The sequence below is a fragment of the Cervus canadensis genome, chromosome 2, assembly GCF_019320065.1.
Source record: "Cervus canadensis isolate Bull #8, Minnesota chromosome 2, ASM1932006v1, whole genome shotgun sequence".
Classification (NCBI taxonomy): Eukaryota; Metazoa; Chordata; class Mammalia; order Artiodactyla; family Cervidae; genus Cervus; species Cervus canadensis.
Genome location: NC_057387.1, coordinates 5,286,498 through 5,358,586, shown reverse-complemented (window position 1 = coordinate 5,358,586; position 72,089 = coordinate 5,286,498). Strand labels below are relative to the sequence as shown.

Below are 72,089 nucleotides of genomic sequence, written 5' to 3'. Positions count from 1 at the left end.
TCCTGCAACTTTACTATATTCATTGATTAGCTCTAGTAATTTTCTGGAAAAGTCTTTAGGGTTTTCTATGTAGAGGATCATGTCATCTGCAAACAGCGAGAGTTTCACTTCTTCTTTTCCTATCTGGATTCCTTTTACTTCTTTTTCTGCTCTGATTGCTGTGGCCAAAACTTCCAACACTATGTTGAATAGTAGTGGTGAGAGTGGGCACCCTTGTCTTGTTCCTGATTTCAGGGGAAATGCTTTCAATTTTTCACCATCAAGACAGTATGGTACTGGCAAAAAGACAGAAATATAGATCAATGGAACAGAATAGAAAGCCCTGAGATAAATCCATGAACCTATGGACACCTTATCTTTGACAAAGGAGGCAAGGATATACAATGGAAAAAAGACAACCTCTTTAACAAGTGGTGCTGGGAAAACTGGTCAACCACTTGTAAAAGAATGAAACCAGAACACTTTCTAACACCATACACAAAAATAAACTCAAAATGGATTAAAGATCTAAATGTAAGACCAGAAACTATAAAACTCCTAGAGGAGAACATAGGCAAAACACTCTCCGACATAAATCACAGCAAGATCCTCTATGACCCACCTCCCAGAATATTGGAAATAAAAGCAAAACTAAACAAATGGGACCTAATGAAACTTAAAAGCTTTTGCACTACAAAGGAAACTATAAGTAAGGTGAAAAGACAGCCCTCAGATTGGGAGAAAATAATAGCAAATGAAGAAACAGACAAAGGATTAATCTCAAAAATATACAAGCAACTCCTGCAGCTCAATTCCAGAAAAATAAATGACCCAATCAAAAAATGGGCCAAAGAACTAAACAGACATTTCTCCAAAGAAGACATACAGGCTAACAAATGAAAAGATGCTCAACATCATTATCAGAGAATGCAAATCAAAACCACAATGAGGTACCATTTACACACCAGTCAATGCTGCTATCCAAGTCTACAAGCAATAAATGCTGGAGAGGGTGTGGAGAAAAGGGAACCCTCTTACACTGTTGGTGGGAATGCAACTAGTACAGCCGCTATGGAAAACAGTGTGGAGATTTCTTAAAAAACTGGAAATAGAACTGCCATATGACCCAGCAATCCTACTTCTGGGCATACACACTGAGGAAACCAGATCTGAAAGAGACACGTGCACCCCAATGTTCATCGCAGCACTGTTTATAATAGCCAGGACATGGAAGCAACCTAGATGCCCATCAGCAGATGAATGGATAAGGAAGCTGTGGTACATATACACCATGGAATATTACTCAGCCATTAAAAAGAATTCATTTGAATCAGTTCTAATGAGATGGATGAAACTGGAGCCCATTATACAGAGTGAAGTAAGCCAGAAAGATAAAGAACATTACAGCATACTAACACATATATATGGAATTTAGAAAGATGGTAACGATAACCCTATATGCAAAACAGAAAAAGAGACACAGAAATACAGAACAGACTTTTGAACTCTGTGGGAGAAGGTGAGGGTGGGATGTTTAGAGAGGACAGCATGTATATTATCTATGGTGAAACAGATCACCAGCCCAGGTGGGATGCATGAGACAAGTGCCGGGCCTGGTGCACTGGGAAGACCCAGAGGAATCGGGTGGAGAGGGAGGTGGGAGGGGGGATCAGAATGGGGAATACGTGTAACTCTATGGCTGATTCATATCAATGTATGACAAAACCCACTGAAATGTTGTGAAGTAAAAAAACAAACAAACAAAAAAAAACAAAAATAAAAACAAATGGGAAAAAAACAAAACAAACAAACAAACAAAAAAATAAACAAAACGCAGATATTTTGAGAGAGAAAAAAAAAAGAGTATCTGAGCAGAGTGCCCGTCTGATTGCAGTGTTTGGTAGAACTAAAAGGAAAGGAAGTCGTGTTTCTCATTGAAGGGATTGCACAAAACACAAGAAAACACCAGGAGAAGAGGAAACATTATGTGAGCTCTTCAGAGCCCTGTATGGATCCTCCATCACATCATCATGGTACCTTCCAGACTGGCTTGAATCTTGTTTTAGTAACCACATGCTAAGTTGCTTCAGTCATGTCTGACTATTTGTAACCCACTGGACTGTAACCCACCAAACTCCTCTGTGCATGGGATTCTTCAGGCAAGAATACTGGAGTGGGTTGTCATGCCATCTTCCAGGGGATCTTCCTGACCCAGGGATCAAACTCGCATCTCCTGTGGCTCCTGCATTGCGATTACCACACCTTGCTTCTTTCTCCTCCTCTTACTTCAGTATGTCATGCAAAGCATGCTCAATGAATTGGCCATCTTTTCCAAGTCATTGATTTCCAAAGAAAAATACACCTCTTTATCTAGGGATTTCAAAAACTTACATCGTATAGTGACTTTTCATATTGTGTAATTTTATCTTTTAGTAATTCTTCAAAATCCATGAAGTCATCTCTTGAAAATAGATGCAGAGCATGGATTCTATAAGCTCTATTACTAATACCAGACATTTCTTTGGCTTTTTTGAGGTTTGACTCTTCCTGTCGTGTCATTAACCTAGCCCTCGTTTATCTGCTAATTGTTCTCTAGTGTTAGCACTTTAGGTCTTCTAAACTCTTTTTATTTTTTTTTCTGGGAATTTCCTGGTGGTTCAGTGCTTGAGACTCTGTGCTTCCACTGCAGGAAGTACAAGTTTCATCATTGGTCAGAGAACTAAGATCTCGCTTGTCATGCCACGCCACCCAAGAAAATAAACTCTTCTTATTTTTTCCTGTTGCTGTTCTTTCTTTTTGATTTTTCTCTCTCTTTTCTTCCCTGAAATCTTTATTTCTGATTTTACTTCTTTCTTTCCTTTCACCTCATCATCGTCATTCCATTCATCCTTGATAACCACATCCCTGCCTCCCTAGCTGTCCCCATCAGGCTACTGCCAGCGCCCACCATCTGCATAAGCCTCCACACAAAGTGTGTCTGCATCCCAACTGGAGGTTCCAATGACCCCCTCCATCTCAGGATGCCAACTGCAAGCCCAGGTTGTTACCTATACTTTGATGGACTAGCTATAAATCACAGGTTCTCAAGACCCCCTTGTGGGGTTCGTTTAATTTGCTAGGGTGGCTCACAGAACTCAGGAAACCTGTTGAATTACTAAATTATCAGTTTATTACAAAGCATTTTTATAGTGACTTCATTACATAAGCACAATGGATTAAATCATTGGCCAGTGGTGATTGAGCTCAATCTCTAGCCCCTCTCCCTTCCCAGAGGCTGGGGGCTGAGTGGGAAGGGTGGCATGGGCCTGAAACTTCCAAACCTCTGATCACAAGGCTTGCTGTGCTGGTAACCAGGCCCCTTGCTTAGGTGCGATCCAAAAGTCAACCTGGTAACATAACAAAAGACACTTTAAACTCTCAACATTTAGGAAATGTTAAGGAAATGGCAACCCACTCCAGTACTCTTGCCTGGAAAATCCCAAGGATGGAGGAGCGTGGTGGGCTACAGTCCATGGGGTTGCAAAGAGTCGGACATGACTGAGCAACTTCACTTTAAGAGTTTTAGGAGCTCCCTGGGATTCCCTCATGGCTCAATCAGTAAAGAATCTGCCTGCAATGCAGGAGACCTGGGTTTGATTCCTGGGTGGGAAAGATCCCCTGGAGAAGGAAATGGTGACTCACTCCAGTATTCTTGCCTGGAGAATCCCACGAACAGAGGAGCCTGGCGGGGTATAGTCCATGGTGTCTCAAGAGTCGGATACAACTTAGGGACTAAAACTACCAGGAGCTTCCTGTCAGAAATGAGGATGAAGATCAAATACATATTTCTTATTATAAATCAACATTACAGGCTGAAACTGAAGAGTCTTGGCCAGCCAGGCCTGTTGGCAGTGGTACCAAAGGCAGATCGAGCTCAGGATCATTCACACAAGCAAAGTAGCTGGTAGAAAAGCAAGCAGGAAGGATGAGGCTGGACCGTGCCATGTATCTAGTGTCCCAGTGGGGCACACATTTGGCAGAGTTCTAAGAGCCGTAAATCCCGAGAGAGAAGGAAGGAAGATAGAGAAAAGGATAGTCAGGAACAGAAGAGGAGACTTGGGCAACAGAACATTCTGAGTGCTGGTATGGGAAGGCCTGCTGTTGAGGCAGAAACACCCCCCACCCCCCAGAGCCTGGGTCCCTGGGAAAGGATCAGAACTTTTGGTAAAGGACACCTGGTGATAGGATGAATGAGGGAGTGATTCGTTTCAATTCCAGTCAATGGGTATTTATCAAGTTTTTTTCCGTGATTGAAGATTGCACTTAGGACTTTTGTATAACAAAATGACTCCTGTATAATCTGCATTCTTAATGAGATTATAATGCATGAGAAGAACCAGAGACCACACAAGGATTAAGTCAGACATTGATCTGTGTTGAAACAAAGGTGACACAGATGACCAAGTACTAGATGATAACGAAGAAATGGGTTGTGATTTCCCTGTAGGTCCAGGGGTTAAGAATCCAGCTTGCAATGCAGGGGATGCAGGTTTGATCCCTGGTCGAGGAACTAAGATCCCACATGCTGCGGGCAACTAAGCTCATGTACCACAATGATGGAAGCCCGAGCAGCCAAATTAAAAAAAAGAAAGAAATATGTTATTTCCTAGGAAAGCACAGACTCCTAGTTAACAGGTAAAGCTCAAATGACTATGCTTTCACAATAGCCATAGCTCTGGCAAAGACCGTTTTGAAAGAAAGGTCAAGACTTAAGAATAAAAGGCAGTATTCACTGAACATGGAAAATGATGCAATTCCTTCCTAAGAGCTGCTACCCTTGCCTGTTGCCTCTGCCACACACACACACACACACACACACACACACACACACACACACAGATGGCCCTCTTAATCTATCATATGGGTTTACAAAAATCTGTCAGGCAATTTTCTAAATGCCTGGGATGTGTAGTCACATGATGGGGAGGAAGAGCTTTGGAAGGAGGACGAAGAATGAACGCCTCAGAGTCTGACCACCATCCAGAAGAGGCAGCTGCCTGAGAGAGAGAGACAGAGATCAGGTCGAGGGGTCTAAGCTACGGAGGTACCGTTTGTGCTGCCGTTGACCATGCATGCCTGTACCACACGCCATGACCACCCTTCTGGGTTTAGAGCTGAATGTCCTGTTTGACAATGGAAAGAAGGGTGAGGAGAGGGCTGATAATAGTCTGCTCTCCTGCTTGGAAGATCCGTGGGTTCATGAAGCTGAGAGGGAATTAAAAATGTAAATTAGACTGCAAAGTCATTTCTCACAAGCTGTGAGGAAGGCAACTCTGGGCAAAGATGTTGAGAAAGTCTCCTCCACTGAAAAAGGAAGCTCCGGCCAATGCACCTTCAGAGTTAGGCTGAAAGATGGAGGAAGCCAGATGCGCATGTGCTTAAAGTCCTTACAAGGAGGTCTAGGTTTCCAGGCGGCCGGTGCGGGTGAGGTGTGGGGAACGAAGCAGGCAGAAAATGACTCTAATCTTGACCCCCATTTAGAGGTGTTTAGATCAGTGATCAGTGGCTGTGACCAGAATCTTCCTGATAAGGAAGAAGGGTATCCCTTGGACTTGGGGCTCTGAATATGTATGACCCAGATTTCCTTGTGTGGCTGCTATCTGACTGGATATTTATTCTTCTAGATTACACATTCTGACTCTGAGGAACAAAGGGCTGGCAAGAGCTGCTCTCTGGTGCTTAATAATTTGAAGGAATTTACATTTCAATGCAGCCTTGTGTTACATTTCTCTCACAATCTCTCCCCCTTCTCCCTATTTGCCTTCCCCCCCCACCCCTAATTTCTTCTGATGGAAAGAAGGGAGCACTCTCCCATCCTGGGGAAGGAGGTGGGGAGAAGGGGAGAAGGAGAAAATCATAGAGACATCTTCAGAGGGAGGAGATTTATTGATATTCCACTTAGAATTTATTCCCTTAGAATCCTATTTATTTTATTTATGTTTATAAATCATACATTACCAAGTACAATGAAATCTCCTAAAAACCCAGAAGGTTACTTGATGTTCTTTATGATTTGACAGAGGAAATAGAGGGAGAAAATGAATAAGAAGTGAAGGTATGGGAGGGGGTGGGGATGGGACTGGGTAACTCTGGAGAAAGCATTTCCCCAGGAACAGCACATGTATGTTCAGTTTGCTCAGTGAAGGCGTGTGATTAAAATAATCTTCTCTGTCCTTCCACCACTGTTGCTCCCCATCCTCTCAGGAGAGGGGGTTCATTGCCAGGTAATTAACCATCAGCAGTGTGGAAGGTACTTCACCAAGCACAAGTGTGAAAACACATTTACACCTCATGTAAATGGGATAGGAGATTTTACCGTCTGAGTGATACAGGAAGAGCCATCAAGTGACAAAGCTAAAGTCACCCCCGGTTAGGGATTCTGCTTTTACAACTGAGCCACCTTAGTGACCAGTGGACCACAGGGAGCTTAGCGTATAACTCAGTGGATATGGCAGCCCAGACAGGTAAAGACCCTACACAAGTAAATGAAGGGTGTTATTCTGCTCTTGTTAGTGTGGTTATTCAACAATCTGGAAGACACGCTTCATCTTCACCGTAAGGTACTGTTTCTGCCCTCAAGGTACTGATGAATGAGTACATGACTGTAATGTAGGGTGGTGATAGCAACAGAAGAGGCATGTCCAGGAGGCCATGGGAGCCAGGAAGAGATCCTCCCAGACACTTCAGGGAGGAGGTGACAGGACAGGTCCTGAGAATGAAGAGAGGTTTTTTAGGTGGATGGGACTGCCCCAAGTGCTCAGTGTAGCTTTTGTTCACACCGTGTGCTATTTGGTAGGTAGAAAACTGGTAGATGAGATTACCTTAGTAGGACAGGTTTGTGGATGTATCACAAAAGTAACTGGATTTTATTTAGTAAATGACAAGATTTTACAAGAATGAAAAAAGTGCTAATCTATGGTTGGGGTGGGTAGGAAAAAAGAATGGAGGAAAGGAAAAATGACCCTCTATGCTCAGCAGGATGAAAGGATGGAACCTTGACACAGCCTGGTTAACTGCGGGATGAGTAGGCTTCCTCTCAGCTGAAGGAGGAGGAGGGGAATAAGCAACTATAATTTTCATACTCATGAAAATATTCTGATCAGTTATTGTTTTCTCTAACCAGAACCTTCTCCATAAAGGGAAAAGGCATCTGTGGAACTGGAGAGAGAGCCCTGAGGGTCTCCTGTTGTGGTGTTTAATATCAGCTGCTATTAGAAAAGCAAACCTTTAAATTAAATTTCATCTCCTCTGACTCCAGATTAAACTCAACTCTAAACCCTCACTGTAGAAGAAGTGATTCAAGTCTGAGGGGCATTATTAGGTCTATCCCATCTCCTGGAAGTTATAGCTATAATTCCAGCAAGTCTTGGGGTCCCATTAAAAAGATGAGATTCCCAGTGTGTATCAGGGACATATCTGAGGGTCAATGGACAGAGATTTGGGCCCTTTACAAAATGCTATCTGATGTTACACAATTTCAACATAAGCAATGGAGTTTTGGTTGGCATATTTTATCTATTATTGAGAGAGGAGTGTTAAAAAACTTTATCATAATTGTGGGTTTGACTCCCTCTCCTTTAAGTCGGTTGGTTTTGCAAAGGAGATGTAGAATGGGCTTCCAGTGAAGTAGCCCATGGGAAAGATTTATTTGGTAGGGTTGAAACATGTGAGCGCATTAAACTTTTCCTTCTGGTCTTATGCTCTTATTTTAGATTTGATTCTGGAACGTGCACAGGAAGGTTTTCATTTCAGATGATACGTCATCCTGAATTTTAATTTAATTATATATCCCCTTAGTCAAGCAACGGCTATGCTTGTAGTAAGTTCTTCATTGGCTTAACAACATTAGCCTATAGTTGTAATTAAAACCAATTAATTTGGTTAGGCAAAAGTTTTTCCATTAAGTCTTATGGAAGAATCTAAATGAACTTTTGGCCAACCCAATATTTAGCAAGATAGGTGAGGCTGATGCTTATGACTGCCCAAAAAATGCTGTAAATGAAAAGATGAAACTGAAGATTTCTGTTTTCCTAGTATACAAATGCTTTTAAATAATCTTTAAGAAAAAGCACACACACCCTCATGGCTCAGTGGTAAAGAACCTGTTTGCAATGCAGAAGACCCAGGTTCAATCCCTGGGTCAGAAAGATCCCATGGAGAGGGGAATGGCAGCCCATTCCAGTATTCTTGCTTGGAGAATTCCATGAACAGAGGAGCCTGGTGGGCTACAGTCCATGGGGTCTCAAAGAGGTGGACACGACTGAGCAATTAACACTTTCACTTTCACACACAAATTCATAAAAGAAATACATTAGTAACATGTATTTGACTTTAAAGTTTTTTCTTCACTTAATTTTCTGTTTTCCTGGAGTTAAAACATCCTTAACCATCAAGGAAACCATTATTTTACTCCAAACACCATTGAGGGTATCCTCCCATGCAAACTACTTGGTTGTCTTCTCAGCTTGCTGAAGTTTTGTAAACTGGAGAGGCCCCTGGCCTAAAGCAGTACTGGTTTTTGTTTGTATATTGATGGACCATGTTAAGCCCTATATATAGTCACTAATCAATGACTATAAAAGGAGGTGGTCACATTGTTTGCAGGTCCTTGATTCATGTCAAAACTTATCAATTTCTCAAGTCATTTTACAGATTCACTTATGCTTTCATTCTCATAAGTAAACATTTCCTGAATTCTTGTAATGTTACAGCATATACTAACCCAGGGTTCTGAGTCTGATTCCTGAACCTGCAGCATTGGAATCACTTGAGAATTTGTTAGAACAAAAATTCTTGGGCCTCACACCAGACCCACTGAATCAGAAACTCTGGGGGTGGGCCCAGAGATCTGTGTTTCAACAACTTCTCCAGGTGGCTCTGCCATAGCTCCTGTTTGGAACCTCTGTGTTACACAGTGGAGTACAGACAGTGATGAACTGGATACATTCTACAGTTCTCATGTTTAAAGAGCTCAAATTTACTTGTAATTTTGTAAAATTATGCAAAATGAGAAATCTCAGGGTTCTCAAGATTAAATATCTCACTTGCTGGTGGTCTCACTACTAGTGAGTAGTAGAGTTAAGATAGTCTTCTGAAGGCCCAGCCAGGGGTCTTTTAGGTACATCGTATTGGTTAGCAATCTCTTGTTCTCTTTTCAACTCCTAGGTCCTAATTTAAAAATTGTCTGTGCTTGGGTTGATGTAGACTTGTCTTCAAGGAACTGACTCTAACAGTTAACCAGTTAATTGGTCAGTAAGTTCTTATCACTACTATGTACAGGGTTTAAAAAAAAAAAAAAAGGCACATTGCCCTTTGGGTGGTCTAAGACTCGGTGCACAAGAGAAGGAAATAGTTTCTGCCCTTGAAAACTTCACTAACACACACATCCCCCCACACACATTTTGAAAACATGGAAGAAGCAGTGTGCGGCATGACAACAGCAAGGGTGAGGTAATATGTACAGATAAATTGAGCATTGCTGGAGAATTTCAAATCCCAATGCCAGGGCTGGGAGGGCGGGGGTTTGTCACCCCCACTAACTCACTGGGCAATTTCTGCTTCATTTCGTTAGACAGAGGAGATTGTTACCAGAAAGCCAGAAAGGAAGCGCCATCTGGGGCTGTGGGTCCTTCCAGACAGATGGCTGACTCTTCAGTCCTGTTTTATTTCTGGCTGCAGATCACACACCCTACAGCTATACTATAAAAATGGGATGTGACGGGATATGGGATGTTTTCAGAGTGTGTGTGTGTATTTTTTTTTTTTTTTTCTTCTCATTTTCCCCCTGGAAACTTGTGGTAAAAATAAAACCTAATGACAGTCTTCCTGTTTTTATTGTTGTTATTTGAATGAAGCCCTTGGTTGGCAAAAGACTGATGGGTCCCCCAGAATCAGAGATGATGTGCAGAGATGTGGCAGAAAGCCAGACTAACCTTGAGGAGGCTGTTCCATGGAAACCCTTTGTTAGAGTATGTGTGTGTGTTGTCAGCCTTGGGGTGGCTGAGAACTGTGACATACTTTAAAAGTAGAGAGTGGTCCAGCCAGACTGGAATGTGTGACTTGTTAGAACTTTTTTTCCCACTTGCTTCCAACACAGAGGTTGCCTCTGCCCCACCACTGACTCCCTTCATGTCAGACAGGGAGAGACACTGACCTGAGCAGAGTAGTTGCAGTCTGTCTGCTTTTGGCCTACTCAGGGCCCGGGATTTTAAAGTCTGGGATGTGAGGGGTTGGCTGGGAGGTTCTTAAAAATGAGGAGTTCCTTACTGCTGTGAGGGTTAGGGCAATTACTCAAGCTACTTCTGGAGTATAAGGTATCACCTTGTTCAATATCTATTTTCTGAGTGACTATTGATAACATACTAGATTGCAAGGATGTAAAGAAGTTAAAGATGATCCTGAAGCCAATAAAATGTACCAGGAAGAGCCCTGATCCTATATTCTGACTCACTGGCCTTCTGAGCCTTGATCCCAAATTCTGCCTTACTGGCTTTGTGATTTGGGACAAGTGACTAAACTTGCCTAGTCCTCAATTCTTCATCTGTAAAAACATCCACTATAGCTGTTGTCCTTCCTCCAGTTCTTTCCCAAGTTTTGTCTCTTTCTCAAACCCTTCACTGATTCTCAAAAGTTGGAGGTGCATAGCAACCACCTGGGAAGTGCTTTAAGATACACATTTTTAGGCTCAGAAAATATAATGCAGTAATCTGTGGTAGGAGCCAGGAATCTGCATTTTCAGCAGACTTTGGTATAATTCTGAAACAGCTTATCACTGGGCCATACTGTGATAAACTCTGCTTTCACACTTTTCCAGATTTCTGCACTCAGGTTCAGTTAATATTTTTAACTCTTTCTCTGAACTCCCGTAGCATTTTATTTAAGCCTATAAATATCATTTATTATGAACTAACTGACATTACAAGAGGATCAAAAGAAAGAGTTAATACTTTCGGAACCAACTAATAACTTGTTTATTCAACAGCTGTTATTGAACACTAATTATGTGCAGCCAGGACTTCCCCAGTAGCTCAGCAGTAAAGAATCTGCCTGCAATGCAGGAGTCACAGGAGACTCAGGTTTGATCCTTGGGTTGGGAAGGTACCCTGGAAGAGGGCATGGCAACCTACTCTAGTATTCTGGCCTGGAGAATTCCCAAGGACAGAAGAGCCTGGTGGGCTACAGTCTATAAGGTCGCAAAGAGTTGAAGACTGAAGCAACTTAGCATGCAAGTATGCATGTGCAGCCAATAAACAAAAGAGAACCATCGTGGCATTTACATTCCAGTAGACTGAGACAGAATAATTAAGAAACCCACTAAAATAATATATAAACAATATAGTATGTTTGAGAGTGATAAGAGATGTGGAGGAAACAGACAAACTAAAAACAAAAAGCAGAGCAGGGTAAGAGGATCAGAAATGCTGAGTGGGGGGCAGTTTGCTGTATTAAATAAGATTTAAATATTAATTTTACCCCTTATAGGTTTTATTTGGCTTTGAGCAAGTCTCTTAACCACTTCAATGATCAGTTTCTCACCTGTGAATTGGGAACAAGAAATCCCAACTTACAGAGTCATGAGGTTTACAGGGAATACAATACCTGGCTTTATGATACAATTAAGAAACATATCTTTCTTATCCATCTCCTTCCTCTGCTTATAAGTTATTTTAGGGCATATTCACCTGTGTATTCCAAGTTCTTAACTGTACTTGGCATATAGGGGGCACTCAGTAAATGTTGAGTAAACGGTTGAGGCTACCAGCCTCAGTCCCAAATACTGAGGGAAGAATCCAGAAGTGTCCTCACTCTCCAGGGCTCTGAGACTCAGAGCATGGGCCTTTACAAGTGGGGTTCACTCTCCAAAAGTAGGTTAGATATTGGCATAGTCATGATCACATCATGATTTTGAATCATGTCCAGGGTCAAAGCTAAATGAGAAATTTTCCTGTTGATGTAAGAGACACAGGTTCTACCCCTGGGTCAGGAAGATCTTCTGAAGTAGGAAATGGCAACCGACTCTGGCATTCTTGCCTGAAGAATCCCATGAGCAGAGGAGCCTGGTGTGCTGCAGTCCCTGGGGTTGCAGAGTCAGACATGACTGAAGCAAGTTAGCAGCAGCAGCAGGGAATTTTCCAGAAATGCCAGCTGGCCTGGACCCTTTCCCTTCATTTCCTAACAGAATGATGCTTAAATCTTAGGGCCTAGATGACCATGGTCAGCTGCTCTCTTGTCTGTACTACACCAGACTGGTATTCAGTGTACAGAATAGAGCTGACAAGCCATCCTTCCGTCTGAAACCTGGGATATTCCCTGGGGGCTCAGATGGTAAAGAATCTGCCTGCACAGCCCGAGACCCAGGTTCAGTCCCTGGCTTGGGAAGATCCCCTGGAAAAGGAAATGGTAAGCCACCCACTATTCTTGCCTGAGAATTCCATAGACAGAGGAACCTGGAGGGCTACAGACGCTGAGGTTGCAAAGAATCAGACATGACTGAGCAACTAACACTAAAACTTTCTTCTGAAATCTGAATTCTAAAGATGTCACCAGTTCTAGGAGGTAGCATCCATAGAGTATCTCCTTTGTGAGAAAAAAAATGCCTCACTATTAAATACACATAGTTGAAAATGCCTCTTGATTTCAGAAGTTCTAGGTGGTAGGAAAAACGTATAGCTCAGAATGGAGAGCCTTGAGTAACAGGAGTCATGGATCCTGAGTTCTTGGGTGCCTGTCATGCTGGCGGCAGTGGCAGAGGTACCCAGTCCTCCTCCTCTTATTTTCCTCCTCTTCCTCAGTTGACACCACTGCACTGCTGCTCTCTTAACCCTTCCCTTGTTGAAGCAGGACCTGAAATCTCTTCTTCTTTTTTTCTTTAAGTTGCATGCAATTGATTCTTTTTTAAAAATTTATTTATTTTAATTGGAGGCTAATTACTTTACAATATTGTAGTGGTTTTGCCATACACTGACATGAATCAGCCATGGGTGTACATGTGTTCCCCATCCTGAACCCCCCTCCCACCTTCCTCCCCATCCCATCTCTCTGGGTCATCCCAGTGCACCAGCCCTGATCTCATGCATCTAACCTGGACTGGCGATCTGTTTAACATATGATTATATACATGTTTCAATGCTATTCTCTCAAATCATCCTACCATTGCCTTCTCACACAGAGTCCAAAAGGCTATTCTATACATCTGTGTCTCTTTTGCTGTCTTGCATATATAGTTATCATTACCATCTTTCTAAATTCCATATATATGCGTTAGTATACTGCATTGGTGTTTTTCTTTCTCGCTTACTTCACTCTGTATAATAGGCTCCAGTTTCACCCACCTCATTAGAACTGATTCAAATGTATTCTTTTTAATGGCTTAGTAATATTCCATTGTGTACCAAAGCTGTACCACAGCTTTCTTATCCATTCATCTGCTGATGGACATCTAGATTGCTTCCATGTCCTGACTATAGTAAACAGTGCCTCAATGAACATTGGGGTACACGTGTCTCTCAATTCTGATTTCCTCAGTGTGTATGCCCAGCAGTGGGATTGCTGGGCCATATGGTAGTTCTGTTTCCAGTTTTTTAAGGAATCTCCACACTGTTCTCCATAGTGGCTGTACTAGTTTGCATTCCCACCAACAGTGTAAGAAGGTTCCCTTTTCTCCACACCCTCTCCAGCATTTATTGTTTTAGACTTTTGGATAGCAGCCATTCTGACCAACGTTAGATGGTACCTCTTTGTGGTTTTGATTTGCATTTCTCTGATAATGAGCGATGTTGAGCATTTTTCATGTGTTCGTTAACCATCTGTATGTCTTCTCTGGAGAAATGTCTGTTTAGTTCTTTGACCCATTTTTTGATTGGGTCGTTTATTTTTCTGGAATTGAGCTGCAGGAGTTGCTTGTATATTTTTGAGATTAATTCTTTGTCAGTTGTTTCATTTGCTGTTATTTTCTCCCATTCTGAAGGCTGCCTTTTCATCTTGCTCATAGTTTCCTTCATTGTGCAAAAGCTTTTAAGTTTAATTAGATCCCATTTGTTTATTTTTGCTTTTTTTTCATTACTCTGGGAGGTGGGTCATAGAGGATCCTGCTGTGATTTATATCAGAGAGTGTTTTGCCTATGTTTTCCTCCTGGAGTTTTTATAGTTTCTGGTCTTCACATTTAGATCTTTAATCCTTTTTGAGTTTATTTTTGGGTATGTTTAGAAAGTGTTCTAGTTTCATTCTTTTACAAGTGGTTGACCAGTTTTCCCAGTACCACTTGCTAAAGAGATTGTCTTTTCTCCATTGTATATTATTGCCTCCTTTGTCAAAGATAGGGTGTCCATAGGTGAGTGGATTTATCTCTGGGCTTTCTATCTTCTTCCATTCATCTATATATCTGTCTTTGTGCCAGTACCATACTGTCTTGATGACTGCAGCTTTGTAGTATAGCCTGAAGTCAGGCAAGTTGATTCCTCCAGTTCCATTCTTCTTTCTCAAGATTGCTTTGGCTATTTGAGGTTTTTTGTATTTCCATACAAGTTGTGAAATTATTTGTTCTAGTTCTGTGAAGAATACCATTGGTAGCTTGATAGGGATTGCATTGAATCTATAGATTGCTTTGGGTAGTATACTCATTTTCACTATATTGATTCTTCCAATCCATGAACATGGTATATTTCTCCATCTATTTGTGTCCTCTTTGATTTCTCTCATCAGTGTTTTATAGTTTTCTAAGTATAGGTCTTTTGTGTCTTTAGGTAGATATATTCCTAAGTATTTTATTCTTTTCATTGCAATGGTGGGTGGAATTGTTTCCTTAATTTCTCTTTCTGTTTTCTCATTGTTAGTGTATAGGGATGCAAGGTATTTCTGTGTGTTAATTTTATATCCTGAAACTTTACTGTATTCCTTGATTAGTTCTAGTAATTTTCTGGTGGAGTCTGCAGTTTTCTATGTAGAGGATCATGTCATCTGCAAATAGTGAGAGTTTTACTTCTTCTATTCCAATCTGGATTCCTTTTTCTCAAAGAAAAGGAAATGAGGAATGCAAGAGAGGCTGGCAACTACTTTGCTATTTTCAAAATGACTAAGAAATCCTCGTACTGATAGTGGTGCACAGTTATTGAGCTCTTATGAGCCACATCCCTTTCCATGAGCTCCACATATATGATGCCCCAATTCTGTGAGGTGGGCTTAGTCATTTTACCTACTTTACTGATGGGGAAATTGAGGTATGGAAATGTTATATAACTAACATACATACAAGTAAGAAGTAGGACTGGGATACCCAGCTTTATCTGACTCAAAAGTCCAGAGGGTATCCATTAAACTATGCTGCTACTCTATAGAACCCCACTTTGGTTTAAAGAGCAGTTTGAGTAAAATTAGGGGGATGACATGGAATAGAGCTGGTGGGGACCTAGAATGGCCTTATCTGCAGTAAATTACCCCTGTGACATTACAGAAATGTAGAAGAAGCAAGGTGTACAATTTCGATGCAGTTGGTATCTTGGGATTTCCTCATTCAAGGCCACCGAGCTGGCATCTGCTCCCCAGGTGTTACCCTTGAAATGTGGTCAGTGGTCCTAACAGGCTAAGCCAGACATGGTGTCAAGGACCACGTGATTTCTGTGTTCTTTGATGAGGGTTCACCTACTGATAAGGCAAGCTGGAGGGAATCAGAAAACTCAGTCAGGAAAAGATCAAGGCCTGCATTATGGAGGAAAGAAATGTCAGTCACTCTGATAGGGAAATAGATTTTTGTGTTTCATTGCACCAGCACGCACACATGCACTCAAAGCCTGCCACATTTCAAAGCAGCCTTCAATGCCCTGGTGTTCGCTTGGAGGGTGAGAGATCTGAAGCCTCTCAAAGGCTGCAGGTACATTGTACTTCATACAGGACACAGCCAACAGCACTCTCCCACCTCCTTTTTCCATCTCCCTCCCACCCGCCAGCCTGCATTTACTGGTGGTACTGAGGAGGTATGTGTGAGTGTGATGTGTGCACATTTAAATCCAAACTTAAAAGGAAGGGGAAAAAGAAAAAAAAAAAAAAAAGTGACAGCTTTGGACCAAAGCAGCAAGTATTCATAATGAATGGAGGAGTCATCATGAAAGAGCTGGGGTACTTTAAGTAAAGCAAACCTCCCGAGGATGACAGCTCTGTGGATGCTGTTGAAGACAGCAGCTTAAAAGGCCCTTCATTTCAGAGCCAGAAAGAGACGAAGCAAGGATTTGATATACAACACAGGCTTTTTTCTCTTTTTTCCCCCTTTCCCTTCTTCTTCTTCCTCTGAATCCCATCTTGGCTGAGCCATGGCAAAACTAAATTAGAAAAACCTGCAGAGCATTGAGAGTCCAAATGAAGCACACAGCCAATTTATCACAACAGAGCCCAGTTATCTAATAAGCCCCGTATGTAGTAAATGTGCTAAGTGCCCACCTTTAACTTCGGCACACACAGCAGTGGTCACTGGTGGGTGATGGCAGAGTCCCTGACAAGGGGATGATGTCAGACTCAGCCTGGAGCTCTCAGCATCTGGCTTATATCACTGGCTCTAAAGGGTGCTGAGCTTAGGTGGAAAATGTGGAGGTCTCTGAAGGCAAGGCGCACCATTGCTGAACATTTCCAATCAGAGCAGATACCCATTTACAGACATTTTTGTAGGCTGAGCCATCAGCATGAAAGCAGAGGTGGGGAAACTGGGAGGAGAACAGCTTCCGCTTTGGAAAATGAGTGTTTTGTGGAAGAAGAGCCTTCAGCAGCATATAGTGTGGCCTAATCAGAGGTTCTTACAGATTGTGTGTCTAGCAATAGCCTATGTTTGTGTTTGGCCAATTAGTAAAAAGAAAAGATGTGATTTGATAATGCCAAAGGGAGTGGAGGGGTAGGTAGGACATGGTACTTTTAGTTTATTGCTAGGTAACCTTGTGACCACAGGGTTACACACTGGAAACATCAAAGACTTGGGAGTCTAAACAAGAGAATCATGTTGTAGGTCAGTCTTTTGGTTTATAAGGACAGCTGGGCCTTATAAGTGTGTCTCTGGGGTTCCCTTCATAATTACATAATCTTGACAGAGCTCAGCGGTGTATTCCCAGATGCTCAGATGGCAGTGTGTTTGAAACATAAAGAGTAGTTTCTATAGAATAGTGGCTCTCAGTTACAACAGTATAGTAGAATCACCTGGACAGCTTTAAAAATTATTGATATGTGTACATGCTAAGCCGCTTCAGTTGTATCTGAATCTTTGTGACCCCCTGGACTGCAGCCTGCCAGGCTCTTCTGTCCATGGGATTCTCTAGGCAAGAAAATTAGAGTGGGTTGCCAGGCCCTCCTCCAGGGGATCTTCCTAATCCAGGGATCACACCTGTGTTGCTTAGGTCTCCTGCATTTGCAGGTGGGTTCCAATCCTAAATGTAGATTTATTTTAAAGATATTGGTTTAACTGGTTTGGAGCAAGGTCAGGATATTGAAATGCTCCAGAAATTATTCCAATATTTAGCTGAGCTTGAAAACCACTGGGGGCAGGGTGAAAAACAGGTCACAGTTCACGAAACCAAGACATACTGGAAATCCCAAAACTTTTGAAATTAACCTGAGAAGTAGAAATTAGGCTAAAAAATATTGCCAATTTTGTAAGTCAAAAATGATAGAATGTTGGCAATTTCATATGGTTCAAACCAATAGGTTAAGGTTGTAGAGGTCTTCAGTCTTACTGGATCCTGTAGAGTTGGCATGTTGTTCCCAGTTGATAATTATTTTTTTCTATATTTCTTTTTATCTAGTATACAATTTATAATCTGCCTATATGCTACATGGACTTGAGATAGCTACAATAAAAACACACATGCACACATATGTGAGTATATAGGGTAGATAAAATAAATATTAGAAAGTGTTCAGAAAATATATTGAAAAAGGAAATTGTTATTAAAATTAATAATTAGGGATAATATATTAATATAACTGAACAGTATAATTTTGAACTACTGGAAATACAAGGGAAAAGTGGAATTTAATCTCAGTCTCTTTGAATACATGCTTATTCATTTTTAGGAACAGCACCAAATTCTGGATAGAGTCTGCTGTGTAGGCTCTAATAACAAGAGCCTTGAGTGCAAAGTAGATAAATGTTGTTTTTGTTGAAAATGCAGTGATGATGTCAAGGCTATTATATGGAGTCACAGTTCAGTGAAATAATTTTTATGCCAAATAGCTCCCAGAATACAATAAGGACCTGCAATCCAGTGAAAAACAGTGGCAGACATAGTGCCCTGGGAAATGGGTGCACCTTAAGCTGCTAGATCTCAAATCAGTATGCTCTCTCCTTCCTGCCTGTATGAAAGTAAATCACCGCTAATATTTCATCATGAGTAGTTTTTGCATCTCTGTTTTTCTTTTTTAAGGGTAAGAATGTGTTTGTGATTGTTTTTGGTATGCTTTCTTTATTATTGACTTCCCTGGTAGCTCAGAAGTAAAGAATTTGCCCACAAAGCAGTAGACCTGGGTTTGATCCCTGGGTTGAGAAGATTCCCTGGAGAAGGGAATGGCAATTCACTCCAGTATTCTTGCCTGGAGAATCCCCTGAACAGAGGAACTTGGTTGGCTACATCCATGGGATTGCAAAGAGTCGGACACGACTGAGCAACTAACACTTTGACTTTTCACTTCTTTATTATCAATTTTGCATATTTGTGAAACTGATTGCTGGAGTTTGGACACAGTTTGGGTCATGGAAAACCTTGCTTTACCCCCCAGTTCAATTTAAATCTGTTGAAGGTCACTTATTCATTCATCAAACTTCCTTCAAAAAGATATTACATTCCTGTGCTTGTGTGCCTGTGTGCTAAGTCGCTGCAGTCATGTCTGACTCTGTGGGACCCTATGAACTGTAGCCTGCCAGTCTCTGTCCATGTTATTCTCCAGGCAAGAATATTGGAGTGGGTTGTCATGCTCTTCCCCAAGGGATCTTCCCAACCCAGGGATCAAACCTGCATCTCCTGGATTGGCAGGGTTTTTTTTTTTTTCAACCACTAGCACCATCTGGGAAGTCCCAATTATGTGCCCATCACTGTGCCAATCACTGAAATTTCAGCCCTTGCCAGACCACTGAAATGTGGACAGTTACCTGGCAAGGCACTGTGGTAAGTGTAATGAAAACATGGGGAAGACACAGACAAGGCAGAAGGCGAGAAATCAGCCCCCCAGATCAAACTCAGCCTTCCTAGCCCCTCTGGCACCAGAGCTAAGTTTGCACAGATGCATGGAGTTTTCAGACGGACAGTGGAGAAAGGCCCTGAGTGAGCAGATGCCTAGTGGCTTTGTGGAATAACAGGCAGCTCCCTGCCACAGCCAGGGTGGGTAGAAGAGAGAAGCCTACATGGAGATCCAAGGGCCAGGAAAATACAGAAAATGTTGTGTTCTAGTACAATTTTGCATATAATCTTCATTCATTCCATAAATACTTGAGTTCCAAGTATGTGCCAAACTTGGGGGTGGGGAGGGAACAACTATAGCCCTATGTCTATTTATATAAGTTTAAACATTTCCAATGTTGTTGTCATTTTGTTCTACTCTGACCTGAGTGTAACCCAATTCCATCCTTCTGGGTGTTTCAAGCAGAACCAACATGGTTCTACTCTCAAAAATCCTCCGCACCCTACCCCTAGTTCCTATAAAGAAAGGAGAGGCAGTACTGACTATTTTTCATTTAAGTCCTTCTTCTGAGTTCTTACTTTGTTTTTGGAGGCCCGCTCAGGATGTGGGCTAATTTGTATGGTGTGTTTGGGTCAGTTGATGGTGGTGATGGTGGTTTATTTTCTAAGTCACGCCTGACTCTTGTGACCCCGTGGACTGTAGCCTGCCAGGCTTCTGTCCATGGAATTTTTCAAGCAAGAATACTGGAGTGGATTGTCATTTCATTTTCCAAGGGATCTTCCTGACCCAGGGATCGAACCCATGGCTCCTGCATTGCATGTGTATTCTTTACCACTGAGCCATCAGGGAAATCCATTTGGGTCGGTTATACCCTGGCAAATCTATATTATGATAAGACCATTGTTTGTCACACAGATTCAGGCAGAGTAATGAGAAAAAGCAAAGAGGGAAGAGCTAGATGGGTCTCTCGTTGCATTTACACTGGAGGAACTAAAAGAAGATGTGAAGCAAGCCTTGGAGGGGCAACCACTGGTCCTATGTCAGCCCTCTCAAAGGGGCTGAATTCCAGTATCACCACCCTGGGGCTCTGTCTGAAATCCAGTGTGCGTGATAGTGCAATAGAGTGAATATTCCTTGCATCCCACAGGAGCTGGTTCCTATTGTCTGTTCCTATGCTCCTCTCTCCCCAGCACACTGAGTAGATGGCATTGTAATCATGGTCATAAGAATTATTAATGATAGCAGCTATGACAATGAGCTGAAGCCTGGTCTCTGGCTTTGATGTCAACAAGAGAAAAGAGAGGTTTTCATTTATTTCAAATGGAAACAGATGCATATGGGCAGAACTGGCAATAAACAGTAGAGATGTGGTTTTCGTTTTGGGGGTTCCCTCATCCCCAACAAATTTCTCTATTAGACAACCCTTTCTCAGTAAACCTCTCCACGTGATGAACAGCGGGGCTGCTCTCTTCCTGCATCTGTTCATCTCTTCTCATCATCCAGGCTCTTCCTGCTTCCTGAGAATGGTTTCATGAACAAGAGAACCCAAAAAGAAGGCGTTCCCTTCAGTTTGAAATCCTGTCCCCTCAAAGAGTGTCACTGTCATTGTCTAAAGTGCGGGTCATTATAGAAGTGGAGAAAAATCTGATCACTTGCCAGTGTCTCTGTCTTATGCCTGAAACTTCCAGCAAGGGGGTCACTTTGCTCAATTCAGCTCAGTCTTATTCAGTTCAAAATGATACTGAGGCTCTGTTGCAGGCATATGTAAAATACTGTTAGAATGACTACTCTATTTTCAGCTAGGATTGCACTCATTTTAAATACTCCATGTCATTTACTTTGGGCCCTGCTTGAATCAAGATACACTCGATGTAACCATTGACTTTAAGAAGACTATAAGATGGAGGGATTATGCATAAAGTGGTCTGTGCTCTTTCAGGGAGAGGAGTATAAATAAAGGTGCTGCCACCCACCTCAGGCTCATGTGGCTTCTCTGGTTCATGTCTCACGCTCCGCCTCTCCCCAGTCCTGTTGGGCTTATTCTTGGCCAACTCCACTGTCCACCTCCATTGACCTCTCTGATCTTTCACAGAACTGCTTCCCAGTGCCTGGGTCTTGCCTCCTTCCTGTTGCTGTCCAGTAGTTAAGCCAAGTCTGATTCTTTATGACCCCATGGACTGCAGCATGCCAGGCTTCCCTGTCCTCCACTATCTCCCAGAGTTTGCTCAAATTCATGTCCATTGAGTCAGTGATGCTATCTAACCATCTCATCTTCTGCCACCCTCTTCTTTTGCCTTCCATCTTTCCCAGCATCAGTGTCCTTTCCAATGAGTTAGCTCTTGCCTCTTTCCTAAGCTCCCCCCAATCCAGCCCCCACCCCCATAGTCACAGTTGTTCCTTCCTCCCTAGGCCTGTACTCCTTAGGCTTCTTAGGTTCTGGAATGTGTTCTTAGATTAGAATGTGGATGGACAGATGTGAGCATTTTAACCTATAGCACTAATCCTGCTCCCACCTCTTCTACCCTCCCGTCACCTTCCTGATTCCTTTTGGGAAGGACAAACCTCCAAAGGAGAAGCAGGGATCAAACCCAGGGATCAAGCAGCCTATGTCCTTCCTTTTTTGTCCTCTCTCTAATGCAGTTCTTATTACAACAGCTATTTTTGTTTTCTTAGGTCTGATTTCTGAGTCCCTGAACTAAACTACATCTGGAGCATATTTAGGGGTCCCACTTTCTGGGCTCTGGAGTAGTGGTTCCTGGTTGAATCCTTTGTGACTGTGCGCAAAGTAGTTTTGTCTTTGTGCTTTTATTTCTTCTTTAAGAAGAAGTGTCCATTGCATAGTGTCCTTGTGAGGGTTAAATGAGATAATACATATAAAGCTGTTAAGCACTTTAATAATGCTGGACATCAATGAACATATATAGCAATTATTATTAACTACCTGTAGAGGGAGAGATTGTTAGGCCAAGAGGGAAACTGGGATCTTGTGTTTCTCCTTGCTCCAGATCTTAGTCCTTTGTGTCTGTGACTAAGAGTGTAAAACCTGGGGTGGTAAATGCAGTGTTGGGCTCCTGCAGTTTTAGACATTTTTTTCTGTAGGTTTATGGCAGAACCAGGGTTGATTGGGAAGGGATTAGAATTCTATTGTTGCTTTACTGTTTGTCACTTCTATGTAAATTCTTTCAGGATAAAAAACACTTGGTAATTATACTTGGTTGGTTTAAGAGAACAATTTTCCTCCTAAAAAATAATACCTTGACCTTGAAGAAAGAAGTGATACAGTCTCTACTTTCAGAAATGGCAGGCAGTTTTATTGGCAGAGGCAGTAATAAAGTGTTAAAGTCCAGGTGGACAGAGGGATAGAGGATCCAAACACTGTTTAAAATATTATTTAAACTTAATGTTGTATTTATACATTTAATTCATTTTTATTAGCTACCATGATATTTAACATAAAATAATTAGAATCTCAAGATGGAAATCAAAATGGCCACAGTTTTAATTAAATCATCTCACAGGGAATCAGGCTGCATAATGAGAGGCAGCCTGGTGTGGTGACGAGAGTGAGTGGGCTGGAGGTGCTGCCACAAACTTGGGATGCTCAAACAGGTGATCTCATCACCAGTCTAACACCAAACACTCAGTTTGGTGGCTAACTTCACTCCACCCCCATCCCCTGGTGTTTTTTTTTTTTTTTTTATGTCGACCATCTTTAAAGTCTTTATTGTACTTGTTACAATATTGCTTCTGTTTTATGTTTTGGGTTTTTTTGGCCCCAAGTCATGTGGGATCTTGGCTTCCTGACCAGGGATCTAACCCACACCCCCTGCATTGGAAGGTGGAGCTTTTACCACTGGACTGTCAGGGAAGTCCTACCCCCCACTTTTTAAAACACAGTATAATTATTTTGTTCTTTCCTCTAAAGGAAATCTCGTATAGATGCCTAATACATAAAAGAAAGTAAAATTAACCTCTTCTACTCCCTCTTCGCTGTACCAGTCAAGCTCCTCCCTAGTCTCCCCTAACTAAAGCCCTGAGGTACCATAGAATAAGAACTCTACAGAACATTCTGTGAAAACTTGCCTAGGGGATCTTGATATTTCCTTCCAGCTATAAAATACTATGATTCTGATTCTAATATGTCCCTATCCTACATTTCACAATCCATTGCCCCTTTTGTATTTTATTCAAGGATATTAAAAAAAAAATCCATGGAGATGGATTTAGTAAGCAGAAGAAAAGAGAATGAGGAGGAATCTTTTGCCACCTAAGTTGAGAGTCTCACACATCCCTGTGCCTCCCTTCTCTTCTCTTTTCTAGTTGGAATTTGTGACTCCAGACTTCCTTGGTGCTACTATGCATTGTGATGGGTTTGACTTGCTGTTGGTCAGTTCCTAAGTTGTGTCTGATTCTTCACAACCCCATAGACTGAAAGCACGCCAAGCTTCCCTGTCCTTTACCATCTCCTGGAGTTTGCTCAAACTCATGTCCATTGAGTCGGTGATGCCATCCAACCATCTTGTTCTCTGTTGCCCCCTTCTCCTCCTGCCGTCAATCTTTCCCAGTATCATGGTCTTTTCCAGTGGGTTGGCTGTTCATATCAGGTGGCCAAAGTTTTGGAGTTATAGCTTCAGCATCAGTTCTTTCAATGAATGTTCAGGGTTGATTTCCTTTAGGATTGACTGGTTTGATCTCCTTCTATCTAAGGGACTCTCCAGAGTCTTCTCCAGCACCACAGTTTGAAAGCATCAGTTCTTCGATGCTCAGCCTTCTTTATGGTCCAGCTCTCACATCTGTACATGACCACTGGAAAAACCACAGCTTAGACTATGCAGAATTTTTTCCATATTGATAAAACTTTCTTTTCTTTATTGTCCTACTCAGTTTATGCTTCCCAACTCGAGATTTCCAATCCTCAGTGAACAGGTCTTGGGAAACTCATATCCTGGTTCCTATGGGCAATTGGTCAAGGTTACATGGCCAGAGGAATATGAGAATGTCTTTCTTACTTTCTTGAATGCTGAGCCTGGCCATAATCTAATGTTGGTGATTATATGCTAAAGAATAATCAATTATGAGATAGTGAATAAATGAGATATTATAAGAAAAGAACTTGGCATGCTGCTTTGTCTTAATAATGCCCCCTTCCCTCCTCTTCCAAATTTCTCTTTACTTTGGGCTGATCTGAGGGGACTATAGCCATAGATAAGGCCTACAGGATGGCAGGCAGGCTGCTGAGCAGTTCTAGTCTCTTTTAAGACTATGTTCAGGCATTGGTTAGATATGTATTTTATCTTTGTAAATCCTTTTTAAAAACAAGGTGAGATGTAGCCGTCATGGGCATCCATACAAGCAATACTTGCCAAACGGTGAAATATACTTAATTTCTTTCTTAATCGTCACTTTCTCCATAGTTATTATCATATCTGCTCTTTCCTTAAAACCATTTTTAAGGTGATAATTCCTTCTTTATTTCATATAAAAGAGGGAACATTCTTATCATCAAATAATAAAATTGTTTCAAAATTGTATCCCATTATAAACTCTTATTTCAATTGCCTTCAACAATCTGCAAATTTGTGCCTTGGGACTGCTTAACTACTGTGCTCAATTGCCCAAATGTGGATTTGGTAGAGGAAGAGATGGGGCATTGGGATGCACATGAGAAAATATCTTCATGACTATGTTCAACTTTATTTAAATACTAAGAATATTGATAGTAAACTATGTCTGGGTTTTAAAATGCCTAATTGGAGTGTGGACTGGAATTTATGGAGAAAAAAAAAAGTGGAAGTGACAACGTACACTTTCAGAGACTAGGTCCTAAACGGCACTGTGACTTCCTCCTTTCTTTCTTGGAGAGCTTGGATTGGGGGAAGCCAGCTGCTATGTCATAAAGACACTCAGTAATTCTTAGAGAGGTACATAGGGTGAGGGACTGCGATCTCCAGCCAACAATCATGGGAGTCAGTCATCTAAGAAGTGGATCCTCCAACCTCAGTCAACTCTTCTGATGACTTTACCCTTGGTGACATCCTAACTGCCACATGAGGTATTCTGAACCAGAACCATCCAGTTAAGACACTCAAAATTCCTGACTCGGAGAAATTGTGAGATAATAAAGGCTTACTGAAATAAGCCACTAGGTTTGGAGTAATATGCTGTGCAGTCATAGATATCTGATAAAACTAACAGCTATAGATGCTTGCCATAGATATTTGGATAAAACTAAGATGTTATGTTAATAAATTAGTGGTTAATATTTGTTGTTGTTGTTTAGTCTCTTAGTTGTGTCCAACTCTTTGCAACCCCATGCACACCAGGCTTCCCTGTCCTTCACTACCTGCCAGAGTTTGCTCAAACTCATGTCCATTGAGTCGATGATGTCATCCAACCATCTCATCCTCTGTCACCCCCTTCTCCTTCTCCAATTGTTTCCAGCATCAGGATCTTTTCCAATGAGTTGGCTCTTTGTATCAGGTGACCAGTGTATTGGAGCTTCAGCTTGAACATCAATCCTTCCAATGAATATTCAGGGCTGACTTCCTTTAGGATTGACTGGCTTGATCTCCTTGCTGTCCAAGGGACCATCAAGAGTCTTCTCCAGCACCACAATTCAAAAGCATCAATTCTTTGGTGCTCAGCCTTCTTTATGATCCAATCTCACATCTGTACCTGACTACTGGAAAAACCATAGCTTTGACTATACAGACCTTTGTCAGCAAAAGGATGTCTCTGCTTTTTAATACACTGTCTAAGTTTGTCATAACTTTCCTTCCAAGAAGCAAGGGTCTTTTAATTTCATGGATGCGGTCACCATCCACAGTGATTTTGGAGCCCAAGAAAATGAAGTCTGTCAGTGTTTCCATTTTTACCCATCTATTTGGCGTGAAGTGATAGGACCAGATGCCATGAACTTAGGATCTTAGTTTTTTGAATACTGAGTTTTAAGTCAGATTTTTCACTCTCCTCTTTCACCCTCATGAAGAGATTCTCCAGCTACTCTTCACTTTCTGTCATTAGGGTTGTGTCATCTACCTTTCTGAGGTTATTGATATTTCTCCAGGCAATCTTGATTCCAGTTTGTGCTTCACCCAATCCAGATTTCTCGTGATGTACTCTGCATATAAGTTAAATAAGCAGGGTGACAATATACTCCTTTCTTGATTTTGAACCAGTCCATTGTCCCATGTCCAGTTTTAACTGTTGCTCTTTGTATTCAAACAGGTTTCTCAGGAGGCAGGTAAGGTGATCTGGTATTCCCATCCCTTTAAGAGTTATCCACAGTTTACTGTGATCCACACAATCAAAGACTTTAGCATAGTCAATGAAGCAGAAGTAGATGCTTTTCTAGAATTCTTTTGCTTTTTCTATGATCCAGTGGTTGGCAATTTGATCTGTGTTTCCTCTGCCTTTTCTAAATCCAACCTGTCCATCTGGAAGTTCTTGGTTCACATACTGTGAACCTAGCTTGAAGTCTACCTTGAAAGATTTTAACCATTACCTTGCTATCATGTGAAATGAGTGCAGTTGTGCAGTAGTTTGAACATTCCTTGGCATTGCACTTTTTCAGGATTGTCATGAAAACTGACCTTTTTCAGTCCTGTGGTAACTGCTGAGTTTTCCAAATTTGCTATCACATTGAGTGCCTTACTTTAACAGCCTCATCTTTTAGGATTTGAAATAGCTCAGCTGGAATTCCATCACCTACTCTAGCTTTGTTCATAGTAATGCTTCCTAAGGTCCACTTGACTTCATACTCCAGGATGTCTGGCTCTAAGTGAGTGATCACAACATCATGGTTATCTGGGTCATGAAGGTCTTTTTTGTATAGTTCTTCTGTGTATTCTTGCCACCTCTTAATATCTTCTACTTCTGTTAGGTCCATACCATTTCTGTCCTTTATTGTGTCCATCTTTGCATGAAATGTTCCCTTGGTGTCTCTAATTTTCTTGAAGAGATCTCTAGCCTTTCCTATTCTCTTGTTTTCCTCTATTTCTTTGTGTTGTTCACTTAAGAAGACTTTATTTCCTCTCCTTGCTATTCTTTGAAACTCTGCATTCAGATGGGTATACCTTTCCTTTTCTCCTTTGTCTTTTGCTTCTCTTCCCTCAGCTATTTGTAATTCCTCCTCAGACAACCATTTTGCCTTGTTTCATTTCTTTTTCTTGGGAATGGTTTTGGTCACTGACTCCTGTACAATATTAGAAAGCTCTGCCCATAGCTCTTCAGTCATTCTGTCTATCAGATCTCATCCCTTTAATCTATTTGTCATTTATACTGTATAGCCATAAGAGATTTGATTTAGGTCATATCTGAGTGATGTAGTGGTTTTCCCTACTTTCTTCAATTTAAGTCTAAACTTTGCAATAAGGATCTCATGATCTGAGCCAGAGATCATCCTGGTCTTGTTTTTGCTGACTGTATAGAGCGTCTCTATTTTTGGCTGCAAAGAATATAATCAATCTTATTTCAGTATTGACTATCCTGTGATGTCCATGTGTAGAGTTGTCTCTTGTGGAGGAAGGTGGTTGCTATGACCAGTGTGCTTTCTTTGCAAAACTCTGTTAGCCTTTACCCTGGTTTATTTTGTACTCCAAGGCCCAACTCTCCTGTTACTCCAGGTATCTCTTGAATTCCTACTTTTGCATTCCTGTCCCCAATGATGAAAAGGACATCTTTTGGGGGGTTAATTCTAGAAAGTCTTGTAGGTCTTCATAGAACCATTCAACTTCATCTTCTTCAGCATTAGTGGTTGGGGCATAGACTTAGATTACTGTGATGTTGAATGATTTGCCTTGGAAATGAACTGAGATCATTCTGTTGTTTTTGAAATTGCACCCAAGTACTGAATTTTGGACTCTTTTGTTGACTATGAGGGCTACTCCATTCTTTCTAAGGGATTCTTTCCCACAGAAGTAGATATAATGGTCATCTGGATTAAATTTGCCCATTGCCATCCATTTTAGTTCACTGACTCCTAAAATGTTGATGTTAATATTTATTGGATGCCTATTAGTGACGCCTAGCAGAGCATCACTTGCTCTGCTAATGGGCTTTCCAGGTGATACTAGCATTAAAAAATCCACCTGCCAATGCAGGAGATGTGGGTTCCATCCTTGGGTCTGGAAGATCCCCCTGGAGGAGGAAACGGCAACCCACTCCAGTATTCTTGCCTGGAAGATTCCATGGATAGAGGAGCCTGATGGGCGACAGTCTATGGGGTCACAAAGAATCATACAGGACTCAGCACACATGCATAAGATAATCTTTTTTTAATATAAATTTATTTATTTTAATTGGGGGCTAATTACTTTACAATATTGTATTGGTTTTGTCATACATTGACATGAATCTGCCATGGGTGTACATGTGTTCCCCATTGTGAACCCCCTTCCACCTCCCTCCCTATCTTATAATGGAAGTAGCTCACTAGTTCACATTGTATTTACGTGCCCAATGTTATTCCATGGTCAGAAAAAAATTGATTATTCATCTGAGGTGTTCTGCCGCATGCCAGGAAACCAGAGGTGGAAAGTGGAGAGTGGACTGAACTTCAGCTCCCACATACTCCATGACAGACTCTAGTACAGGGTATAATCTAAACACACATGTTGGCTCTTGGGTGAGGCTGGTCTAATCACTGATCTGCAACAGTTCCAATGGAAGGCAAGCAGTGACAGCAGGCTGGAACCTTAATGTTTCACTGGTTTCACTTTTCCTACTGGATCAAGGCTGCAGCTCTCTCCCTCCACCTCTGGTGACCAGGACATTTTAGGTAATTTTTCCATTTTTGCTATCTCTTTACCTTCATAATTTTTGTTGGCTTCCACTCAGCCTGTCCTTTGGGTTATCTTCTTCTTGTCTGTTTCACTGGTATTGAAAACATCTCTGGATATTTGTGTATTTATTTTCAGTTTTATTTTTCAAGTAATTGGTAGCAATCAGAAAAATCAGAAAATACATACCATGGACACAAAGAGGATAAAAATCTCCTTTATCCTAGTTATAGGAGATAACCTATCATCATCAATGTTTTGGCATATACTCTTCTCAAACTTCTTATATTTAAGTCTGTGTATAGGAATCATCTCTAAAATATTTTCCGACAGAAATACCTGTCTTTTAAAATTCAGTTTCACCTCAGACTGTTTCTCTCAGATAGAAAGGAAATCCAGAATAGTTTTCAATATGGAACACTGCAAAAGAACAAATTATCTGTTCTTCTTCAAAGTTTCAGCAAATTTTATTGTAATTTCAATATATATATCTACCATACAGAATCCAAAATATGGTCCATGCTTTAAAAAAAATGGCACAGTAATCCCTCCAACTTCATGAATCAAGATTTGTTGCCTCTAAACTGGACTGGATGCCTGGGGCAAGGGTGTGAGTAGGGAAACACAACCGACTGGTACAAATAAAAATAGGGTCCCTGTTAATTTTCCTCCAGGTGTGTTCTGGCTACCAGTGCACTCAGTGACTTTTATTTCACATCAGCTGGATCAATATCCAGCTTTTGCCTGCATCACATTAATCGAGTCTTATGATTAGACTCCTACATTATTGATTTCAACAGAGGCTTCAGTGAAAATTTGGGAAGCATTCATTTGAAGTCTAAAAAATAAGAAATAGGACATTGCATCATTGAAGTGACTTCATTTCTAGAAATTTATGTTCTAATAATTTCATATGTGCAGTAGGCTATCTTTGTAGCTCTTAAGACAGTACTGGGAATATGTGTTGGATTACCATATTATCTTTGGATAGTAACCTCAGAATGTTTTATCTTAGGGATTTTATCTTAACAACTGCAATGTGATTTTCTTGTTTAAATTTTAAACTAAATATATAAGTGAAAAAATGCAAAAAACCAAAAATGCCTGTTGCCTCAGAGAACATGCATTTTTCATAGTCTTCAATAATTCTTATTAAAACCTGCTGTGAGATAAAATGCAAACATTTGTGTACACATGCACACACACACTCATACACACATACACATATATTTATAATACAGTTTCCTAAAAATTAAAGACAGAAAGAGAGAGAAGGACAGGGAAAAAAGGAGTTATAGGAGAAAATGTGTCATGGTGATAATTCAAGGTTACATTTTTTTTCTTTTTACAAATCAGTTTCTTAGGACACATAATTATATTAGACAAATATATTTTGTCAACTCTTTTTACAGTTCCTAGACAAGATAGTGTGTGTGTGTGTAAGAAATGGGAGAACGTTGGTCTTTTCAATCCAATTAAAATTTAACACTTGTCTCTTTTTAGCTGACATCCTCATTTTGGGGGAAAGAGTGAGGATATACAACACAAATATACTCTTTACAAAACAAAGATATTTTCTCCCTCTTCCAGCTTGGTTTTGGTGCAGCTGATAGCTCACACAAAGGCACTTGGGATACACTTTTCAGCTGTAGTGTTCTGAAATCTCCATGTAAAAACTCCTTACCAGTTTATTTATATTTATTTTTTGCTAAGTATATGTTCTTGATGCTGGCAAATTGGTCTGCTTCTTAAGATTCATGTTCGTGTTTCTCTTATGGCCTCTATTACCCAATTTTAATACACAATAGTGAGATGGTTTGAATACACATGTTAATCCAGCATCAGAGACCTCTGCATGGCTGTTTGTTGAAAGAAAATTGTACCTGTTAGGAACAGGAAAGAGGCACACAGTTGCTGTTAACTGCTTCACCAAATTGATTCTGACTTACTCATTTCAAAATGAAAATTGAAATGCTTTTGCCTTTTTTTTTTTGGTAAGAATTTGCTTTACTTAGCACTTAAGTGGGTATCATTTCTTGTGATTACAGAAAAATGCATCATAACTTTTGATTACGCTGCTATTAAGGATGCACGGTAGCAATTGCTAGCACTCGTAAAGTACTGCTGGTGGGCTCTGTGTAACTCATTTTTATTTGGAACTGAGTGGAGGAGGAGGGCATGGTTGAAATCACTCAAAGCTTGACTTACATAATGAACCCAGTCACCTGGGAGCAGAAGGAACTAAAAGGGAAGAGGTTTTGTTAATGGGTATTCTTGTCACTCCAACCTATGTCCCAACTGCCATGCAATTATACAAAAAACTCCCAGTTAACCCAATAACCGTTTCAACACTCACTCATTTCTTTAATAAATATATACAGAGGTCTACTATGGATGAAAGGCTGACTAAATATGGTGGGGTCAAAATGAAAGAATATCATTTGAGGATATATAAATTCTGAGGGAGTTTATAATGCAGGATAAAAGATATCTACATAATAATTGATATGCATAAATTATAAAAATAATTTGTATGGCATACTTGAAAAGTAAATTGAATTAAAGGTGGAAAAGATGACAGAAGCCTGGATTCCTGGACAATTAGCTTCTGTCCTCCAGTTAGGTTGTAAATGTCATGAGAGCAGGGACTATGTCTGTCTTGTTTCATGCATTATCAATATCACACAACCTAGGATGTACCAAGCGTTTAATAAATAACTATTCAGTAATGGTTAGCGCACAGCAGGGTACTTGTGAGGGCTAATTGTGTGCATGTCTTCTCAATTCTGTTCAGTGGTATCACACTGGTAGCTTGAAATAGTTCATGGTGCATGTATTCATACTTTGGAAATTGGCAAACACATCAAGGAAAGGTTTTCCTCCCTAACGCATGCTTAATTGCTCAGCCATGTCTAATTCTTTGTGACCCCATGGACTGCAGACTTCCCTTCTCCAGGGGATCTTCCCTACCCAGGGATCAAGCCCAGGTCTCATGCCCGGCAGGTGGATTCTTTGCCGTCTGAACCACTGGGGAAAGCGGTTGTTAAACAGTGACCAGAACACCATGTTACTTTCTGTACATCTTGAGATAGATAGATGATAGATCGATGGATAGATACATAGATATAGTAAGGTATATCTATAAAGAGCTAGATATTGTAAAATACTGACAGTGATAGGTTATTGGAAATGTCCCAATTCCAGTGTAACCATCTTGTGAGCTGGGCTGGCCACCAAAATGTCTCCTTTTACCTTGGCTCAAGGCAAGCTGAAACAACTTTTCTTTTATCCTATACCTGCAATACTTACCTCATCAATGAGAGAAAGTACATCCACAAAATTGTTCTCTAAAGAAGAGAAAGTTAACAGTATTCATCTATTCTGTGCTTGCCTATCCTGCACGTCTTATGTTTTTCTAAGCATCAGCCCCATCTGCTTCCCAACGTGAGAAAATAAAATCTGGGCTGAACGTGGAAACACCTTGAGTTATCACAGTGAGTCCCTTGACTTCGGCATTATGGCTCAGTAAAAAATCGTTGCCCTAGCTCCTGATGTAACCACCACAGTAGGAGAAGCTGGTGAAGGTCGAGAAAGGAAAGAGAGAAAGCAGGCACACCGAACAGAGAGTAGGGCATGCGTGGTGGCAGAGGTGGAAAGGCCTGAGACATTTTCAGTGAGCAGCCTGATCGGCAGGAGTAGAGAGTGAGGAACCTCAAGGGCAACAGGTGCCATTAAAGACTTGTGATTCTTCTGGTAACGTAACCCTTGGTGATGGTGTGCAGGCTGGCTTGGGCAGAGTACTGAGAGACTAGAGGCAAGGTGGTAATTATCCTGTCTAGGCCAAACATACCAAGGGTCTGAGTTAGGATGATGGCAATGAAGTTGGAAAGACATTTGTTTTAGCTTTAAAAGCTCAGTTGGAAATGAATGTGGGAGGAGAGGGAGAGTGATACCCGGTTTTTAAAACTAGTTGACTAGGGAAACAATTAACAACAAACAAACAAAACAAATCCACCCCCGCCCCCCCAAAAAAAACCCTCCCGAGACAAGCTTCATGGCAGATACCACACTCCGCATTTATTTTTATCCCCTTTCCTCCTTTCCTTTGTCATCACAGATAGAAAGCTAGAATATCACCTCTTCAGTTCCTGTGCTATATGAAAGAGGGGTCATATGATGGGCTGACCATGTGATCGGGCACTGACCAATGAGACGTAAGTGGAAGCCTGTTCTTGAGGGAGGCGCCACCATTTTCAGTATCCGGCTTTTCTTATTCTGCCTAAAAAGCAGATATGATTGTTAGGACTGTAGTAGCATCCTGGGAACATAAAGCAAAACCCAAGAATATTTCAGCTCTCAGCCCTGACATCCTTGACTCACCAAACTAAAGCCAAAACTTCTTGCCCCTGGATTTTTTATCACTGGAAAAGAAAGCAACAACAGCAACAGAACAAACAAAAACAATCCACAATGCTTTGGTGCCAATGCTGAATTTAGATTAGACGTGTTAAATTTGAGAGTAACCAAACAATACCACAGAGCAAAACATTTCAGCAGTGATTTGAAAATTAAAAGCTAACTCCACATTATGTTACATGGATAATTTAAAAAACAAAACAAAATTCCAAAAACATATCTGCGCCCATCCAGGCTAAATGAATCAGAAACTAAGAGATGGATTGCTAAACCTCTCAGGGGTGAGGACAATATGACAGTTGAACAAGAAGCCAAGAGTCTTACCCTAGTTACCTCTATTTCCACATAGAATTAGCTGGTGAAATAATAAGCAGAAATACTGACTTGGAAACTTGAAGACTGTTTAAAACAGTTCTTTTTAAGTTTTTTTTTTTTTAAAACTGACGTATACTTGATTAGGTTCAGATGTACAGCGAAATGATTCAGAATACACACACACACACGTTATATATATTTTCTTTCTCTAGGGCTTTGTTGTTTAACTATTTTATATATAGTAGTTTGTATCAGCTAATACCAAACTCCTAATTTATCCGTCCTTCCCTTTCCCCCTTGATAACCGTAAGTTTGTTTCTGTTTTGTAAAAAATTCATATGTGTCATTTTTTGGATTCTACCTATAAATGATATCATATGATATTCCTCTTTCTGTCTGACTTACTTCACTTAATATGATAATCTCTAGGTCCATCCATGAAACAGTTCTAGAAGGGGATGGGAGGGACTGTTATTCAGGGACATAGAGAAAAATTTCCAGAAACCATGGGGGATTGGGAAGATGAAGTCAGAAACAGAGAACCTGTGAAACCAGTTTGAGTGATTTTGGAGTTTTCTCTACTAGAGCTTACAGGTCTAGATTTAAGATCGGATAAGGAAGATAATTGGATTGATTTCAGCATTGTCAGCTGAGTGTAGAGGAAAGATAAAAGACTAACTATCTGTTTGAAGATGCTAACAAGGAGACTGACAATGTAAACCATGTTTTACGGGCCAGGTAAGTAAGGAAATGAAATCAACAAGATGCAACACATTGGAAAGAAAATTGGGATCAAGAAAATGATTCTTTGGGTGAAATTTGAACAACAAATATACACATCAACCAATGGAAGAGTTAGAGATTAAGAGGATTTCACTGATGCAAGTGTGGTGTGCTGTTGCCATTATTCAGTCACTAAGTCACATCTGATTCTTTGAGACCCCAGAGATTGCAGCACGCCAGGCTTCCCCATTCTTCATGGTTTCCCAGAGTTTACTCAGACTCATGTCCACTGAGCCAGTGATGCCATCCAATCATCTCACGCACTGTCACCACCTTCGCCTCCTGCCCTCAATCTTTCCCAGCATCAGACTGTTTTCCAGTGAGTCGGCTCTTCTCATCAGGTGGCCAAAAGTATTGGAGCTTTAGCTTCAGCATCAGTCCTTCCAATGAATATTCAGGGTTGATTTTCTTTAGGATTGACTGGCTTGATCTCCTTGTTGCCACATAACTGCACTCATTTCACATGCTAGCAGGATGGTATGCTGGCATTTTTTAAATTAAAGGTTAAAAGTAGAGCAAGCCCCTGTGACATCAGGTCTAGGGTATGGCCATTTTTTCTGAATGATTCCAAAAGAGTTAAAAATGACTGGAATTGAAGAAAGAAGGAACTGAAACAAAGTTAGCGGATCATTCTGTTTATGAGAAAACTGAAGCCACCCAGGATGATTATGAAATCTCAACTAGAGCAGTTGATGAAACCAAGAACCAAAGCCTTCAATCAATATAAGGGCTGACTAGGAAGTGGGACAGTGATAATGAGGTGAAAAGTAAAAGAATCAACCAGGTCATCTGAGGCTCTACAGAGAAGATATTCACACAAAACAAGGGAGCAAATGTTTAGAAAAGAGTAGCTTTTAACTCTGACAGAAAAGTGAAGGACAGCACGAGAGTGAAAAAATAAAGAGGGATTTGAAAGGGGAAGGAGCGATATTAGACTTACTGTCAAAGGGGTTTCAGAGATGGAAGGTCACCAGGAATCACCTAATCCAAATGTCTTATTTCAAAAGGTGAAATAGAGACTCTGAGCAGGCCAGCACTTCTGAAAATCACATCACTAGTTAGTGGAATCTGGGTTTACTCATCCACTGGTTAGTTGTTACTAATTCACCAAGTTTTATTGAGCAACTAGTGTCAAGATTCAGGGTTACCAAAGTGTATAAGCTCAGGACATGTTCTTAAGGAATTCATAGCATTGTGCAAGTAGAGGATACAGTCTGAAAATAACTACAATGTAGTGTTTTAAAGGGCAAGAGAGGGCATTACAAACATTGATGTGGAAGTATAGGAATGAACCTCTTGAGGGAGGGAGTACAGATGCACTGTTTTGATAGGGAGTGATTGTAAATGGTATAAGTGCTTTAGACCCAAAGAGCTTTTACTGACTGCTCAGGTAGTAAAAGATAAAATGTAACAAGAGACATGGGGGGTCGGGGGGAGTGTTAACTGGTAGAAGTGAAACTATATTAGAGGTACGTTATCAGTGAGAATGAGCTTCCCAGGTGGTTCAGCGGTAAAGAATTCGCCTGACCACACAGGAGATGCAGGTTTGATCCCTGGGTCAGGAGGATCCCCTGGAGGAGGAAATGACAACCCACTCCAGCATTTTCACCAGGAAAGCCATGGAGGAGTCTGGCGGGCTACTATCCATGGGATCACAAAGAGTTGGACACAACTGAGCGACTGAGCACACACGTCAGTGAGAACAGGTCAAGTCTCAGTGGCCCCAAATAATAAACAGTTATTTCTCTTTTGCTGCATTGGCAATGTAGGAATTCTGTTCCCACTCAGAGATGTAGACTTCTGTCATCTAGAGAATTACTGGATACTGAGTGAAATGGAGAGAGGTAGTGCGGGGTTTGCATTGGGAATAAAATGATTCTGTCCTAAAGCCATATGTGTCACTTTTGTTCAATTCTGTTGGTCAAGGCAAGTCATCTGGCCATGTTCAACTTCATGATAGTAGGGAAGCACAATTCTACAATATCTGGGAAGGAACAGGATTGGAACATTTAGTAAATAAAATGAAGATAACCAAATACACTTCTTTTTTTTTTTTCCTTTATTTTTTATTAGTTGGAGGCCAATTACTTTACAATATTGCAGTGGTTTTTTGCCATACATTTTTACATGAATCAGCCATGGATTTACATGTGTTCCCCATCCTGAACCCCCTCCCACCTCCCTCCCCATCCCATCCCTCTGGGTCATCCCAGTGCACCAGCCCTGAGCACTTGTCTCATGCATCCAACCTGGACTGGCGATCTGTTTCACCCTTGATAATATACATGTTTCAATGCTATTCTCTCAGATCATCCCACCCTTGCCTTCTCTCATAGAGTCCAAATACACTTCTTTATTTATTTATTTTTTTTTTGCCATGTCACATGGCATATAGGATGGAACCCACATGCCCCTGCAGTGAGTGGAAGTGTGAAGTCTAACCACTGGACTGCCAGGGAAGTTCCCACCAGACACACATTTGGCAGCATCTCTATAAGCTCACTAGTTTCCCATTTATCTCTTCATCAACTCACTGTATATATTTCTACCATAAAGTGTTCTTGCGTGCTCAGTGATGTCCAACTCTTTGCCACCCTATGGGATGTAGCCTACCAGGCTCCTCTGACCATGGAACTTTCCAGGCAAGAATACTGGAGGGAGATGCCATTTCCTCTTCCAGGGGATTGCCCGGACCCAGGGAATGAGTCCATGTCTCTTGCATCTTTTGCATTGTCACGTGGATTCTTTACCACTAGTGCCAGCATAATCTTCCTAAAATGGAAAACTCTTCTCCCTGAAAACTTCCACAGCTTCTCCTTACCTTCTGAATCAGGTCCCAGACCTTTAGCCCTACAATGCAGGACTCTTTCTATCTATTCCAAGTCTACATCTCCAGAGTAATTTGAGATGTCTTTGAGAGGGCAACAGGCAGGAAGGCCAGGGGTCTCCAAACAGAAGAAATAGGCTGCAAGTGTCAGACATTTTAAAATCTCTCCCTGAAGTGGCAGGAGGAAACAAACTCTCTATGGAAATCTTTTTCTTAAGCTATGTTAATGAAACTATGTATTTGCTTCGGAATTTGCCTTTCTTCAAAATGGTTTCACCTAAGACTAACTTTTCTTTTCTCAAACCTTGGGCTGATGATAGCTCAACAAACCAGTATTCATATCAATTGTTTTATGGCTGGGGGATGACACACCTCATGCCATCCTGTTTCAAAAATGCATATTGTGGGACAAGAGTCTGGTGAAACTCTGTCAGCCTTGACGTGTCTCTCCTATCTGATTAACAACTTTCTAATGAACATAAAACAGCTTGCTAAAACTAGCACAGGGTCATTCTCCATCCCCCTTCTGGTGTCTGTCAGAAGCTTTCTCTGTCCCTTGTCATACTTTAATAAAACTCTGCTACACAGAAGCTCTTGAGTGACTGAGCCTGGTCCCTGGTCCCAAAACTAAATCTTCTTCAGAGATCATGAATCTGACATTGTTCACCGTAAGCTATCATCTTTAATTCTCCATACACTACTCATCTACTCCACACACCGTCCCCCCCCCCACACACACACCATCTTTCAGGTTTTCATTCATTTTTTTCAAAAGTTAGCTTAAAAGCCAGAATAACCATGAAAGAAAGCATTTTTCAGTTCTTCCAGTTGGTAGCTTGTCTGTTTTCCGAAAAGGAGTACGTCAAGCCTGTATATTGTCATGCTACTTATTTAACTTACATGCAGAATACATCATGAGAAACGCTGGGCTGGAGGAAGCACAAGCTGGAATCAAGATTGCCAGGAAAATATCAATAACCTCAGATACACAGATGACAACACCCTTATGGCAAAAAATAAAGAAGAACTAAACAGCCTCTTGATGAAAGTGAACGAGGAGAGTGAAAGAGTTGGCTTAAAGCTCAACATTCAGAAAACTAAGATCATGGCATCTGGTCCCATCACTTCATGGCAAATAAATGGGGAAACAAGGGAAACAGTGAGAGACTTTATTTTTCTGGGCTCCAAAATCACTGCAGATGGTGATTGCAGCCATGAAATTAAAAGACACTTACTCCTTGCAAGGAAGGTTATGACCAACCTAGACAGCATATTAAAAAGCAGAGACATTATTTTGCCAACAGTTGTCCGTCTAGTCAACAGTCTGGTTTTTCCAGTGGTCATGTATGGATGTGAGAGTTGGACTATAAAGCTGAGCGTGGAAGAATTGATGCTTTTGAACTGTGGTGTTGGAGAAGACTCTTGAGAGTCCCTTGGACTGCAAGGAGATCTAATCAGTCCATCCTAAAGGAGATCAGTCCTGAGTATTCATTGGAAGGACTGATGTTAAAGCTGAAACTCCAGTACTTTGGCCACCTCATGTGAAGAGTTGACTCATTTGAAAAGACCCTGATGCTGGGAAAGATTGAGGGCAGGAGGAGAAGGGGACGACAGAGGAAGAGATGGTTGGATGGCATCACCGACTCAATGGACATGAGTTTAGGTGGACTCTGGGAGTTGGTGATGGACAGGGAGGCCTGGCATGCTGCAGTTCATGGGGTCGCAAAGAGTCGGACATGACTGAGTGACTGAACTGAATTCTTTGATGATGGAAACAATATCTTGTTCATTATTCTGTGATTCCCTTTCTGCCTCTTTCAAGCTGTCAAGCACAGTGCTTAATATATGACAGGTATTCGGTTCACTGAAGGATCTTATGTTGCCCTCCTTCTCTGGATATTGCTGTTGCTGTCATTCCGTTGCCAAGTCATGTCCGACTCTTTGAGACCACATAGACTGCAGGAAGCCAGGTTTCCCAGTCTCTCACCATCTCCCAGAATTTGCCCAAGTTCATGTGCATTGAATCAGTGATGCCATCCAACCGTCTCATCCTCTGTTGCCCACTTCTCCTTCTGCCTTCAATCTTTCCCAGCATTGGGGTCGCTTCCAATGAGTCAGCTCTTTGATTCAGGTGGTCAAAGTACTGGAGCTTCAGCTTCAGTATCAATAGCCAGCTTTTTCACTCTCCTCTTTCACCCTCATCAAGAGGCTCTTTAGCTATTCTTCCCTTTCTGTCAATAGAGTGGTATCGCCTGAATACCTGAGATTGTTGATATTTCTCCCAGCAATCTTTATTCCAGCTTGTAACTCATCCAGCACAGCATTTTACGTGATGTGTTCTGTGTATAAGTTAAATAAACAGGGTGAAAATAAACAGTCTTGACATACTCCTTTCTCAATTCTGAACCAGTCCGTTGTTCCATACAAGATTCTAAGTGTCGCTTCTTGACCTGCATATGGGTTTCTCAGGAGACAGGTAAGATGGTATAGTATTCCCATCTCTTTAAGAGTTTCCCACAGTTTGTTATGATCCACAGAGTCAACAGCTTTATTCCAGTCAAGTAAACAGAGGGAAATTTTTTTTTTTTTTTTTTTTGAATTCCCTTGCTTTCTCTATGATCTAGCGAATGTTGGCAATTTGATCTCTGGTTCCTCTGCCTTTTCTAAACCCAGTCTGAACATCTGAAGGGTCTTGGTTCATGAACTGCTAAAGCCTAGCTTGAAAGATTTTCAGCATAATCTTTACATGCATAGGAGATAAGTGCAATTGTGTGGTGATTTGAACATTCTTTAGTACTGTCCTTCTTGGGAATTGGGATAAGGATTGACATTTTCCAGTCCTGTGGCCACTGCTAGATTTTCTAAATTTGCTGGCATACTGAGTGAAGCACTTTCATAGCATCATCTTTTAAGATTTTAAATAGCTCTGCTGGAATTCCATCATCTCCACTAGCTTTACTAGCAGGAGTGCTTCCTAAGGCCTCCTTGACTTCACACTCCAGAATGCTTGGCTATGGGTGAGTGACCACACCATTGTGATTATCCTGGTCATTAAGATCTTTTTTGTACAGTTCTTCTGTGCATTCTTGCCATCTCTTCTTGATCTTTGATTCTGTCCTTTATTGTGCCCATCTTTGGATGAGATATTCCTTTGATTTTTTCAGTTTTCTTGAAGAGACCTCTAGTCTTTCCTCTTCTGTTATTCTCCTCTATGTCTTTGCATTGTTCACTGAAGAAGGCCTACTTGTCTCTCTCGCCTCTGGAACTCTACATTCAGCTGAGTGTACCTTTTCCTTTCTCTCCTGCTTTTTGCTTCTCTTGTTTCCTCTTCTATTTGTAAAACTTCCTCAGGCTACCACTTTACCTTCTTGCATTTCTTTTTCTTTTGGATGATATTGTTTACTGTCTCCTATAAAATATTATAAACCTCTGTCTATAATTCTCAGGCACTCTGTTTACTAGATCTAATCCCTTGAATCTATTTGTCACCTCTACTGTATCTTCAGAGGGGATTTGATTTAAGTCATAGGTATGACCAGTATCACTGGTCTAGTGATTTTCCCTGCTGTCTTTAGTTTAAGCCTGAATTTTACTATGAGAAGCTGATGATCTGAGCCACAGTCAGTTTCAGGTCTTGCTTTTGCTGACTGTAAACAGCTTTTCCACCTTTGGCTACAAAGAATATAATGAATCTGATTTCAGTATTGACCATTTGATGATGTCCGTGTATAAAGTTGTCTCTTGTGTTGTTGAAAGAGGATGTTTGCTATGACCAGTGCATTCTCTTTGCATAATTTTGTTAGCCTTTCCCCTGCTTCATTTTGTACTCCAAGGCCAAACTTGCCTGTTACTCTAGGTATCTCTTGACTTCCTACTTTTGCATTCCAATCCCCTATTATGAATATGACATCTTTTTTGGCATTATTTATAGGAGGTCTTCTTGGTCTTCATAGATCTGATCAACTTCAGCTTCTTCAGCATCAGTGGGTTAGGGCATAGACTTGAATTACAGTGATGTTGAGTGGTTTGCCTTGGAAAAGAACTGAGATCATTCTGTCATTTTTGAGATTGTACCCAAGTACTGCATTTTGGACTCTTTTTTTTGGTTATGAGGGCTACTCTATTTCTTCTATGGGATCCTTGCCCACAGTAGAATATATAGTGGTCATCTGAATTAAATTCACCCATTTCTGTCCATTTTAGTTCACTGATTCCTAAGTCGTTGTTTACTCTTACCATGTTTTGCTTGACCATATCCCATTTACCTTGATTCATGGACCTAATATTCCAGGTTCCTATGCAAAACCTTTCTTTACAGCCTCAAATTTTACTTTCATCACCAGACACATCCGCAACTTATCATCGTTTCAGCTTTGGCTCAGCTGCTTCATTCTTTCTGGAGCTATTAGTAGTTGCCCTCTGCTATTCCCCAGTAGCATATCAAACACCTTCTGACTTGGGGGGGGGGGGGTCATCTTTCGGTGTCATACCTTTTTATGCAGTTCATGGGTTCTCACAGAATACTTTCTGGGGTGGTTTGCCAGTCTCTCCTCCAGCGGATCACATTTTGTCAGAACTCTCCACTGTGACTCGTCCGTCTTGGTTGGCCCTGAATGGCAGGGCTCATGGCTTCATTGACTTATGCAAGCCCCTTTGCCATGGCAAGGCAGTGATCTATGAAGTATCTAGTTGAGCTTTAATTTACCCCCTCCTTCTTGATCCTTTGCTTGCAGCCCCAAGGACTTTCATGGTTAAAGTAGAGATTGCCTGTTCGTGCTCACTGTTAACATCCTGAGTTGGATGTTAAATATTCAAAGCTGAATTGTTTTTAACTGTTGTGAAAAAAAAAAAATGTGTTCTAAAAATGAATGCTGCTGCTGCTGCTGCTAAGTCACCTCAGTCATGTCCAACTCTGTGTGACCCCATAGACGGCAGCCCATCAGGCTCCCCCGTCCCTGGGATTCTCCAGGCAAGAACACTGGAGTGGGTTGCCATTTCATAAAAATGAATAGAGTATGTAATTGGTTGATAAATCTTTTAGAAGAGGGGAAGAAAGGGAAAGATGACTACATACATACTCAAAACTGCAATGAGATATCACCTCACACTGGCCAGAATGACTATTATAAAAAAAATCTACAGACAACCAGTGCTGGTGAATGTGGAGAAAAGAGAATCCTCCTACACTGTTGGTGGGAATGTAAATTGATACAGCCACTATGGAGAACAGCATGCTTGCCTGCTCAGTCATGTCAATCATGTCTGACTCTTTGGGATCCCACGGACTGCAGCCCTCCAGGCTCCTCTATCCATGCAATTCCCGCAGCAAGAATACTGGAGTGGGTTGCCATCCCCTCCTCCAGGGGATGTTCCCAACCTAGGGATCGAGCTCGTGTCTTCCGTATCTCCTGCATTGTGCACCATTCTTTACTGCTGCGCCACCAGGGAAGCCCATGTACAGCAGTATGCAAGTTCCTTAAAAAGCTAAACATAGAACTAAATATAACCCGGCAATCCCACTACTGGGCATATGTTCTGAGAAAACCATAGCTCAAAAGGACACACATCCGAATGTTCATTGCAGCACTACTTACAATAGCCAAGACATGGGAGCGCTCTAGATGTCCATTGATAGATGAATGGATAAAGATGTGGTACATATATACAATACAATATTAGTCAGTAATAAAAATGAATGAAATTGAGCCAGCTGAAGTGATGTAGATAAATCTAGAGCCCGTCAAACAGAATGAAGTCAGAAAGAGAAAAAGAAACATTGCATACTAACACATATGTATGAAATCTAGAAAAATGTTACCTACCAATGAATCTATTTGCAGGACAGGAATGGAGGTGCAGATGTAGAGAATGTACTTGTGGACATGGAGTGGGAGTGGGGAGGGGGAAGGGGGTATAAACTGGGATTGACATATATACACTGCCGTGTGTAAAACAGAGCTATCAGGAAGCTGCTGACCATGCGGGGAGCTCAGCTCAGCGCTCTGTGATGACCTGGAAGGCTCAGGAGGGAGGGGATATATGTATATATATGGCTGTTTCACAATTCTGTATGGCAGAAACCAACACAACATTGTAAAGCAATTGCGTTCCAATTATAAAAGGAAAAACAGAATGATAGCTACTATCAGATAACTTTTTATAGATAATTTCGCTTAAATTTTGTTTTCCTCATTAGAATGTGGATACATGAAGAATACGGAGTACATTGAGTCATCTTTATATCTACCATACGTATACATTTGTGCTCAATACAGTTGAATTTCTTGTTAATTCTGTTAAATCTTAGCTTCTCTCCCATTGTGTGTATAGGTTATGTTCACATGGCATTAAATCAGGATGGTCATTTTATAGTACTGGAAATGTCAGAGACCTAGAGATGATCTCTTTGAAGAAATGACACTCTTTTTTTCCTCCTGAGCCTGCTATGTGGGCATTCAAAGATTCCATCAAATCTTTTCCTTCTAGAAAGTCTACAATGCCAAATGATAATACTGACTAATGATCAGACATGTTAGTGAAATCAGAGTGATTAGTTGCAAAAAATCATGGAGACAATATTAAATGTTAGCTACCTTGCTAACTGCTGGAAATTCAAAGAGAAAGGACACACTTTCCTCTATATAATAGCTCTGAGTCTAGTCTACAATATGTAATGCCCCTTGCTGTGTGCTGTGGGAGACTGTTTACTACCTAGTGCCTCATGGAATATGTTTTAAATGCAATTATGCATTCTAGTGCTGAAGTATTTTTCAGCTTAGTACTTTTAAGTTAAGATTATTCATTGAACTTTCTAGTTGTTGGCCTAAAAGTTTCAAGATAAATTACTTTTTCTAGATTAATGAAGGGCCATAATGATGACTACGGGCTTCCCAGGTGGCTCAGCGGTGAAGAATCCACCTGCAATCCAGGAGACATGGGTTTGATTCCTGGGTCAGGAAGATCCCCAGGAGAAGGAAATGGCAACCCATTTCAGTATTCTTGCCTGGGAAATACTATGGACAGAGGAGCCTAGTGGACTACAGTCCATGGGGTCAGAAAAGAGTCAGACACAACTTAGAGACTAAACAGCAACAACAAATAATGATGACAATATTTCTAACTAGGTTGACTATTCTTTTTAACCATGATTTCAAAACAAAATAAACTTGCCATGGGTAGACGTACAGAAACTAGGTGCCTTTGACCAATGATCCCTGCTTTCCTGGGTTGAAAGTCTAGGTTGAGCAACCTAGATGCCCATCAGCAGATGAATGGATAAGGAAGCTGTGGTACATATACACCATGGAATAGTACTCAGCCATTAAAAATAATTCATTTGAATCGGTTCTAATGAGATGGATGAAACTGGAGCCCATTATACAGAGTGAAGTAAGCCAGAAAGATAAACACCAAAACAAACAAACAAACAAAACAAACAAAAACAAACAAACAAACAAAAAAGATAAACACCAATACAGTGTATTAATGCATATATATGGAATTTAAGATTTCTGTGTTAATCTATATGTTTTATATTGGATGTGTAATGAGGAAGAGCTGAGTGATAATCAGTATATTCATCTAGAAACAGAGAAGGACGGAGGACTCAGAAAAACATTCAAAGAAAATCTCACCTTAACATGGATCTCAATCACAGAGAATATGCAAATGTGATTCTCGGGGTTATATTTCACCCAGAGCAAAGGGGAGCAACTGAAAAGAGAGATAGTGAAGATGACTATGAGGTGCTAGAACTACTCAGGAAATTAAAACATAATAAGGCAGCAGTGGGCTGTGTTTCTGTCCCTTTGCAATAACAGAATGTGAACAAAAGTGTCTAAGGGCAAAGACTAAAGGTCAGCTTAGAATATGAGGGCTGTCATGGGGTGTCAGGCTATGCACACGGCAGGTGGAACCAGGCTGACAAATTAGACGTCTCTGGGCAACCGTCACAGTTGAAAATCAGGTCTCTACTTTGCTACAAAAGACTGAGTCTAGCATAGGTAGGGGAGAAGGCAATGGCAACCCACTCCAGGGTTCTTGCCTGGAGAATTCTAGGGATGGGGGAGCCTCGTGGGCTGCCGTCTATGGGGTCACACAGAGTCAGACACAACTGAAGCGGCTTAGCAGCAGCAGCAGCAGCATAGGTAGGAAAGAGGAGTAGCATCATTTCATTAAGGTTTTTTTTTTTTTTTTTATTCTTTTTCAGCCTTGCCAAAGCAAAGCCTCAAAAAATTAGTTTAACAACTCAAGATTGTTTCTCTCCACGGATACGATCTGAAGAGAAACCAGAGTATCATGAAGGTTTTAAAATGGACAATATGTCCACTCAACTTGGATCAGGGCAGAACAAGAGACTGAATTGGCAAAGTGGATGTTGGGTGTGAGACTGAGTGTGAAAGAGGAAAAAAAAGCTAAAGAGAAAAAGATGAGAGAGAGAAAGTGGGAGAAGGTAGAGATAAAAATGATGTGAGAGCCAACATGAGCAAGATAGACTGTGAGAGAAATAAATTGAAACTTCAAGAGAAGAGGTGTTGGGAGATCAATAGACAAAGATGAGAGATAAGGAGAGAGGGTCAGAGGAAAGAAGACAACCGAAAGCCAAAAAAGAAAAAAAATGCAGACACCACTGTAAATTCAGGCCCGTATCAGCGTGTAATTTCAAAGGGCCTGTACAGAGCTATCTGCTGTCAGCCAGGGCCAGGACATGCAGGGAGGAAGGTTGGGGGAGAGTGAGCAGGCAGAGGGGAGAGTGGGATCAGGTGCATAGTTAGCTCTGGTGGTCGGAGCCCTTATAAAGAGGCAGAACCTCTCCTTTTCTTATCTAAAGCTTGCTCAAACCAGAAGATTGCTCTTTACTGTTTTCCTTACAAGATAACTTTGTTTCACATGCTGTCCAAAGCCATTAAAATGCTTGTAGCAAAACTCATCAGTTACTCTGTGTACAGGTCATAATATTCAGGCCAAGGGGTTATTATAAGGAAGAGAGATAACAGGTTTTCCCAAGTGGAGATTTAAGTGATACCTAACAATATGGACCATCTGGTGAATACCACGGAAAACAAATTGTTTTTCATAAGCATTTTTATTATCACTACACCATGTTGATTTTAGTAGACAAACTACTCCTTAAGGGATTTTGTTCAGATGAAGAGCAGAGGGCAGCTTTTCTGTCCTTCCTCTGCGTCTCAAGACTCCAAAATATCTTTGTTTTTCAGTCTGTCAGGGCCACAACGGTTGGAAATATTTATTTGCCTTCTCTCAAGAATCCAGGCGACATTCAGTAATAGATTAAAAGGTATTGGCTGAGCACCTACTATGTGATCTGATGTTATGAGACAGACAGAACTATAAGAAATTCTCTTATGGACTGTCAGTAGTATAAATTTATACCCATGAATGTTCTATACTTTCATGAAAGCTTGGCATACACACAGGTGTATGCATTTGTCAAAATCAACAAATGTATGCTTAAGATTGTACATTTCATCACATTGAACTTTTACTTTACAAGAAGAACACTGTACATAAGTATTGAAAACTATTCACCATCATGCCCACTTGAATATTGAAATATTTGGGGTGAAGGGTACTGATGTCTGTAATTTATTTGGAAATACATGAGGAGATGAAAAAGTAAAAGCAGCAAAATATCAAATTTAGGTGGTGGTATATGGGTATACAGTATAGAAACCACTTTTACAGTGTTTGAAATGGTATACTTATTTCATGAAACAATCAGTAAATCAATTAAAAGCTATTGATGTAGTACTAACTAGGAGTTAAGAAAGTGATGGGGCAAAGAAGGAAAGCAAAGGATGTGGACAGAAGGAAGCTGACAAGGAACAGTATAATTGTATTAGATATTTATTGCTGCATAAACAATTTCTGTAAAACTTGCTGGTTTAAAACATGACACATTTACTATCCTATTGTTTCTGTGTCAGGAATGGCTTAACTGGGTGGTTCTGGCCCAGGGTCTTTTATGAGGTTGCAGTCAGGGATGCAGTCACTGGAGTTTTGCCTGGGGCCAGGGAATCTGCTTCCAGAGCGACTCACCTCACATGGCGATGCAGGAGGTCTCAGTTCCGCATGGAGCAGATCTCCCCATTTGCTGCTGGAGTGTCCTCACCACGTGGTAGCTGGCTCTCCCCGCAGAGTGAGCGATCCAAGACCGACAACGGAAGAGTACGTTGTGCCTTTTATAACCTGGTTACAAATCACCACTTCTATACTGGAATCACTAAGTCCAGCCCACACTTAAAAAGAGGAAAATTAAGTTCCATCTTCTGTGGGGAAGAATTTTGTGTCGAAAAACTTGTCTACATGTTTTAAAACCATGGTAAAAGCTTAGGTGGGATTTTAATAGAACAGCTTGCCTTCACAAGCAGGTGGTTAAGGAAGCCTCAGTCTCAGGGGTGCTAAGAACCATGTCTGAAGAAATAACACTACAGAATAAGGCAACACAACAGCAAAGGCACAGATTTGATCTCTGTGAAGCCTTGTAGGAAGGTAAGGCTGAAGCATCTATTATAGCAAAACCAACCTCATCTAGATGTCTATAGAATTCCTTCTGGGGCCTATGGAGTTAGGACTGAATGAGACAGTGAACAAGGCTAGCCTTGGTATGTTTGTTTGTTTCTTTTTTAAAACTGAGGCAAAATTCAACTTGCATTTAAAAAGTCAGCATTTTAACTGTTTTAAGGTGGATAGCTCTGTGGCTTTTAATATATTCATAATATTGTAAAGTCATCACCACTATCTAATGCCTGATAGCCACCTCCAAAGAAACCCTGTACCCATTAATCATCATTCCCAATTTTTCTCCCTTCCCCTAGAAACCACCAATCTATTTTTTGTCTATATGGATTTGCCATGATTTTGTGATTCTGAGTCAAGAATTGAAGAGGAACCAAAGTCAGACTACCTGCGAAGGAAAGTCTAACATGGGTGGGAAGTTGGGAACTGACATATGCTAGAGAGCTACCGGAAAGATGATAGGATCTTAAGTAACAGAAAAGAGAGAATAATGTGACTATATTCACATAAGTAGTTTTGGGCCATCTTATAAACTTGGACACACTGGATGGGAATGGTCATTTGAGTGAGCATTACCTGAAAATTAAGGGTGATTCTAGAGCTTCATTGGACTCTACATTAAAATTTACTTTAGAAGGGCATCCGCATATTATCCTGGACATACGATGAAAGATATAGCAATTTGACCCCAAATTGGCTGTGTTCTAGTAAGAAAGTTCACCTAGCTATTTTAGAAGCTTAGATAATAATCTGGCAGAGAACATCTAACTAGTGATATTGAGAATAAAAATCTAGATACAATTTTAAGGGATAGTTTGGGGAATAAGTACAGTGTATTGGACTTCCCTCATGTCTCAGCAGTAAAGAATCCGCCTGCAATGCAGGAGATGCAGATTTGATCCTTGGGTCGGGAAGATCACCTGGAGAAGGAAATGGCACAGCCCACTCCAGTATTCTTGCCTGGGAAATCCCATGGACAGAGGAGCTTGGTGGGCTACAGTCCATGGGGTCACAAAAGAGTTGGGCATGACTTAACAACTAAACAACAACAAATTGGTTAAATGTGCAGGTCAAGAAGCAACAGTTGGAACTGGACATGAAACAGACTAGTTCCAAGTTGGGAAAGGAGTACGTCAAGGCTGTATATTGTCACCCTGCTTATTTAACTTATATGTAGAGTACATCATGCAAAATGCCGGGCTGGATGAAGCACAAGCTGGAATCAAGATTGCTGGGAGAAATATCAATAACCTCAGATACGCAGAGGGTGACATCATCCTTATGACTGAAAGCGAAGAAGAACTAAAAAGCCTCTTGATGAAAGTATAAGAGGAGAGTGAAAAAGTTGGCTTAAAACTCAACATTCAGAAAACTAAGATCATGGCATCCAGTCCCATCACTTCATGGCAAATAGATGGGGAAACAAAGGAAACAGTGAGAGACTTTATTTTCTTGAGCTCCAAAATCACTGCAGATGGTAACTGCAGCCATGAAATTAAAAGACACTTGCTCCTTGGAAGAAAAGCTATGACCAACCTAGACAGCACATTAAAAAGCAGAGACATTACTTTGCCAACAAAGGTCCATCTAGTCAAAGCTATGGTTTTCCCAGCAGTCATGTATGGATGAGAGAGTTGCACTATGAAGAAAGCTGAGCATTGAAGAATTGATGCTTTTGAACCGTGGTGTTGGAGAAGACTCTTGAGAGTCTATTGAATTGTAAGGAGATCAAACCAGTCAATCCTAAACGAAATCAGTCCTGAATATTTATTGGAAGGACTGATGCTGAAGCTTCAGCTTCAATATGTTGGCCACCTGATGTGAAGAGCTGACTCATTTGAAAAGACCCTGATGCCGGGAAAGATTGAAGGCAGGACAAGAAGGGGATGACAGAGGATGAGATGGTTGGATGGCATCACCGACTCAATGGACATGAGTTTGAGCAAGCTCCAGGAGCTGGTGATGGACAGGAAGCCTGGCGTGCTGCAGTCTCTGGGGTCACAAAGAGTCAGACATGACTGAGTGACTGAACTGAAGAGCTGGACAGCTCATGTTTCAATTCCAGGTCTGCAACTTTGAACAAGTGACCTAAGCTTAGTCTCTTTTGTAGCCTAGGAAACTAACAGTAAAGTAAAATAACGCTCATTACATTTTAGGAATACTAAGTGGAATAAATGAGCCAGCACATTGAATACTCATGAACAGTGCCCAGCAAACTACTGTAAGTACCCACAGATGTTTGCACCTTACCATTAAAGGAAGCATGCTCTTGAGGGGAAACTAAAGAGATGTGATATTTCTTTCATCTAATTATTTTAACATATAAAATCTTACATATTTTATACCAGGTCCCTGGGCAGATGGAGTTTTAACTGTTCACAGTGTAAGACAGTGTGAATGACACTACTGCAAATTCAGTCGGAGTGTCAATCTGCTGACAGTAACTGTTTCCCTTTGACATCTCTCAAAACCAGGACACCATCTTAAACGTTCCAAGTGTGAGAAAGAACTCCTCAAAGAGAGTCTAAGCTTTAAAAAATGAATCTGCATCTGGAATCACTTCTGTGAACATCACATTTTATGATACAAATATCTCCTGGGATCTCTGCGTCACCAACTCTTTTAAAAATAATGGAACTCTATAATGGAGAAAACATTGTTCTATAAAACATAAAGCTTGGCTGTCAAAAAAAGGGAGAGAAAAGAAATGGGTGAAAGATTTAATAAGTGAGTCCTATGACTAGAAACAAATATTCAGCCTTTGAGGAATATTACGCTTGATTTAAGTGGGTTGATAAGGGTACTGCCAGAGGTCAAATGACCAGATGACCACAGGAAAACTCTGCTATCAAATCAGATAGAGTTTGTGAGAGGCAAGCTCTTTTATGCCTAGCTCTTAGGACATGATTCAGCCAGAACCTGCCAACATCAACTTATGTGTTAAAGATAAAAATCATTAAAATAAAAAAAATATAAATTATATAAATATATAAAATTATAATTTTATAAATTATAAAAAATATTATTTAAAAAGTACCATGAGAACTGAAGATAACCATTTGATAGAATCCCTTGCCAAATCATTGTGAATAAATCAGCCTATCAACCGTCAGTCTTTCTCAAGGATATATAAGTTTCAACACAGTATACTCTTCTCTGTTCAGCTCAGTTCATTTGAGATCCCATGGACTGCAACATGCCAGGCTTCCCTGTCTATCACCACCTCCCAGAGCTTGCTCAAACTCATGTCCATTGAGTCAGTGATGCCATTTAACCATCTCATCCTCTGTCGTCCCAGATTTACTACCCAGATTTTTAAAGGATTTTCTAATGAAATAAAGAATAAAGAGAGAAAGGGGTGGGGGAGAGAGAGAGACAGAATGAATGTGTCCCTCCCTAAAAACCAAAATCTTATGACTTATTCTGCAGTCAGATCAATGGCTGTAGGTGATGCTTGATGACCTTTCAGACGAGTCCTGTGTAAATACATTGTGGTAACTTCGTAGATGGGTGTCAAAATATCAAAACTACTGTTTAAAATTTCTTACTGCTAAGGCAATGGCCATTCTGACTCTGGCCTTTAAACAAGCCTGCCCCATCTACAAACTTACTGTAACAGTAGGCTGCATTTGCCAGCCAGACCACATGACCACTGTTGTATGTACTGCTTCTTTTTGACCTGTGTTACACTGAGGTCATTTCTAAAGACTTTAAAGTTCTGGTCTTCTGATGCATGGCCATTCAAGAATACCCCTTTTTCTTCTGATAACATATTCTCTATTTGTACTCTGCCTGTATGGGCTTATGGTTCATATGCAATTTTTCTGATGCTTGGACTTCATTTTTTTCCTTTAGATTTTAGGTAAGTCTAATCCTTTGTCTTTCAGTTTTCATCGTAATTTAGTATTTATCCCTGCTGTGTCCCAGCCCACCAAAATCCAATGTCCAAAGGGTGGTTAGGCCAGTCTTGATGCTTTTAAGAGAGGAATTTAAAAAATGGTCCACTATTCAGACAGACATCTAGAAAATCCTGTCTTGTACAAATATAAGCAATACTAAATTGGACCTTGACAGAGTTTTAGAAATGAGGGATAGAATAGAAACAGTCTATTAGTATCCCCCCTTCATTTATTTGATTGTCTAGTTTACTGTTTGAATTGAAGAAATTGCAGTCTGATAACAAGACCTTTATCACAGCACAATGATAGGAATAGAGAGGTTTATTCTGACCAATGTTAATATTTAGACATCAGAAGCATGAAATATTTACCTAAATTACTGAGAATTAACCATAGACGTAACATAGTCTGCCTGAGTCGAAACAAATAGACAAACTGATATCTGAAAACAATATTTTAGATACTATATTGGAAAGGCTGGGGTTCAAACTCCGATGATGATGTTAAAAAAAGACTTTAGATGAAGGCCATGGAAATGTACTTACTGAAGGTAGTGTCTGAAGAAACCAGACTGCTTTTTGGAACCCTTACTGAGGACATTAAAAAAGAGTTTTACTAATGAGAAGTGACTGCTCTGTGGTTAATCACGTTAAAGAAATGTTCCACATAATCACTGTGAAATTTAATGTTGGTAAATAAGCTGCTTAATATTTATTTAAATAATTTTGTAAATGAAGAGGAATAAGAAATCAGACATTGGGTCATGATGAAAAGATTTTCTTTGAGAAGCCACTCACTTCAGAGGGCCAGCATCTAATTGCAGAGGTTCGAGGAGCTGTTGTAAGTTCAAGGTACAGTTTCAGTTATCCAGATCTTATTAGGAATTTGATGTGGATAAATCAGGGTGTGTAATTCGTGTATAAATGCTATTCATTTGCTGGAAAAATGTAAAGGGAAGATTGGATACATACATTTGCATTCTCTTTGAGGTGTTTCTGAAGGTCGTGTGGCCTCTTTAAGCATAGCATTCTTGAAGATGGGGAGCTGCCTGCCCTCTTTTCTTTAAAGAGATCCCTTTGATTTTTGGAGAAGAATCAGAAGCCTCTCACAACTTTCTCTAGCAATCAAAGTCCTGGATGATGACTTTGAAGGCACTAGCTAATGGAAATTTTATTACTCACCCTGATCATGAGCGAAGAATTGTGCCTCCCATTACCAACTGGGTCAAGTCTTGGAAAGCATCTGGGTAACTGAAACTTTTAGGAAATCATATCCCACCATCATTTTCTGTTAGTTGGGTGCATAGATGATAAATATAAGTAATCACACATTATCATGCTTTGGTAATGGAAAATATATGTTATATATTCCATAGTGGAAAATTTCTTAATATATGAGAAAGCCCAATGCATGTAAGCATGGAATTGCCAAGAGACTTTTGAGTACTGTTATTCTTGCCTGGAGAATCCCACAGACAGAAGCCTGGCAGGTTACAGCCCATGGGGTGGCAAAAAGTCAGACATGACTGAGGTGTCTTAGCACAGCACATTGAAACTATAATATTTAAAGAGTTACCGTAGAGAAAAGGTCTATAGATTTAGTAAACAGTCTTTGAAAACAATGGAGACTGGAAGGGTTTCTCTTGGGCAAAAAGACATTAAGAGATTATGATGAGGTAGCCATTCTTGCAGCTGATTGGGGGACTATTATGTGTCTATAGTTTTATTTATATTATCTTAATCTTTCAGATTAACCTACAAAGAGGTTCTTATTTCATTTTATACATGAGGAAATTAGGAACTAGGAAGTTATATAATTTGTCTGTTTACAGAGCCAGTAAATTGTCAGAGTTGAGATTTAAATCCAGGTCTGTCTGACCCATATCCTGCAATTGTTCCAGTGTGCAAAATAAACTGATGTTTACTAGGTAAACAAATAATGTTATACCTGTTTCCTTCTGCCAATGTGTGAATGGTGGATTCCAAAGGATATACCAGAGATGGCTGAATTGCCAATGGGCCTCTTCAGGAAGAAGATGTGCGGGACCTGAGTATTATTAGAAATGTATTCATTCATCACATACATTTTGAGGCCCCTCCATGTTCATGGCATAATATGAAGTTTGACAAGTGATACAAAGGTGACTACATCTGAAACTCAAATAATGCATGCAAGACTAAAGTTTAAAATGTAAAAATGACCCAAGAGCAAAGACTCAGGAAAGACAAGGATGATGAACAAGAGCACTGAGGGTGGGGCTTGTGCTACCTGCTCGTTGGCTGAAGATGATAATCTTTTAATCTCAAAGGCAAAGGCTGGGACAGACACAAGGACATCAGATTAGGACTCAGTTGACCCTTTGATTTCATAATTCTGAGTAAATAATTCAATATATTTGAGGTTTCAACTTCCTCTTTTGTGGGAATCCTGGGAAAACCTTTTCCATGCCTTGGTTTCCTTATTTGTGATATAGGATCAATTGTACAGACTTTGCCTATCTCAGACCATTGTTTTAAGCATCAATTTGAGACACTTACAGAGTTTTTAAGTTCTATACAAACGAATCATTGACTTTATGAAATTAGAATTAGTCCTTAGAGACCAACAAATATGATTGACAGATATGAGAAACACACAAATTCAACATTTGATCCAGCAGCCCCCAATCAGAAGGATACAAATGAGGGGCCAAGAGAGTTCAGGTGGGAATTCAACTGGAAACTGAAGGTGGTCATTTGCTTACAGATAGACACAGCGATACTCTCTAAACCACAAAAGGATCAGTAGCATGATATAGATAAACCTGAAACATCCTTAGAATGATAATAACATTGTAGGTTACTGACTGATGCTGAGTCATTTAATCTGGATGTAAAGAGGCAAATTTATTATGAGGTTTCTGAAAAGGAAAATCAGGGTTTAAATGATTACCTGATTTTTAACCTTTTTTTTTTTTTTCTGCGCAAGGAGAAAAGTATGGGAAGTGACTATCAGTTGTTATAGGAAGGAGGTGGTATTTGGTGAAGGAAGATCAGGGCTGTGTTTTGACATTTAAGCCCTAATGAGACCTATGGCAACCACAGATGGATGGTGCATTCTGATTACTGTCTTGTCACTGCTTTCTGGAGGCACTTATATTCCAGTGCCTCCCATATCCTTTACTATCCAGCACCCCGTTAACTGGACAGCTTCTGTTGAGAAACACTCCCCAATCACAGAAAAAACTCCATGTTAACTGAGGCTCATAAAGATGCCGCATTGACCTCATAATATGATTCTAAAGCCACTTATGAATCATCAAGGTGTGGTGAATTATGTTCAGAAAAAGTTTTATGCCCAAAATATTTTGTTATGTTCTGTATACCTTACAATAGGTAGATTATCTCAATTGTGAGTTTTTTATTGTCAGAACATGTGATTACTGAGGACGCTTTTTTCCCTATGCTGAATAGAAGTTACTATCTTACTGATTTGGTGATGTCACGGGTTGGTGAAAATTCAAATTGGATCACATTCCTGAGGTCACAAATTTTAAGTTAAATGCTATCCATGAGGTGAAACTCAGGATATAAAGGGAGAAGAGAGATTCTGCAAGTAGTTGGAATAAATAGTGGACAATTCAGATTTATCTATCATCTATCTATCATTATTCACACAACCTCATTGCTAATCATCTTGAGAACTCAGTGATGCTGGAGAAAGCAGAAAGTAAACTGGTAACTTAAGAGGCCAGGACCAGGGGAAGAAATTTGGTTGAAGTGGTCATTTTTTTTTTTAAGTTTGCTTATTTATTTAGGTTGTGCTGGGTCTTCATTGCTGCACGTGGGCTTTCTCTAGTTGCAGCGAGTAGAGGCTGTTCTTCCTTGTGGTGCATGGACTCTAGGAGCACAGGCTTCAGGAGTTGCAGCACGAGGGTTCAATAGTCGTGGCACATGGGCTTAGCTGCTCCATGGCATGTGGGATCTTCCTAGACCAAGGTTTCAGCCTGCGTCCTCTGCATTGGCAGACAGATTCTTACCCACTGTGCCACCGAAGAAGTCCTCATATCCAAGTAGCCATAACACTGCTCCACAAAGAGGTCCAATTCCTGCTGCAATGGTAGCAGGACTCTCACTTAAAAGACTCTTTGGGATACTTAGTAGTGTTGTGATTATGTGGGGAAGAATGTTAGTCAAAATTTGTGGTGTGGACAGCTGGGACTTGGAGTGCAGCAGAAGTTCAGAGCCACCAACAAGAGACACAGGAATTCAGGAAAGCTGTCTGTCTCAAAGGGGAATGGTGCTGAAATCAGTACACCAGAGCAGAAGCCTGACTCGAAACAGGGGTTGAGAGGGGAGAAGTTAGAGGATAAAGCTGGAGCTTAGAAGACATGAGGGTGTCTGGACCATCACTGGCACACAGATACCAATTCTCAGGCAGCCATGCTGATTTTACTCACGAGGAAGTATCAGATTTCCTCCTGCATTTGGGGGCTGTGTGTACAGGCTTCTGGTCTTTATATCTACAGGGAAGTCAGGGTTTTGGTTGTGAGGATGATGCTGACGTTTTTCCACTGCTATTCTGTCACCTACCAACTTTCTGTTCTGATGAAGTTCTCACAGAGAGAACTTAAGCTCTCTCTACTGAGGCGGGTGGGAAGCCAGGTCATTATAGACATTGTCACATTTTGAGGTTCTTCAAAAGAACTTTTTCTAATGAAAAGTTTTGGCTGAAAAAAATCCATTTTGAACCTTTAGAGATGTTACAGAGGGAATGGATAGCTATGAGATAATGTTGTAGTAGAACAGTTCCTGAAAGATTTTTGCTGTTGCAAATGTAAAAATAGGACAAATTTAACCAAACTGGGTGACTAAGATGAAAAAAATCAGTGCCTCATAGCCACTCATGTTTTTGCTTCTATTTTAGAATTAACATGTTAGATCTATTCCCATGATAGGCTGACTTTTAAAATTTAAGAATTTGCTAGGATAGGGGTTTATTCTGAACATTCATCTTCATCAAGATGGGTAGTTTAAAATTTTCAATTTTGTCATGCTTTTAAAACTGTATGTGGAAGCCTTTGTCTCTTCCTGTTGAACTGGGAGAGAAGGGAAATCTGATCTGATTGTGGCAGAAATCACACCTTTGAGTTCTGAGACTTGGGTAGAAAAGGCCCCATAACTCTTGTTGGTTTCTTTTGGGAGATTCTCTTTAAGACCCTTTGGCTGCCATGTAAGAAGTCGAGCCTCCCTGAGGCCAGAATGTAGAGAGAGCACACAGAATAATCACATGTACAGAGAGATGCTCAAGGAGCCCTAGCAATTCGTCACAGCTGTTTTGAGTCTTCCAATCCAAGCACCAGACATGTGAATAAAGAAATATTGGATCCACCAAAGTCACTATTCCACTGCAAACTCTTTGAAGACCTTGAGGAAGAACTGCCTCACTGTCTTAGTCCATTTGGGCTGCCTTAAAAAAATTACCATCAACTGGGTAGTCCTCAAACAATACAAATATATTTTTCACAGTTCTAGAGGCTGGAAAGTCCAAGATTATTGTTCCAACAGATCCAGTGTCTGCTGAGAACACTGCTTCCTCAGAGATAGTCATCTTCTCACTGTAACCTCACATAATATGATGGAAGGAGCAATGAAGCTTTCTTGAGTCTCTTTTACAAGGGCCTTAATTACATTTATGGGGGCTTCACCTTCATAACCCAATCGCCCCCCAAATGCCCCACCTCCTAATATTATCACATTGGGATTAGGGTTTCAACATATGAATTTGGGGGGCAGACACAAACATCCAATCTGTAACACTCACTGAGCCCAGTCAATTTCTAGATTCATGAAAAAAATATGGAAAGTTGTACTGTTTTATGTCTTTCTTTTGGGTGAGTCATCACTTGGCAATGGATAACCAGAGCACAATTTTATGAACATTTCTATGGAGTCTCTGTTTTCTGTTGGAGGGCAGGGGATACGGGCAGAAGTGGTAGTGAGAGGTATAGTCAGTGAGTTTGACAGGATGGCTAAACAGGATGAGGTGGGAGTTGCTCCTATGTCTTACTGCAGCAATAGTTCTGTTCTTCCTACTCACTATAATTTCACACTGTCCCTTCAACCTTCCCCTTTCCTCCTTGTGTTCACTGCACCCCTTTGCAGAAGACACATGTAGCCTCCTACAAGATTCCCTGACTTTCTTAAAGTTGGTTGAGGCCAGAGTGATATAAGTATGCTCCCTCTTGCCTAGTCCTGAAAACTTTTAGTGCCTGGTCCTAAAAACTTTCTATGTGACACTTGGATACTCTCTTTCAGCAGTGATCTTGGAGGCCACATTTTCAGAAGTTGTAGGTGGACAACTCAGCTTTCATTGGCTGTGACATGAAGAAAAAATAAACTTCTATTAAACCACTGAGATGCTGAGTACTAAGGCTATTTGTTCAGTAGTCAGTGAGCATTACGTTAACTTATATAGAATCCTTTGACCTGACTTGCTTTTTGTTGGCATGGAAAGCATCTACAGGGAGAAGTCCTTTCTTTTCTTTTTTTTAAAGAAATATTTATTTACTTTATTTGGCTGTGCCAGGTCTTAGCTGTGCCATGCAAGAACTAGTTCCCTGACCAGGGATTGAACCTGGGTCCTCTGCACTGGGAGCACAGAGTTTTAACCACTGGACTGTCAGAGAAGTCCTGGGGAGTAGTCCTTTCTGTGAATATCTCACAAAAGCTCAGCACGTCCTCTCATTCATTTCCTCTGCCAGTTTTACTGAGATATAGTTAACATACAGCATTGTATTGTTAAGGTGTAGAGCATCATGATTTGACTACACTCACTCATTTCCAACCCTTCTGTCAGGGACATAGAAGATGCTCAAAGAGGCAGAACCCCCTTGGGACTCTGAGCTCTATTCCCTGTTAAACTCACCTCAGTCTTAAAAAATCAAATGTTTCTAACCTTTGCTAAAAGAACTTAGTGGTCATGTTGCCTTGTCATTGGGGCCAATGGTTTACAGACAGGAGATCAAAATATTGTATTTAATAACGGAATTTTCTCTCCTTAAGAAATCACATTAATAAACTTCCAAAGCAGGTGACATAAGAGTAGGGGAAGAAATGCACAGAAAACTATCAATTCCCCCCACCTCCCAAGGAAGACTGAGTTTTTCAAAGATACTGTTTTCTGTGAGTCAAATTAAAATATATTATTCTACAGATAAGTCAACTTCTCCATTGAAAGCCAATTCTAGGAAGAGTGAGCCAGTCCAGAAAATAAAACAGTGGTGTAGAAATGTTAAGCTATAATCTGGCTTTTCAGTTGAAGCATTCTCAAGAGTTGTGTATTTTCCAACCATCCCTCTCCAGTGAAAAGGGAAAGAGGTAAAATAGTACTCTCAAATTCTCTTCTAATTCTCATAGTCATTATCTCTTTCCTGGTTGCTCTGTACTTTTCTCTCCACCACACAAACACATGAGTATTCCGGTTTCTAATCATCTGCCAGCACATGAGGATAATGGCCATCTTAGACCATTGAGAGATGCTCAAAGGTGATGGGGGAGGGGAAGAGGGCTCAACTAGCCTTTGCCCCAGGAGGGAGCTCTTCTGGCCAGAAGCTAATAGCCCAACACCGCCCCACAGGTCATTTGATCCCACAGTTAAGGGGAAAAAAAAAAAAAAAATTGCTGGCACCGGAGATAAAAGGGATATAATGAAAATGTAAACGAAAAACTTTATACCAGGCATGGCCTGACAGAGGGAAGATTGATATCCCATGATGCTTTGTCTTGATGAGACAATGAAAAATAACCACCACAGCAGCTGTGTCAATATCAGACTTGGTAATGCACCACTGGCTGTGGGTTTTTATTTAATCCGCTTTGCTTTAAGATGATAACGGTTGTTACTTTTCAGTGCCTGTCTGTCAGCGCCCAGCATTGCAATATTCCTCCGCAGCTCTGCGAGCGGGTTTCATTTATTTTAAAATACCATTTCACACACTGCTGACTTTTAACAGTGTTCTGTGTGAGTTTGTGAGATTGAATAGTGACAGAAACAACACTTTTTATGAGAATACAGAATATTAAAAACGGGGCACAATATACAGATGGCAGTTTTCACTACAGCTTGTTTTTTTCCCCCTTGCTTCTGCTACTGAGCTTTCCCACTGAATGCATTTGTAGTAACACCATAAATGTCACTTTCACTGACTGCCTTTTGGCATTTTATTTAAATGGAATTCAACTTCGGCTTGCTCCTGCCGCTGTTGCCGCCGCTGTTACCAACTTGTTTCAGGGTGGCCCCGTTTTACAGAACCGTGCCGTTGGCTTCATTCCTCGGGGTCCCAGATCGGGAAACACAGGAATAACTGCTCAAACCCTAATAGCTAGGAGCCTAGATCTAAAGATTCCAAAAGAAAGACTTCACCAGCAGAGATGACGATATACGGACGGGTTTGACCTTTGCAGCAACCATTTAGTAAAAAGTACTTTTGAACTCTGAGAATACTTCTGACTAGGACATGTTACTTCCCTGTTGTGGGGAAAAGCCAACATACACCAACTGTCTTCAGTTGAATGCCACAGGAGAACAGAGACAGGCTCTGAGTGACGTATCTAGGTCTTGTGTCTATTATTGCTGACTAGCAGTGCTTCGGTTGGGACGTTTACCTGGGCCCTAGGTTCTCTCCACCGATCCTTATCTTGGCAGATACATGCTTATGCTCCTGGGCTTCTAGACATGTACCCACGGTGGCATTTTGCTGCCAACACGATGTTGACATGTGCAAATTCCCCTTTCTCTCTTGCATGAAACATCGGTTGCTCCATCAATTCCAGACACAAAGTAGAATAGACAGTGGTGATGAAGCCTTTTTCCTGGGAGAACCTGCAACTTGGGGAAAGCTGGTTTCTTGTCTAGGCCAAATGAGGCTAGAAATGATCTGCTTAATCCAGCCATATAAATGCGTTCACATCTCTCAGGCTCAGGCCTGATTCAGAGGCCTAAGAGATTTCCAGCTGAGAGCTCAGATTTTCAGAAAATTGGAAATCTTTACAGAAAAAAAAAAAAAATTAAGCAGAAAATGCAATCGAAAGCCTCAGTCCTGGCCTGGAGACTGGTCTTCATGGACTTCTTGTGCAATATCCCTTAGATACAGGTAAAGATGGGTAGGTCCAAAAGCATTTTTGAAAATCTGACTAGTTTGTGAAGACATTTGAAAGTCTGTCTTGTCTGTCTCAATCTCTTTTTGTCCTTTTTTTTTTTTAAATTAATTAATTAGACTGCATTGGGTTTTAGTTGTGGCATGCAAACTCTTAGTTGTGACATGTGGGATCTAGTTCCCTGACCAGGGGTCGAACCCAGGCCCCCTGCATTGGGAGCATGAAATCTCAGCCACTGCATCACCAGGGAAGTCCCTGTTTTAGTCTTTTTAGTTAGAAAAGTCTTTTAGTTAGAAAAGTTGGGAGAGTTAGGAATGGAAGACTGGAGAGATCCCCATAAAATGAGCTTTGGAATCTCTTTGTTATGAACTGTTCATACTTCAAACTAACTTCCATAAGGCTTTCAGAAGTGCCAAAAGGAAGGTAACAGGGCAACAAATCAGGCCACAGAAATATTTAAATGAAGTTGGGTAATGAAACTATTTAAGACTCCTGAAATAAAAGAGGAAAGAAAGAGAAAGGAGAATTGGAACCCAAGCAAGGACAACATTTTATACTATGTATGCATTTTTAACACTAGCACAGAAGTCTGTCTCTTCAAATGCACTCCCTATCTGAGTGAATCTAAACAGTGTTTTTAAGTCAAAAATTGTGTGTGTTATTCTAAACTCCTCCTTGTTTGGCAACCCTCTCCTCCGATCAGTCACTAATTTGTGACAAGAGATCTTACTATGATTTAAATGCATCTATTTCTCTCCATTCTCGCTTCCACCACATTAATTTGTATCATTGTTGATAAATCAGTAGTCTCCTTGTCCTCTTTTCTCCTTAAATCCATCCGTAATAAATGTTGCTGGAGTAATATTCCAAAACAGCTATCTGGTGATGATGCGTCACCTTTCAAAACCTATGCACCAGTGCGCGCTGAGGTGGCCTCATGAAAGGAGTTTTCTGAGTGCTTGCGCTCACTACCACCTCTATCCTTTACCTACTGTAGGCATCTCTCACTTGACTTGGCTTGTGTTTGTTGCCTTTTTCTTTTTTTGAATGCCCTAAACATAATACCTAAATATTTATTAGGTAAGAATTTTATAAACATTACTTACATTAGCTGTAGCGGTGGAGCTCGGGCTGGAGAGTATTGTGTCGTCTCCAGGCTGTCCGTGAAGAACCACCAATTTTGTGCAGGGACAAGTGACCCTTTCCAAGACCAGGGCTCTTTCTGCCTGCTGATATCAGCCTATGCTTGTGGACTGGTTTGGTGATCCACTGGGTGTCAGGGTTTCTTATGACAACTTTATGGCGTGGATCAATGGGAATAACCTCGAAGATTCGTACATAGAATCATCCCTAACACAGGAAGAATTCAGGCCCCACAGGCCCTGCAGTGGCATCCACCTTGCTCCTCGGCAACAGACTGAAGGCTTCGCGCAAACTTGAGGGGTTGACCCCATGGTGGACAGGCTTGCATAGGTGGCGCCCTTAGAAACGGCATTTGCAGGCACCGTAGTGCACAGGAATCCAGTATATGACATAACCTTGCTTGGCCTCATAGCTCAGCCTATGTGCCTGTTGGCTGGGCGGGGTGCAGGGGTGGGGGGCAGTGTAGCTCAGGATGGAGAGCTGGCCAGTACTGCCAGCAAAGTACCCTGAGGGCATCACGTCCACTGCTTCTTCCTCCCTAGGTGTTTGTAAGTGTCCATCTGAGCTCACCTGATGGCTGACACCACATGGAAAGGCCACCGCCCTTTTAAAATCTCTCTTGCATATGTCTTTTCTCCTGTCTTAGAATGTAAGGGATCACACTTCTGTTCTGTGGTGTCATCAACAGTAGCTAGTTGGCTGTTGGATGCAGTGACATAACTCCACTAAATGATTGGTAAATATTCATGGGGTTTGCTGAATATCTGTATCTGTCTAATGTGCAGCAGAGTTCCTGACCCAGTTATCAAGGATAGAGCTTTTTGAAACTTAAGGCACTAGCTATGATTCAGAAGAAAAGCATCTCTCCATTATGGATGGTCACCAGCATGATCTTCAACCAAACTTAGCGGGGAAAATTCCCTGCATGAGAGTGGAGATCCCAGGGTTTGCCTAGAAAATCTTGGGTTAGAGATGGTATTTCTACTTCCATATCCTTCTGCTCAACTACACTGACTTTTTAATTTTTTTGGATATGATTAGAATTGAGGCTAGTAATTCTTCTCTAGGGCTGTTGACACATCTCTCCTACCATCTTAACTAATGAGTCAGCAAAGTATCTCTCTCTCCTGGGAAGGCAAAGTTAGTTTTGGAAAGCTGGGCAAATCTCATCTCTCATTATTTTCCCCCCCTGGTTTTGTCATTGAATATGTATAATTTACTTAGACTGACAAGTTCAGTTTTTAAATGGGGATACCTGTTATTTTAAAATTTCCATGGATTTTGGCAGAGCCTTTTTGCCTTTTGTGATTTCTAGAAACTCTCCTTGTAGTCTTTCTTCTCTGCCTGTGTTTTTTCTGTATATTTTGCAGCCTCTACACACCTCGCAAACATATATGACTTTTTCTTTGCGGGGGCGGGTATGTCTCAAAGTAATAGTCATTAAAGATACAACCCCTTTACATGATCTCCACTTAGGATCAAAAAGGAAAAAAGAAAAAATACTGGGGAGAGGAAAAATCAGCTAAAACAAGCTTACCTAAACAAAAATGCAGCCCAAATGCCTTTTCGTTTAGCTTCTATAAGAAATCTAAAACTAGAAGCTGAAAAAGGTCACAAAAGCAAAGTGTCTTCCAGGATGAGCCAGTGGGTCTTTCAGGAAGAGATACTAATTGTATTCTTCTCTAGGCAACTTCGACCTGCTTGACTGGCAGGAAGTCCAAGGTCTCTGTGACCCGAGAAGCAGCACCGTGGTAAGGTTGTCACAAGCAGAGCTGTGAGTCAGCTCTTTCTCCAGAGACTTCCTACCAAGAAGCATTTCATTTTCAAGAAAAAGAGAAAAAAAATCCTCCCTCTCTTATTCCCCCATCCTCCATGAGTAAAATAGTTTCTAAATTTCCAGGGTTTAAAATCAGAACTAATTTGAAAAAAAAATGTTTAGAGGTCTTTCAACCCCTAAACACACAAGATACAGACTTAAATTTTTTTTTTTTACCCCAGAGTTTTGCCTTCTGTTAATTCAAGGTGACAAGAACTGGTAGCATCTCATTCCCACTCCATCTCCCCATCCCATTTTCCACTCCAGACTCCAGAGTGAAGTTTCTGAGTCTCTAACCACATTATATTTCCTAAAACTTATAATTCACTTAAACTAGCATTCTTTGGTATTATGGGTGACTGTATACTTCTTGTCATTTTGCTATCTTCAAAGAGGACTTTGATATCTGGTTAAAGCCTTCCTGGTTACCCCAAAAGACACCTAAAATATTGGAGAGATTCAGTGTCTTTGTTGACATCACATCCAGTGCCCCAGTATACTTCCTTGTCATGTTTGATTTTAATGCTCCTAACATCTGTTCCCCTTCAGCACCCCTGAAATCTTCTGTTTTCTGACCTAACCTCTGTCCTTTCTTATGTTTTTCTGTTATTTACACTATACATCTTCGCTCTGCTCTAACTGTGCTCCCCAGTCCCTTGACTCCCCCTGCTCTCTGAGTCTGTCAGGACCCCTTCCCCTGCCTAACTTCTCCCCACGAGCAATCCGGGATAGCCACTCTCCTAGGACCCCATGGGACTTCTGGTTGGGACCCTAGAAACCCCTCACCCCCTTGTTCTCTTGCCTCCTTCTCTCAGAGCTGCTCAAGAACCGTGCCACACTTTCCTTGTCCACCTTCCTTCCCATCTTCCAAAGCAGTCCTTTCAAGACTTCAGTTTTCCTTGCAAATTCCCCGCCTACACAGCCAGCATTTCTTCCCAGAAGGAAATAGAGGGTGTTAGGCTTCTAACTTTGACCCATTGCTGGATGTTCGTAGTCTTGTGAAAATAACCACTACTTACGTTCTGCTAAGTCACTTCAGTCATGTCCGACTCTGTGCGACCCCATAGATGTCAGCTCACCAGGCTCCCCCATCCCTGGGATTCTCCAGGCAAGAACACTGGAGTGGGGTGCCATTGCCTTCTCTAACTTACGTTCTAAGCACTCCCAAATCTATACTTTCATCTCAAGTTTGTTCCCTTCACTGATATTTGAGCTCATGGATCCAACTCCTCAATGAATATTTCCTGTTGACTGTTGTTCATTTACCTTAAAAATCAACAGAACCCACACTGAATTTAGTGTATTCCTATTCTTAAACCTGAGATGTAATACAAAGCTTCATTGTATATTCATATGATTTTGAATTAAGTCAGAAAAGAGAACAATTAAATGATTTAAAAACTATCACAAAATAGAGTGAAAAAGACTTGTTGCTATTGTTCAGTTGCCCAGTTGTGTCTGACTTAATGATCAGTTAAATAGGCAGGGATAGCCAGAAGTCTAGGATAATCTCTAGATATAATTTAAAGTGACTTGGTTTATGTAGTTTCCTAGTAGGAGAGAGAATACAAAAGGAAGAATACATTTGAGAGGTTAAAAAATGAGGTCATTTCTGGACAAGTATAATTTGAATGAATATGACATTCAGAACACAGATAAGTAAATGAGTTTTGTTATTGTTCAGTCATGAAGTCATGTCGAGCTCTCTGCAACCCTATGGACTGCAGCACATCAGGCTCCTTCGTCCTCCACTATGTCCTGAAGTTGGTCAAACTCATGTCCATTGAGTCGGTGATGCTCTCTAACCACCCCATCCTTTGCTGCCCTCTTCTCCTCCTGCCTTCAATCTTTCCCGGCATCATGGTCTTTTCCAATGAGTCAGCTCTTCACATCAGGTGAAGCTCCAAAGTTTTGGAGGTTCAACTTTAGCATCAGTTCTTCCAATGATTTTTCGGGGTTAGTTTCCTACACTGACTGGTTTGATCTTGCAGTCCAGGTGACTCTCAAGAGTTTTCTCTAGCACCACAATTTAAAAGCATTAATTCTTTAGCATTTAGTCTTCTTTATGATCCAGCTCTCTCATCTGTACATGACTACTGCAAAAACCATAACTTTGACTATACAGACCTTTGTTTGCAAAACGATGTGTCTGCTTTCTAATACGCTGTCTAGGTTTATCATAGCTTTCTTTCCAAGGAGCAAGCGTCTTTTAATTTCATAGCTGCAGTCACTGTCCACAATGATTTTTATTTAAAAGAACTAAAAGTAAAAAATATATTTTGGAGTTATCAGTATAGTGGTGGTAGAAATTGTTGGCCAGAAAATTGTTGTCTGGAAAGATTTTCAGTGAGAAAAGATCAAGAGTAAAATCCTAGGGGACATCATTGTTTAAAGGTAGGTTGAAAAAGGAACCATAATATGAAACTAAGGAGACTGTAATAACATACAAGTCAGTTGGATAGTTTGAGGAAAAATAAGTGCTCAAAAGCATCGGTTGCCAAGAAGAAATTAACTATGATAAGAACTGGACCGTGACTGTTGCACTTGGCAATTATTGATGTTAGCAAGAATCATTTCAGGTGGAAGACAGATTTTTAAGGGATAAACAGGGGATGTAAACTCAAGTGGGAGAGAGGAGCACACATCATCATCTGTAGTGTAAAGCAGACTTATGGAGAGCTATACTATAGGTATTGATGATGGACTGTGGGAGGAGCAGGAAGAAGCACTTCCTGTGAGTTTGGAGACTGCGGAGGGTTCGTGGAAAAGGTAGTATTTCAGCATGATTTTTAATCAATGTTATTGAAGCATATTTTGCATATAATAAAATGTTCCCATTTTAAGTTTGCAGTTCAAGGAGTTTGACAAGTATTTATACTCATGTAACCACACCTCAGTCATTATATAGAACATTTCCAACATCCCGGGGTATCTTGTCATGCCTGTATGCAGTCAATACTTAGCCTCAGGGAACTCCTGCTTTTCTTTCAGTCACTGTAGATTAATTTTTCCTCATCTATAATTTCACATAAATGAGATCTTAGATATATATTCTTATGCTTAGCATATTTTTTTTTGAAATTTATCCATGTGATTTCTATTTAAGTAGTTATTGCTTTTAATGTTGAGTACTATTCTGTTGTATGGAAATTGCAATATGATTGGCTTCCCTGGTGGCTCAGTGATGAAGAATACACCTGCCAATGCAGGAGATGCTGGTTTTATCCTTGGGTCAGGAAGATCCCCTGGAGAAGGAAATGGCAACTCACTCCAGTATTATTGCCTGGGAAATCCTGTAGACAGAGGAACCTGTGGGACTACAGTCCACAGGGTTGCAAAACAGTCGGACTAAACAACAGTTCTATTGTATACCAAAATTTGTTCATCCATTCACCTGTTGATGGACATTTCAGTTGTTTCCAATTTACAGCTACTATGAATAAAGTGAAAGTGAAGTCGTTCAGTCGTGTCCGACTCTCTGTGACCCCATGGACTGTGGCCTACCAGGGTCCTCAGTCCATGAGATTTTCCAGGCAAGAATACTGGAGTGGGTTGCCATTTCCTTCTCTAACTGTGAATAAAGCTGCTTATAAATATTCATGATCAAGTCTTTCTGTGGACAAATATTTTTCCTTTCTCGGCTATATACATAACAGGGGAATTTCCAGTCATATGGCAAGTGTGTGTGTACCTTCATAAGAAACTGATACATTGTTTCACAAAGTGGCTGTAAATTTTTACATTCCAATCATCAATATATGAGACTTCCAGTTGTTTTACATCTTCATCAGCACTTGATATGCCAGATTTTAAATTTTAGCCATTATATAAAGTGTGTAGTAATATCTCATCATGGTGGTCAAGTGCTTTTTCTGCATAAGACATGATCTTGTAGTTTTCTGTGGTTTATTTTATTGTATTGTCTTTTGAATGTTGGTCTTAAACAGTGGGTTGGCAAGCATATCCCTTTCTCTGTTTTCTGAAATTGGTCACATAGGCTTAACATTTATTTCTTAATTGTTTGATGGAACTCAGAATGAAGCCACCTTAACCTGGAGGTTTTTGGTTGGAATGTTTCTAATAATAAATTTAATTTCTGTAATATTCTTTAATATTAAATAATTAAATGAATTATTTACAGCAAAATTCATAGGAAAATTCTCTGAGATTTCACTGATTCTTCCTTAACCCAATATCTACCATGTTGGTTGCACAATAATTTTCCAACTTCAGTACTCACTATACAATTACGTTAGCCCTCAGCATCCTAGTGTAAATGAGAGATGACTCCTCATTGGGACATTTCTCCAATGATCTTTTGATTGTAAGAAGCTCATCCTGTAGAAGGCTCATAGGGAAGGGACCCCCATTAAGTATTTCCTGAGTTCAGGCACATGCAAAACTGTTCTATAATCTTAAAACTTGAATGGCGGATTCACCAGATATAATTTTCTTGGTTCACACGTTTTTCCCCCTTAAGTTCCTTGAAAATACTGTTCCATTATTATCCTGCTTTTTATGTCGCTTTTTGAGAAATCTGATAATCTAATTCTCTTGCCTCTATAATTTATTTCATCTTTTCTTTCCAGAGCCCTTGAATATTTTTACTTTATGTCTCAGAGTTCGTCTTTCTATGACAATTTTCTCTGGAACCTGCTGATGCCTCTCAGTGTATGAGTTCTTATTTTATTCTGGAGAGTCTGAAAGTCTTTTTTTTTAATATTGTAGTTTGAATTTTTATTATTTTACATTGTTTTGATGTTTTTCTTCAGGGACCAAGTCATGTGAAAATTTGTTTTTTCCTGTTTTCTATTTTAATCCCTTTACTGTTTTTCACTTTTCTTTGCATTTTTATTCTGTTTCTGTACTTACTTTTTTCAATAATGTTTATTAAATTTGTATTAAAATCTGTTCTCACTTGGGCATACAATAATTTAGTCTTCTTTTTTGATATGATTTTTTGTCTTTTGCTACTTCTTTCCCCAGGAAAATTAACTCTAATTTTATTTTTATACTATTTTGTCAATTTTATTTTTAACTTTTGTATTTTTTATTTAAGGGGTTGCTAGTATCCTCACATGCTTGCTTAAAGGGCTATGTTTTGTTTTCTTCATCTTTGTGGTTTATTTTTCCAAAGGCTTATCTGTAGAAAAATCTTTTGTTTACAACTTCTGACATTTTGCAGTAGTTTTGTGTGCATGCAGTTCGGTTTTATCCACTCTTACTCATCTTACAGATCGGCTTCTGAGTTTGGTAACACCGTATACTGGCTTTTTTGGCCTCCTCTGCTCACCAGCTGTTTTTCTTTATTATTGATATGTAGCAATTTGATTATGATGTCTTTGGTGTGACTCTGTATGTTTATTCAGCTTGGAGCTTGTTGAGAGTCATGGATCAATGCGTTTGTGATCGTCATCAGATTAGACAATTTTCAACTACTATTTTTTTTCCAAATATGTTTTCTATTTTCCTCCTTCCTGGGGTTAAAATTTATACTTATTTCCCCACAAGCCACTGAGTCACATCACTGATTATTTTGTTTTTCCATCTTTTTTCTATGTCTCACTTTGGATATTTTCTATTACTGTGACTTTAAGTCCAGTGATTTTCCCTTCTTCAGTGTCTAATCTGTTTCAAATCCCAACTATGTAATTTTCAGTTCAGACACATGTTCATCTCTAGAAATTCTATTCTGCTTTTTAAATATCTTTAATTTCTTTTTACATTAAGTCTATGTGTTTAACTCTTGAGCATATTTTATTATTAAAATAACTGCTTTAAAAAACTTGCTTATTTATTTTTTTATTTCCTTTCTATTGAATGATCTTTTTCTCCTGATTAAAGGAAACATTTTCTTGCTTTTTCATATCACTAATTTTATTTAATGCTGACGTTTTAAATATTGCATAATTCTTTGCTGGATTCTATTGTATTCTTTTAAATAGTGTTGGGATTTGTTCTATCAAGAAGAGATCCTTATGGATCAGGTAATTCTTCTGGAGTACATTTTTAAGCTTTTATTGGGGCTGCACTGTAGCCTTTACTCTTCACACTAGTAAACTATGAACCTCATAGTGTTCTAGTGAATGTCCTGTGTATTTGACACAGTTTTTCCTCTCTGGGTGGTAGGAACCTAAAAGATTTACATTCTTGTGTGAAGCTTTGAGAATTGCTTGGCTTATAGTTCCTCATTAGTTGTACTTTTTCTGGGCATGACCTGGAAAGTTTACTTATAGATGCACAGATTGGCAATAAGCCAAAGACCTTAAGGACCTATGCAAATTTCTGGAGAACTTTCACTATATAATTCCCTCTTCTTTGGCAGTCTGACCTACAAAGTCTAGCCACATTGGTATTTCTGAAATCTACTCTCTGTCTCCTCAGTTCTCTGACTGCCAGGCTTTGTCTAGATCCTTTCTTCCTACATTATATAGTCCAGAAATTTCTTTCTGGTAGAAATCTAGGGTAATTATGGAGTTTACTTAAGTTGTTGCCCTTCCCTTAAGAATCACAGACATCTGCTGCCTTTTTTCAATGCCTGAATAAAATCATTTCATATATTGTTCATTTTTCTAGTTGTTTATTGTGGGAGGTAATGTCCCATAGAAATTACTTTTTTATTGTAGATGCAGAAGTGAAGTGTGATGTTTTAAGCATTGGAAATGGAGTGAATGGGCAACCCAGGAAAAATCAAATCATAAGCAAAGGCAGTGAGGGGCAAAATTCTGTATTCAAAAAATAATGGAGTGTTTGGGTCACTGGAGAGGCCTAATTGAAGAGGGGAAAAGAATTAGAGATACAGTCTAAAAAGACTGATTCACTGTAACATTCAAACATTTCTCTAGGTTCTGTTGTGAAGGAACTTTTCATATATAGCACCAGTCTCATATCAGTTGACCATAAAATATAGAAATTAACTAAGTGACTGAACCACATGAGACCTTTAAAGGCAGAGAGTTTTCTCTGAGTGTTTGCAGAAGAAGAGGAAATCTGAGAAATATTAAATTATGAAAAGGATTTCTCATGAGGGAGGTTCTCTCTTGCTAGTTTTATAATGGAGGTGGACATGGGCAAGGAACAGTTCTTAGAACTAAGATCTGTTCCTGGTTGACACCAACAGAAGTATGGGGACCTCAGTCCTATAACTACAAGATAGGACTCATTCTCAGCTGCTGACATCTATTTTAACCTTAGCTTGCAACCCAGCCATGTTCTGCCAAACTTCTGACCTACAGAATTATGGAATGTATTATTTTAAGCTGTTAAATTTGTAGTGGTTTTTAAATATAGCAATATAAAACTAACACAGAGGCTAGTAAGATGTTTTATAGTGTTGTTTATCAAGATTAATTGTAAAAGCCTTGATTTTAGAGATTTAAGTGCATTAACACTATTTGCTAAAGATTTTTTTGTCTTGAAAGTTTGCTCACAAGGAGATGAACACTTTTTATCCCATTCATTGGAATATTAGGTATGTATATCAATATGCATAGGAAAAAGGATTGGACCAGGAGAGATGTATACTTGGCTCTTGTCCTTTAGATCTGTGTACCTTACTTTTGCAACATACTTGTTGTCACCTAAAGATTTGCCACAGCTGATGCTTATGACATCCGTTTAGTACCAGCTTTGTTCCACTCCCTACTTTGATGATGCTTGCTCAGTTTGCAAGCACGATATACATGCATTCTTGGTTCCTTCACCCTTTTTGATTCTTGTCCTCTAACTCCTAAGACTTGGTATCCGAACGTGTTTTTTCTTGTAAATGTATTTTTTTATAGGCTTGTTCATTGGCCCATTTCCTGATTCATCATTACCTCTAATTTGAAATATTAAACATAGTGCAGTCCTTACAACACACATATCTGGTAACCATTCAGCCAGCCTTGTCTCTCTGGTAATGATGTGACTCATACAGTATGTATAAAATCCTGAGCTCTGGGCATCCTTCTTTTCCATTCAGGAAATAGAGGTGAAATTGCCAGTAGACATCAAGGGGAGAGATCACAGAGTTCTATATACAGGTGATCATGAGGGATATCCAATGAAACACGAGGAGACAATTAGTCTGTGCAATAAAATGGCAACTGCTTCCCAGGTGGCACTAGTGGTGAAGAACTGGCCTACCAATGCAGGAGACATAAGAGATGTGGATTCAATCCCTGGGTGGGGAAGATTCCCCTGGAGGAGGGCATGGCAACCCTCCAGTATTCTTGCCTGGAGAATCCCATGGACAGAGGAGCCTAGCAGGCTACAGTCCATGGGGTCGC

At 40.4% G+C, this 72,089-nt stretch overlaps 1 pseudogene; it reads right to left on the bottom strand.

The window, feature by feature from the left end:
• Window positions 1-45,492: 45,492 nt before the first annotated feature.
• LOC122437401 lies at window positions 45,493-45,582 on the bottom strand (annotated as a pseudogene).
• Window positions 45,583-72,089: the final 26,507 nt, after the last annotated feature.